The sequence below is a fragment of the Helianthus annuus genome, chromosome 15 (genome assembly GCF_002127325.2).
Source record: "Helianthus annuus cultivar XRQ/B chromosome 15, HanXRQr2.0-SUNRISE, whole genome shotgun sequence".
NCBI classification, from domain to species: Eukaryota; Viridiplantae; Streptophyta; class Magnoliopsida; order Asterales; family Asteraceae; genus Helianthus; species Helianthus annuus.
Genome location: NC_035447.2, coordinates 58,695,461 through 58,765,492, shown reverse-complemented (window position 1 = coordinate 58,765,492; position 70,032 = coordinate 58,695,461). Strand labels below are relative to the sequence as shown.

At 36.0% G+C, this 70,032-nt stretch overlaps 4 protein-coding genes, 1 long non-coding RNA gene and 1 other non-coding gene across 6 annotated transcripts in view; 3 read left to right on the top strand and 3 right to left on the bottom strand.

Annotated features, from left to right (window-relative positions):
* Nucleotides 1–23,849: 23,849 nt before the first annotated feature.
* On the top strand, nt 23,850–32,999 carry LOC110911825 (cell division cycle protein 27 homolog B). Its single transcript, XM_022156475.2, has 17 exons — nt 23,850–24,108; nt 25,078–25,231; nt 25,535–25,607; nt 26,168–26,277; nt 26,467–26,513; nt 27,346–27,443; nt 28,015–28,319; nt 29,411–29,575; nt 29,666–29,894; nt 29,978–30,192; nt 30,273–30,338; nt 30,428–30,547; nt 31,111–31,187; nt 31,297–31,416; nt 31,942–32,161; nt 32,246–32,527; nt 32,622–32,999. Exons 2-17 carry the CDS (start codon nt 25,127–25,129, stop codon nt 32,670–32,672), a joined length of 2,283 nt encoding a protein of 760 aa, XP_022012167.1. The 5' UTR covers nt 23,850–24,108; nt 25,078–25,126; the 3' UTR covers nt 32,673–32,999.
* Nucleotides 33,000–39,197: 6,198 nt separating this feature from the next.
* LOC110911824 (cell division cycle protein 27 homolog B) lies at nt 39,198–41,044 on the bottom strand. The gene is made up of 5 exons (XM_022156474.1): nt 41,031–41,044; nt 40,796–40,915; nt 40,051–40,270; nt 39,685–39,966; nt 39,198–39,590 (listed from the first exon to the last, which is right to left on the bottom strand). Exons 2-5 carry the CDS (start codon nt 40,888–40,890, stop codon nt 39,540–39,542), a joined length of 648 nt encoding a protein of 215 aa, XP_022012166.1. The 5' UTR covers nt 40,891–40,915; nt 41,031–41,044; the 3' UTR covers nt 39,198–39,539.
* A 3,356-nt stretch (nt 41,045–44,400) lies between these two features.
* On the top strand, nt 44,401–45,758 carry LOC118487619. Its single transcript, XR_004882148.1, has 3 exons — nt 44,401–45,167; nt 45,245–45,391; nt 45,705–45,758. It is a non-coding gene; the product is annotated as an uncharacterized LOC118487619 (long non-coding RNA).
* An 11,519-nt stretch (nt 45,759–57,277) lies between these two features.
* LOC118487811 lies at nt 57,278–57,384 on the bottom strand. The gene has a single exon (XR_004882754.1). It is a non-coding gene; the product is annotated as a small nucleolar RNA R71 (small nucleolar RNA).
* Nucleotides 57,385–64,101: 6,717 nt separating this feature from the next.
* LOC110913838 (obg-like ATPase 1) lies at nt 64,102–64,957 on the top strand. The gene is made up of 4 exons (XM_022158656.2): nt 64,102–64,155; nt 64,352–64,450; nt 64,676–64,789; nt 64,892–64,957. The coding sequence occupies exons 1-4, from the start codon at nt 64,102–64,104 to the stop codon at nt 64,955–64,957; spliced, it is 333 nt and encodes a 110-aa protein (XP_022014348.2).
* A 4,712-nt stretch (nt 64,958–69,669) lies between these two features.
* LOC110909754 (protein TIFY 5A) overlaps nt 69,670–70,032 on the bottom strand; it is a 4,647-nt gene continuing 4,284 nt past the window's right edge. Inside the window, exon 3 of the mRNA XM_022154532.2 lies at nt 69,670–70,032. This exon is cut by the window's right edge and continues 8 nt beyond it. Within this exon, the coding sequence (XP_022010224.1) occupies nt 69,843–70,032 (190 nt within the window). The 3' untranslated portion in view covers nt 69,670–69,842.

Sequence of the window (70,032 nt, the reverse complement as noted above, 5' to 3'; positions counted from 1 at the left end):
ATTGGTCATGCTTTAAGGAAATTAGTTCACGCCCGACCTCCCTGAGACGGTGTGAGGGTGCCAAACCTAATAGCGCTATCAACTAAATACCTCGTTGCTTCTTCAGCAACACGGTAGATGTATGGGGTCTTACATGATTTATACTGTGTTCAATAACCAACATCCCAAATAAACAGTTTACCCAGTTTTCCCTTCAGAAACGTTTACCAGATGTCCCAAACCACCGGGACGCATGCTTAGAAAAGTGCAGTGAACTCACCTTTGGTTTGCTCGGTAAGACTAGTTACTTGATCACACTTAGTCAATCAAAGCCTATGATGTTCATATATACCATAATCAGTTTGCATCCAAGTTGATCATGTTGTCACACAAGAACACTATCATAAAACATAACTGATACACCCTTGGTTCACCTACTACTTATTAGTTAGACATTCCACGCAATTATACACACAATCAATACACGTATCCATAATGTGCTCAGCCCCGCATCACGGCCCAAAACCTAATACCCAAGGGGTGCGGCCCAAAGAAGTAACCGGCCCGAGCCCGAGTGTGCAGTCCAAAACGACATGTTATCTAATAATTACATGTGTGTGCGTGGCCCATCGAAGCCCATATTTAATTTAATAACATGACCCAGTTCTAACACTAGTTTGGTTGTTTAAATTGTAACAACTCATTGAGCTTAAGCCCAACCCGATTACCCCCAAGTGCATATACGAAGTAAGCCCACATAGAAAAACATTTGGATCATTAACATACTAGTGTTGCAAACACACAAGACAACTCAATTATCATAACAATTTATGTTGGATTATCATATAAAAGTTGCCGCCAACCCACATGTAGGCCAAATCCCTTGATCATCATCTGACAATATTATTATTATTATGTCCACTTTATTTGATTTAATCAAGACTCACACATGGGCCGTCATTTACCAAGCCTTATCCACACATGTAGGTACAATTCCATTGGGCCGTTAAACTAACTATCACAATTGCCTTCAATTCATAATTACATACAAGCTGTTTAGTGGACTCCTAGTATAATTTTGTATTTATAACCCTACCTTTACCTTAGCCCATAACCTAACTTTACCCCTATTTTCTTGACCACCGATTATGAATTAATAAAAGAAGTAGGTTCTGACAAGCACCATGTGCAAGCCCATGTGATAATGTATGACATATTCAACCTACTGCTTAGTAATCATGTGCATGATCCTCATAAATCAATTTCCCATATTTGGTGTAGCCATGAAGATATAATATAATTATTATCCTTAGTTCATGTGTAATAAAAAAAATCATAAAACACTGATTTGGTAAATCCGTAATATATTCGCATCGAGTAAAGTGTCACCATGCTACATCCCCTAACCTATACATATTAACTATCGTGCATGCTTGACAAGTATGTCTCAAAAACTGTTTTCATGTTGTTCATATAATCAGGCAACACATTTAATCAATCAATCACACCTAACTAATCTACAAACATCACTTCAGACGTACCCGAATACAAGAGATGAGAAGAAGGGATCGATGATGAAGACCTAGAGGCAGACGCAGATCGCTTAAGAGAGGGGTTTCCTTTGCTTGTGCGTGATCTTGAGAGAGAGAGATAGGGTTTGTTTTAACTTATAACTTATAATTGGGATCATCCTAATACAATACGTATACTAACAATTTATGGGGCGGTTACCATATAACTGAAGTGGGCTTGAGCCCATAACATAAGATCAAGATTTATGTTATTTAAAAGTGGCTACATGTAACAGTAGGCTACAAGTAAATACCCGCCCTCATTTAGCATATAACGTTCGGGCCTGATATTCTATGTGGGCCAAACGAGAGAGGCCCAAATGGCCATGAATGTGCTAAGACCAACGATACCCCTAAAGGGTTCAAGTATGAATGATTTCACGCACAAGAACATTTAACGAATCAAACGTAAAGTTACACGTTGAAGGGTTGTGAAATTTATGCAATACTAACCTGAATATTCGGGTTGTCACATTTGTCTCCCAAAATGATATTCTTATTACCAAGAATAACGTGTGTTGTAAAACTATATGGCGCCATGCTTCTCTTGTTCATTGCTAATACAAAGGGCGTGTAGCCAAATGATACCACGATGTTGAAATAGTGCCCCTTTTTAAAGTGGTGAGGGTCCAAGTCTCAGTATATATAAATGGTGTTATTTAGGAGTAGTTGTATGGGGTTTGAGTTTGTTTTTCAAAGGAAAAAAAAAGAACAAATGTCTTTAAAAATGAACATCTCCATGGGATAGTTATTTCTAGGAAAAAAAAAGAACAAATGTCTTTAAAAATGAACACTTGTCTTCACCAAGTGATGTAAGAGACTTAGGCAAACATGGCCTTTGATTGTCAAGAACTCTTACGATCAATCTTGGATCTCGAGACGACTCACACACTTTATGATGGATAATGGATGATGGTGGTGGATGATGGTGTTGTGATGGTGGTGGGTGGTGGGTGAAGTGTGAGAGAGGTAGTGTGCCAATGGATGAGTTTCAAGAGCTCCAAGCACTCCTATTTATAGGCTGAACAGAAGCTCGGGCACAGCCCCGTGTCCATCCTCCTCTCTTTCTTCATTAAATGCAGTTTGTCTGCATTAGTTGACCACGCCCCCGTGTCCGCTGAGCACGACCTCGTGTGCAGAAGCATATCTGTACTATCAAGATTTGCCTGGATTCCGCGAATCTTATAGTTGACCACGGCCCCGTGTCCGCTGAGCACGGCCCCGTGGTGGGCGATGGAAGCTTCTACAACTTTGTCTTTTCTACTGACACTTGGGCACGCCCCCGTGCTCACTGAGCACGGGGCGTGTTCAGTCTTCTGTCTTCTTGTTTTGCTTGGGAAGATGCTGTCGGGAGGTCGGGCATGCCACGTTTGCTCCTTTTCTTGTATTTATGTTAGATTTAGCTGCCTTTTTGCTTCTTTTGTTTATTTGAGCTCATTTAATCCTGAAAATACAAAAGGAAGACAAAAGCACACTTTTTTCAACATTAGTACTAAAAAAGGGTTAGTTTTATGCCATAATTGATGTAATTTATATGTTGCATTTTGTGCACATCAAATACCCCCACACTTGAATCTTTGCTTGTCCTCAAGCAAGACTCTTTATAATGTGGCTTTTTCACTCCCAAATGGAATGGGTAGAAGAGAAGGTTTTTGGGCTTGTCATAGAGTGTCGGGATTTCCAAGATTCTTTATTAAGTTTTTTTTTTATTTATTTACAATCCTATTCATCATGATTTATTAAAAACGTTTCATAAGATAAATTACTTATTAGGGCATAACATGCCTTTTTAAAATTCCATTTATATACAAGTTCACATACCTCATGGGGGATCACTCAACACTCGGCCGAAAGTGTAAATTTTTTTAGTGGATCACTCGAGAGCGGCATGGAACTTATTCCTACCATAAGCTTGCCAAGCAATCAATCCTCCTCCTTTTTAACTATATACCTTTGTAAATATCAAGAGGACTTTTTGGGTGAAGGGTTAGGCTTGGCTAAAGGTGTGTGGTTGGGTTAGTAAAAGGGCAAAAAGCATAAAAAGCATCGGTTTTTTGAAAGACTTTTTATTTTTAACAACTTATTTTATTTTGATGAACCATTTCTTTCAAACAAAGTTATTTTTGATGAACTTGTTTGTTTATTTGGTTTCATCATTTTTTTAAAGTCATTAGAAAAACCAAGCTTTGTTACTAAAAGAAAGGGTTAAAATGAAAAAGGGTTTTGGTGGGTAAAAAGGGTGTTTGTTTTTGGGTTAAGAAATGAAAAGGTTTAGGCTCAAAGGGGTTAACTAGGGGGATTTTGGGTAGGTGGTAAAAAAATATGAAAAATAATGGTGTAGAAAGAAAAAAAAAGGGTTAGTCCTAATGCCTCCATCATTTACTTACTCGGGTTTAAGTTGGTAAGGACCAGGAATGCATTGTTGTGGCAAGTTCTAGAGTCGTAAGAACCAAGCGGCTATTCACACAAGAAACGAAAAACGAGCATTTAGTGTAAAGATATGTATTTGTATGCTCAATAAAGGCTCAAAACTCACTTTTGTGGGAATGGGTTTTTTTATGTGATCAAGTATATATAATCAAATTTTAACTAAGCTTATCATGCCGTTTCATATTTTTCTTATGTTGGTTCTTTTTATCACGACGTTGTCGGTTGTAAATTTGTAAAAAATATAACCTTGTTAGAACTTGAAATTCCCAAATTAAACCTAGACAAGTGAAAAGAAATTGAAAATTTTTGAAAAAAAATTGGGGTGATTAGCGGTTTCCAATAGAGTTTTGTGTAAGGCTTGTTAAATAGGACTTGTAAGATTCAAGGTTTTAGCATCCCCCCACACTTAAATTACACATTGTCCTCAATGTGTCCTAAAAATAAGTTTTTAGGTTGATTGAATGTGTAAAAGGGTGTTAAAAGCAAAATTTTGTGTTACTGGGCGTCTGGACACGACCCCGTGTCGGATAGACACGACCCCGTGTTCAGGTGCTAGTAATGAAAACTTACAGAAGGTGGACACAGGGGCGTGTTGGCTAGACACGACCCCGTGTCTGGCAAAAATCTGCAGAAATTAAACAAACAGCAGGTCTGGGCGGTGGGCACGGGGGCGTGTCGGCCGGACACGACCCCGTGTAGACAGTCTGCAAGGTTGAAAAACAGGTTTCTAGCTCCGGTTTTCCTGTCCCGGCTTTAGTAGTACTAATGTTTAGTACTCTAAGCCTCGTATGTACATGTTTTATCAATTAAACACCACACCAAACATCCTAGATTACCAAGTTCAACATCCAAACCACCAAGTTAAAAATAAAAACAAAAGCAGAAAATAAAAAGAAGTTAGGGAAAGTAAATTGTTTAACACTCGGCACGCAGGCCATAAATTGTTCGATAGAAAAGGGGTTTAACCTGTGGGATCACCAACTAGCCGCTCCTACTCCTACTCCACCTGCCTAGTCCATGTCTTCATCATCGTCATCACCTCCTCCTCCATGCCCCGCCATGTACTCCCGGATGTTCCCGATGTCATCTTGGATATCGAAGATGTTTCTTTCAATGGCACCGACCTGGTTGTATGTGTTGTTGGCGAGGTTGTAGGTGTTCCTGGTGCACATAAGGTTTTCCTGCAAAAGATCATGTAAACTTTGAAAATTAGGAAAACCACCTCCTTGTGAGGAGGATTGGCCGGATCACCGTGAGGGTGGTACTGGTAGTGGGGAGGTTGTTGAAACTGTGGAGCGTGAAGGACTAGCGTCTCTTACGGGTTCCATGCATGCCCTTGCATCATCTTAAAGCTAACCGACCCGTCTTCCGCCTCATAGATTAGGTTCATGGAGCGGCAGATGTGTACATCGACTCTTCCCGACCATGGGCTCCTTTCAAAAGACCTAGGTATGTTCACGAAGTGCTTGAAGAGACGATATACCCACCCCCCGAAGAAGATAGGGGTTGGTGCATGAGCTAGCCGGTTCAGATGCATGTTTCAGAGCAGGAGAAACGGAACATCGAGGTGTCTTCGGGTATGAATGCAGTGAAGGACTATCAAATCTCTCAACCCAACAACGCCACCACTTTCATGCCTTTGGCTTAGAGAGTAACCGAGGACCCTATGGATGTATCGCTAGAGTGGGTCCCTCAACTTGGTACTCTTTGTGCTGCTTGGGTTGTAGTGCCCTTCACCAATCTGAGCCCACGCGGCTTGGCGCTCGTTCTCATCCAAATCTCGCACCCCTCCGGTGTTCTCTTCACTCCCCGAATCTTCCTCCGTATACAGCCCAACTATTGCCCCGAATCGTGCCATTAAGATCGAGTACTTCGTTCCACCACATCGGAATGCCACCCCATCATTCGAAAGGGTCGCACCTTGAATTGAAAGTGAAGGTGCTATAGAACTCCATAGTGCACTCATGGACGGAGCGAAGTCTAGTGGTTAGGGCAATCCTTAGTGGGCCGGTAACGAGATTGTTAAACCGGTCAAGTTGGTTCACCATTGCTAAGAGATCCGTGCACACTTGTCTTGGGTATTCTTCTGGTCTTTTTTGAAGTATGTCATATCTGGCCCTAGCATCAAGCTCATTTGCATTGAATCTTGTGAACTTCTTCGACGTCTAAAAGAATACACCAAAAGTTAGCACGGAATAATGAAATTTTTCGGAGAAAAATGAAAACAGTGGGCTGGACACGGCCCCGTGCTCAGCGGGCACGACCCCGTGTCCAGGCGTCTGTTACTCAAAATTTCCATTTTTCGACCCGGTCCCGAAAACCTGAAAAATTTTGGTCAAGTAGGTGCGGTTTTCCCCGAAAATGAAACCCCAAGTGTCGTTTTTCCCAAAACAAACCGTTTACCCCTTCAATTTTATCTTTTTCGGTTAAAAAACAAGGGTTTGGGGTTTTTGTGAGAAATCGGGCAAATCTATGAACAATACAAGTGGATTTACTTCCCATAACACTAATCTAAACTAATGCTAACAGATTTATGCAAAAATTTGAGGTTCGATCCGGATGAACTTCAAGAACCCCAGATTTTTCCTCAAATTTTTGATGTTTTCACTACATGCAAGTAACTAATCTAACTACTAATGGGGATAGAATCATACCTTGATGTTGTTAGAACGAGAGGGAACGTCGGAATTCTGCGGAAAATCGCCCGGACCAGAGCGTTTTGCAGGGAAACGGGGCATGTGGAAATGAAGAAACTGTTTTGAAAAGGGTTTTATCCCGACAGTTGCGCCGACACGGCCCCGTGTCCAGCGGACACGGTCCCGTGCCGAGCAAAGTTTTTTTTAGTGCTCGTGTGAGTGCCCTGTTTTCTAAAACTCGATTAGAAGACTTACCAGTTCCGATGTTCATCCGCTTGTTCATAACTTACCAGGTATGATGTTGATGCCTTTATTCGTCGACCGTTTGAAGCGAGATTTCTTCCTCCTCATCCTCAATGAATCCTTGATAGATTTTCAGCCTTTGGCCATTGACTTTGAATGGAATTCCATTCCGAGATTTAATTTCTACTGCACCGTGAGGAAAAATATGGGTGATGGAAAAAGGTCCTGACCAAAGCTGTTGTATCAACACACACCACATCACCACACACCACCACAACCACTGCTCCACCATCATCTGTGATCACATCACCAACAACAAATTCACCATCAAAAACAGCCACCCCATCATCACCTCCTGCCAAAAAGCAGAAGACAGCAGATGTTACAACATCTGCTGTAATGACAACAGTGGTTGAAACACCAGTTGTTCCAACTACTGTCAGTCAGTCACTCATCACCACTCAAACCCCTGCCATCACAACCCCTGCTCTAAAGCAGAAGACATCTGCTGACATATCAGTAGTTGTAGTGACAACAGCGGTTGAAACACCAGTTGTTTCAACCACTGTTAGTCAACCATCCACCACTGCTCTCACCATTCTCACATCACAACCAGCAAAGCTCTACACTAGAAAAAGAAAACTTACTCAGGCAAATGAGGACAAATATGATCCCATTGCTGCAAAATATCCGTTGGAACTAGAAGCTATAAAAAATGAGATGAGGCAATTCTACACTGATGATGATCCTTCAAACAGAAGATTTCCTTCACTCGTTGGCTTCATAGTCCCAGAAGACATGGATGAATACCTTGAGCTCAAAGCAAGATAGGCTAAGATAAGAGCCAAGGTTGAACGTGAAGGTCAAAGTGATGAAGCCATTGCTGAAAGATTGGAATTTTTGCTCACAAAAGTCAAATAGGTAAAAGATTTTGCACAAGAGCTGAGCAAAGAAAAGGCAGGTCACCAAAAAGAGATGAGAAGAAAACTTCTTGCATACATCATGCAAGAAAAAAAATTTATACTGCTGAAGAAAACCAATTTGAAGAATGGCCAATAGTGGCTTTAAAGCATGAGGCTGATAGGATTGATAGAATCAAGAACGATCCTAGAAAGAAGAAGAATGCTCCAAATTGGAGCAAATACAAAAAGCTCATCGCTGACCTAACAGCTGAGTACAAAAGAAAGAAACAGGAGCTGGTGGATGCAAAAGTGGACACTGCTAATGCCATATCAAAATGGTCAAAGCAGCATACTGATGAAGCCTATGAAAGGCTGAAGAAAAGAAAGATAACTGTTTCAGGCACTTCAAAGAAGCGTGAACAAATGATGAAGCTTGAACAACAGATTGAAAACCTCCAAACACTATTCAAATCAGCAGATAATCCTATTCTTGTGTCAAACCAAGAAGAAGGAAAACAGTTGTCTAGTGAAGAGGTAAAGGAAAAGGAAGCTGAGTACTTCAAGGATACCATCATGAAAATGGGTCTAAAAGAAGAGACCTCAGCAAAACTTCAAAACCTCTTTAAGGAGGTATTAACCAAACTTGCATCACCAAACACTCCAACAGGCATGACAGACATTGAGAGGCAAGAGCTAATTGAAAGAGAGACTGCAGAAGATGTAGATGCAGCAAATGATGTCATTGAGAAGGCCCTCAAACAAATGTCTGACAGCTTACAACTTTTCACAAGGCCAACATCTCCAAACTCATCAAGAAATAACTCTCTCCCAAGAAACCTGTCTGGATTAAAAGTACTAAAGTGGATGTCTGATCAAAAGACCCACGTACTGACCTTGTTCAGATCCAACGGCGAAGTGAGGTACATATCAAGGAAAGAAGCACTAGGCCTTAGTGTTGAAGATTTGCAGGATCTCCTTGAACTTACACTGTGTAGGAATGAAGATGACACAAGTTCCAAGGATTTTGAAGAAGAATTTAAAAGGCAAGCTAAGGAACTACTGATGAGAAATAAAGGTCCAGAATAATGAAGGGTTTTGGCATTATCTGTTCCAGGGGGGAGATTGTTGGGATTGAACCCTACCAGAGGAACAAATAATGAAAGCCAAAACCGGATCACAATAGTGGATTCAAAATAAGCAGCTGTTTACACTTGGCTTTCCCCTTGAAAGTGGTAATCTAACAGCTGATAGATCTAAAGTACTGCTCACTATAACAACTGATGAACCAAACACTGATGAAACTCTAAAGACTGCTGAAGACAAACACTGTCGCTCTATCTACTGTCGTTTCCTAAGTAATGCTGAAGACACAAGCACTGCCCATTCAAGGACTGATCACCTTTGAAGAAAGCACTGATGCTCAACATCAGTGCTCAGGCTACAACAGCGGAACATGAAGCAGTAGTTTTCTCTTGTTTTGTATTACACTTATAATCAGTTGTTAAACATCAGTAGTTTGTATAGAACAGTGTTTATAGGTTGTTAGGTTGTTAGATGTCACTATCATGGTGACGTCAGCTGAGATGCCTCAGTGGTTTGGTTTGCCTATAAATGGAGCAGTACCCTGTACTGTTACATTTGATTGACGGAGTGGATTCTTCTTCTCCAGTCCAATCCTTTCATCTTGTGCAACCAACCTTGGAGTATCAGGCTGAGGGGGAGCTTAGTTCTGTAAGCATGCTTGTAATCATTTGCTTTGTAATTGAATCATTCAACTTAATGAGAAGCATCTGTTTATCAACTATTTTCCACTTAGATTGTGCTTAATCTTATTTTATATTCATTGATCTGTCAAATTTATACAAACAAGCACAATCATGACATCCTCCGATCCTAACATGTTGGAAATTTTTCGTTGATTTGCTCGTCCCTAGTTGCCTCTAAAGCTGGGTCTTCTAAGCGCGAAAGATGATCTGCTGCTGTGTTTTTTGCTCCTCTTTTGTCTTTGATTTCAATATTAAATTCTTGGAGGAGTAGAATCCATCTGATCAAACGGGGTTTTGCGTCTTGTTTCTTGAAAAGGTATCGAATGGCTGCATGATCTGTATAGACTATTATTTTAGAAAGAACAAGACAAGAACGAAATTTATCAAAAGCAAATACCACAGCTAGTAATTCTTTTTCAGTTGTTGTGTAATTCTCTTGTACATCATTAAGTGTTTTACTAGCATAATAAATTGGGTGTTTTCTTTTCTTTGTCCCAAGACTGCTCCAACTGCAAAGTCACTTGCATCACACATGATTTCGAAAGGTAATTTCCAATCAGACGCTATCATGATAGGTGCATTGACTATCATTTCCTTGAGTGCAAGAAATGCTTGATTGCAATCCTTGTCAAAGATGAAAGGGGCATCTTTTTCAAGTAATTTCGTTAGAGGTCTTGAAATTTTAGAAAAGTCTTTGATAAATCGTCTATAAAATCTGGCATGCCCTAAGAACTTCTGATTGCTCTAACGCAGGATGGTGGAGGTAATCGAGAAATAGCGTCTATTTTTGCTCGATCAACTTCCATCCCTTCGCTTGAGATCTTGTGACCGAGTACTATTCCCTCTGTTACCATGAAATGGCATTTTTCCCAATTAAGGGCGAGGTTAGTTTCCTCATATCGGGATAGCATTCGTTCAAGGTTATCGAGGCATTGGTCGTATGAATCTCCAAAGATAGAAAAGTCGTCCATGAAGACTTCCATCGTCTTTTCTATCATGTCATGGAAGATGGCCACCATGCAACGTTGGGATGTTGCGGGGGCATTACATAGACCAAATGGCATGCGTCGATAAGCAAAAGTTCCATAGGGACATGTGAAAGTTGTCTTTTCTTGGTCCTCGAGTGCTATCGGGATTTGAAAGTAACCTGAAAAACCATCCAAGAAACAATAAAATTTCTGACCGGATAATCTTTCTAACATTTGATCAATGAAGGGTAAAGGAAAGTGATCTTTCCTTGTTGCTTCATTTAATCGTCTATAGTCTATACATACTCTCCATCCTGTGACGGTTCTCGTTGGTATTAATTCATTCCGTTCATTAGTTATTACCGTCATACCTCCTTTCTTTGGAACTACTTGGACGGGACTTACCCAGGGACTATCTGAGATAGGGTAGATAAGTCCAGTGTCAACTAATTTGATGACTTCGTTTTTAACCACTTCTTGCACATTTAGATTTACTCTACGTTGTGGTTGTATTACCTATTTGTAGTCATCATTCATTAAAATTTTGTGCGTGCACATGGAAGGACTTATTCCTTTAATATCTACAAGCTTCCAGGCGATCGCATTTTTGTGTTTTTTCAAAAGTTTAATTAATTTTTCTTTTTCTAAACTACTTAATTTAGACGAAATAATTACAGGTGATTTACCATCTTTGTCTAGAAAAGCATATTCCAAACCTTTCGGAAGTTCTTTGAGCTCAAGAGGGTCTTTAGGAGACTCCTTATTAGGTTGCTCATTTTGATCAAGAACCTTAAAAGTTTGTTCTATGGCGACCTCTTCTTCAACAAAGTGGTCAATCTCTTTACTTGTATCGGGTGGCTCATCTTCATCTTCAATTAGGGGGTCCTTGTTGCCAAAAGGATATTTCATTGAGCGCTCAAGATCTATGCTCCTTTTGAATGCCCCTAATTGAAGAGGTAGATGGTTGAACTTCCGGTTTTTCAAAGCTTCGTGAGTTTTTACAAAAGGTCGTCCCAACACTAGAGGAGCGTCATTGAGGATGACAAAGTCGGTTGGGATTACCATTTGATTTGTTTGAACCAAGACATCTTCAACTATACCGATTGACTTTATTACTTTCAGGTCGGATAGAAAAATGGGTATTTGAAGTGGAGAAAAATCACTAATACTTAGTTTTTCGAAAATGTAGTTAGGCATTATGTTAACACAAAGATCTTTATCGATCGTGATATTACTAATAAAGGAATTTTGAAAGAAACATAGAACCGGTGTAATGTTAATTTCAAAAGGGGTCTTCTTTTATTAGCGACGTTTGATCATTTATTAACTTAACACTTACCGTTTCGTCAATTTTAGTGTTAGTGTTTAACTCTTTTAAAAACTTAGCATAAGTGGGTACTAAACAATGATTTTCAAAAGAAGGCGTCAAGAGATTAATTTCTTTAAAATTAGACTATTCTTGGATGTTAGCATTGACGGACTCACTTCTTTCGTTGTTTAACTCATGTGTCGGTTTTTCACTTACTTGTTCTTCCATTTTTACACTTTCAACTATCTCTTCTCCATTTAATTCTTCTCTTGCGCGGGACTCCTCTTCCCTTGCGCGAGATTCTTTTATGTAACGTTCGATAGTTTTAAGGTGTTCTAATATCTTATTGGTCACTTCGGTCATAGAATTTGGATCGGGATTTTCAAAGCTTGAATCCGGTTGTTCGATCCTTGGTTCCTCATAGTACTCATATGAAGTAGATGATTCACACCATTGTTCCTCATTGTAAGTATATGATGGATAAGGGTCGTAACTTTGTTCTTCATAATACTCATATGAGGTGGGTTGTTCACGCCATGGTTCCTCATAATAAGCGTATGAAGGTGGTGGCTCATATCTTGGTTCCTCAAACCGTTCCCTTAACCATCGACCAGGTAGCCAACATACCTCCATATAGACCGTGGAGATATGAATGGTGAAAATCTTTTATTTTATATAGACAGTAAAATAATTCCAAGACACCACAAACAAACGATAAGGAAGAATCACCTTCAACATAAGAAACTAGTAATTAAAGTCATTAGTACATAACCAATTAAAAAGTGCAAAAGATTAAAATTAAAAAGTACTACACTAAACACTTGTCTTCACCAAGTGATGTAAGAGACTTAGGCAAACATGGCCTTTGATTGTCAAGAACTCTTACGATCAATCTTGGATCCCGAGACGACTCACACACTCTATGATAGACAATGGATGATGGTGGTGGATGATGGTGTTGTGATGGTGGTGGGTGGTGGGTGAAGTGTGAGAGAGGTGGTGTGCCAAGGGATGAGTTTCAAGAGCTCCAAACACTCCTATTTATAGGCTGAACAAAAGCTCGGGCACGGCCCCGTGTCCATTGGGCATGGCCCCGTATCCATCCTCCTCTCTTTCTTCATTAAATGCAGTTTGTCTGCATTAGTTGACCATGCCCTCGTGTCCGCTGAGCACGACCCCGTGTGCAGAAGCATATATGTACTATCAAGATTTGCCTGGATTCCGCGAATCTTATAGTTGACCACGGCCTCGTGTCCGCTGAGCACGGCCCCGTGGTGGGCGATGGAAGCTTCTACAACTTTGTCTTTTCTGCTGACACTTGGGCACGCCCCCGTGCTCACGGGGCGTGTTCAGTCTTCTGTCTTCTTGTTTTGCTTGGGAAGATGCTGTCGGGAGGTCGGGCATTCCACGTTTGCTCCTTTTCTTGTATTTATGTTAGATTTAGCTGCCTTTTTGCTTCTTTTGTTTATTTGAGCTCATTTAATCCTGAAAATACAAAAGGAAGACAAAAGCACATTTTTTCCAACATTAGTACTAAAAAGGGTTAGTTTTATGCCATAATTGATGTAATTTATATGTTGCATTTTGTGCACATCAAATTTGTATAAATACGTGAGCCGTTTGCACATATCAATTCTTGTTTGATTTCGAGCTTTAAATCGCTTTCTGGAAGGCTATACGCGAACTGATGCGTAAATATAACCAGTTTAATGCAACAAAAACTCTGGAATAGTGACATAGGCTTAACATACCTTAAATAACCTTTACATAACTTAGAAATAAGTTTTGTATGGTTTGGTGTGTTGAAATCAAGTTTATTCGATCGCAGGGACTATTTGTGTCAAACTGCGAAAGTATGCCGATTCGTGTGGTAACGAACATTCTGGAACTTGATCATAAGTTAAAAAATACCCTAAATATCCTTTACATAGCTTAGAAATAGGCTTTGAGGGGTTCGGTGTGCTAAAATAAACTTTATTGATCAATAGGGACTAAAGGCGTCAAAAAGTGCATAAGTTTGCATTTTCGCGCATATCTTACGTTCTGAATATATATCCAGACATCAAAAAATTTATGTAATCATTAAAATATTTTATTTTAGTGATTGGCATGATAAAATTCCATTCGTTGCGTAATTTGGATCGTTTTTGCGTTTGTTACGATTTCCGTCGTAATTAACCGAACAACGCAACCGTATGACCAAACGAACCGACATCTGAGATATTTTTGAGCATATTTCAAGTTCTCAATACTTTAACTTCATTTTAGGGCCTTAAAATGGGGTTAACGGGGCTTAAAAGTGCCAAAAACATCAAATTTTACAAGTGCCGGGACCATTTTTGAAATTTCTGGCAGATACATTGAACTTGGTCCATCTTTGAGGTTTTGATGGTTTTAACCCATGGTTTTGCACCACATGGCTGGTATTTGATGGTTTTACATGTTCCCATGGTATTCTAAAACCTTGGGCCCAAGTGTAAGGTCATGATTCAAGCACGTTACGCGAGGAACGATCCTAATGGTTTACCGAAATCTATATATACCCACCTCATTTTCATTCTTTCCTCACACATGATCTGATTTTCTCTAATTTGAAGCTCTAATGCTTCATACCTGAGAATTTATAGATCATATCTTCCTAGCTTGGAACCTTTGTAAGCTTCTTTCAGTCTTTTATGCGTTTTTAAGCTTAAAAGTCAAACAGTGTTTGACTTTCTGCTTTGACCAGTCAATGGTCAACACGAAGTTCGTTTGGACTTCATAACGTGAGCATAATCACGATGGTTATAGTCTATTGTGACTATACCTACTGATTACCACGTTATTTAGGTGTAGTGACGAGTCATAGTTTCTGCCAAAATGCGTATTTATGCGTATTTTGTAACCAAACTATTTTTGGGTATCAAGACCCTTTGTCTTGATATCAAACATGTTTTTAAACTTCGTTAAACATGTCTTAACATGTTTAACTCGTCACTTTTTGATATAAAACTTTTTACCCACTGATGTTATATAATATTTTGGGATTTTTGAAGATTTTTATTTAATTTTTGGCTGATCGTATCATAGATCGCTAAGTCGATTCGGTTAATGCCGGTTTTGACCTTTTAAGCCATAAAATGAGTTTTATACATCCTTTTGACCCCAAACCTTTTCCTACTGATTTTATTTGTTAAATAAATTATTTTGAGCATTCTGGAAATATAAAAATCTCAGCTTTCTTTTAAAAACTCGGAAACGACTCTAAATCGCATTTTTAAGCGTCTTAACGCATAGTATGCGTTATACACATATTAAACATATAAGGATTATACCTACTGATGTATTTAGCATATTTTTATAAAATAACAGTAAGTATAAATTTTTGAACTCAGATTTCCAGTTTTGACAGTTTTAGCCCTTGTGAAATTACTAAAATACCCCTACGGTGCATAGTTTGATTTTAAATGATAAGTTTTGTATATGGGTCATACCCTACTGTTATAATATGTTAAATGAAGTATATCTACTGTATAAATCAGACCCGTAACTCAGATTTCCAATTTAACTCTTTTATAATCTTTTAAATGACCAAAATGCCCTTCTAAGGCATAAATTGAGTTTAAAATAATTCGGGGCATAATAGAACGTAACTTGCTGATATTATATCATACTTAAAGCATATTATCTCAGGGAACTTGCATATGACTCTTTTGACTACCCGTAACGCCCTTTTAGCGTTCGGTTCGGTTTATGTAACTAGTTTGCATAAATTGACCGAAACGGGTCAAACGTTATCATTTTTGTCTCAAAATCCAGAGTGTATTTAGTATACCCATATTATACAAGTATTCAAACTTGTCGGGTCTAAATCACATTCTATCCGGTCTCCGCTTAATCGTGCGCGTGTACCGTATCGTCATTAAAACTAACCGGTCAAGCTTAGGCTTAAATAAAAGACCCGTTAGGAATCTAATAGGTTATTATAAACCTTTGTTCCAGAATAGGAGGCCCAGTAAAAGCTATCTACACTTACCAATTGTGATTCATACTTACTCAGGTAAATACATTTTGACTTATTTTCCCTATACGGGCTTGGGGTACGGTATATAGAATACCGCTTGATCGAGCGTACAAATCCTGCACCCTTGGGTGTTCAGTTGGAATAATTTGATCGGCTCGTTTAAACAGTCTTGTTTTACTTTAAGCATTTGGGGGGTTATTGACCGTGTCCCGGATATCCTTGGCATTATCTTACGAGATGGCCACGACCAGAGCACGGGGTGTAGGCGTACACCCGTCGTGTATAACTCTTTAATGTGGTGTGTCAATTAATCTTTAACCCGGACAAGATCCGGGCTACCGAACGTACGAGTAGCATGTAATTCGTTCACAAGTTTATATTGCATAATTATCCCAAGTTAATAAAAATATTTATGCCATGTGCATTTAAATCAATTTTCAATCATTTTTAAAATGAGTCAGTTAATTTGTATTTACCAGTGTAAACTGACATATTTTTCCCAAAAGGTTAAGTGCAGGTACTATACGAACTAGGCTGGCTGTCTCCTAGAGCGTCCACAATAGTCTCGCAAGCTCGGACGACAAATAAACTGTTGAACAATTATCTTATTTTATTTGATCCGCCTGTGGATCCGTTTCAACTACTTGTGATATTTATTATTGCATTTTAATTAAAGTTGAAATGAATCTATTTCTGCTTCCGCTGTGCATTATTATGTTGTGTTGTTTGTCTATGACGATGCCAACTACGTCACCATACCCCACACCGGGCCCACCGGTGACACGTGGAGATCGGGGTGTGACATATTACTTGTCATAGGACTAGTTAGGCGGTCCGAACGCGTTTTACGCGAACGACGCGTTAAAGTAGCGTAAGCTACCTAAACGGGTCGTAATGGGTCGTAAGCACATAGGTTAGATTTCGATTTAGGATGTAGGCTTTGTTAAACCATATTACATGAGTTCCTATACTCATTTGGTTTACGAAACCTCGTTCTATCCGATCTTCCGATTTAGGTCCGGTTTATTTACTTAGTTACATATATTAGGTGTCGTTTGATTCCGTGATCCCTCTAGCTTTGCTTGGTTGTTATTCAAGACTTCTAAGCATCCTCAAGTGAGTACATAGTCCCCTCTTTTACTGTTTTCAATGTTTTGGGGTGAAGCATGTGTACCTATTTGTTATGTTCATGATTTCAAAAGTATAATTAATTATACATACTAGTACTTATCTTTTGATAAACTGAATGATTATTTATGGTTTAAACTCTAATTTTTCAAAGATTATAAAATTAATTGTTGGACATTACTTATTTTATGTTCACCAGACCGGTTGGTAGTATGATATAGCGCTATAGGATTTGACACCCCATTCCTGTTGTCATGGAATGTCAGAAACCGATATTTTATCCAAATAGGGATTGCCTTTGTGGTATTTCTATAGTCTCAAAGGTGTATTTTGATGCACTCAGGTCTGAATGAATTCTTAAATCACATTTTTATTGTATATTTTGTTATACTCTCAAAAGTATAGTTTGATATGCTCTCACGTGTGATAATGTACAAAACCAACATATATTGTCACACCCCGATTTCCACGTGTCTCACCGGTGGGCCCGGTGGGGGATTACCGTGACGATGTTGGCAACAATATAGTCAAACCACACAATTATATAATGCACAGCGGAAGCATAAGATAAATATATAAATTTCAACCTCTGATGATAATATCAATGTATTACAGAAGTTGAATATCCACAGTGGATCGTAAATAAAGATAAAGTATTGTTCCATTAGATACTGCAATCAAGCTTGCGAGGCTTATCCCGACGCTAGGGAGCTAATACCAGCCAATTACGTTTAGGTACCTGCACTTAATCTTTTTGGGGAAAATACGTCAGTTTACACTGGTAAATACATTCAACTGACACATTTGAAAATGTTTATTAAAATTGATTTGAATGCACAAGGCACAAACTCTTTTATAACTTGGGAAAATTCATAATGATCTTGTGAACGTTTTACATGTTCTTTTATGCGTTCAGTAGCCCGGGTCGTGCCGGGTTAAAGATTTATAGACACACCACGTTTGCGTAAAACCGTAGTACAGAAACCAACGGCTACGTCTTTTAGTTTTAATGTCGACACTTTATACCGGGTGTACGCCTACACCGGGATGTCGATGGTCGTGGCCATTTCGTAAAATGATGCCGAGGATATCCGGGACAACGGTCATTAAACCCCCCAAAGGCTTATAAGCAACAAAACTGTTTAAATGAGCCAATCATATTATTTAGTTATCCACCTAAGCGGTGGACGAATATAGTGCTCAATCAAGCGGTATTAATATACCGTAACCCAAGCCCATATAGGGGAAATAAGTCAAAAGTATTTACCTTTGCAAGTATAAATCCTTATTTTAGATCAAGTCACCGATAGCTTTTTCTGGGGCTCCTAATCTGGAACGAAGGTTTTAATTAACCTCTTAGAATCCTAACGGTCCTTGTATTAGCCGTAGCTTAAACCGGTTGATTTCGATATATAGATATGGTTAATTCGCACGAAAATGCGAAAACCGAGAATGGAGTATGATTTGGACCCAACAAGTTCAGAGACTTGTTTTATAGGGGTTTATAGTTCATACTCTGGATTTTGGGGTTCAAGTAGTATACTTTGACCCATATCGGCTATTGCACGAAAACTAGTTCCGTGGGTCGTACCGTGTGCGCAAATAGGCGAAACGGTTAACCATAAGAGTCGTACGCTTATTTCCTAAGTCAATATGCCTTAAAAGTATTTTGGTATCAGTAGGATACCTTCCGTAATGCCCGTAACGAGTTTAAGTTTATATTATGCCCCGTAGGGGCTTTTCGGTCATTTTAAAGACTTTAAAATGGGTTTTCGAGTTCTACAGGAAATCTGAGTTTCCCGAACAGCTTATAAAGCTTAAAATACTTTATTTATTATTTAAAACCAGTAGCAACTGGAATCGGGTCAAAAGACCTTGTAGAACTCCCGTTTTGGCCAAAAAGGGCATATTCGGTATTTACCGAACCGTAGCCATAACCGCAGGTTATGAGCAAGGTAAAAATTATTAAAAATCTTTAAAATTCCCAAAATATTATTTTACCACAGTGGGTAAAAGTTTTGGTGACGAAAACTTGGGTTAGATGGGCGTTATGCTAATTGCGCCGTTAAATACAAAACTTTCTTAAAAGTGCGCCTTTTAGCATAACTCTCATTCTAGACCTCGGATTGACGTGAAACTTTAGGGACATGCTTATAATTTAACAAGCAAGGCTTTGGTCCGTTCACGTGTCCGAAATACTCGTTTTAATTTTTTAAAAGGCCGTTACGGTCAACTTTTAGGCGAATGACGGAAATGCGCTAAAGACTCGGATAACTCATGAACCGACCACAGAGGCTTATACCAACATGTGACCTGGTCCTAAGAGAGTCCTAAGGTATATTTATACCTCACTAAAACGGGTCAGAACTGAAGTCAAAGCAAAAGTCAAACTTTTGCGATGTTCGGCTCCGAACCGGTTCTATATGGTAAATGATCGATTCAAACGAGCGCAAACAGGTTTATATACTTATTATCATGTTTTATGATTGTCAAAACAGGTTCCATAACATATACATTACAGATTATGCTTAAATCGCTAAAATAGCTTTCTGTTGACTTTTTAACCGCACGTTTGACTCGATAATTGACATAGTTAGAGTGGTGATCAGGGGGAACCATTTTAGAGGTTTAATACCCACATAAATACCAACTCAAAACTACTTTTGGTTCGTCATAAGACTGAATCATTTGCAAGATATTGCAATGACAACCGTTAGTTACGACGGTTGCGTTTATAGGCTATAACTATGGAAATGTGAAACCAAAATGGTTATGAACGACTTACAGAAGTTAACTCTTGATGAGAGAACAGAAGGGAAAGCTAGAGAGCTCTTGAATGATCAGATATAAGTGTTTTTGAGTTGTGTGAATTGTTATGCTTAAGGCATGCTATTTATAGCCAATGCCAAGCTTTGTTGATCATTGCAAGCACTACCATCTGACCAGAGGTAATGGTAGGTGTCCCCTAAGTGATATGGGTCATTTGTAGGGTGCCCATGCTCCATAATTAATCAAATGATCGTTCAAAGGTGCCAAAAGCCAAGTAGTTACAAGGTTTCTGCATCTGGGCACTTTACGCGGCCCGCATGGGAGTTCCATGCCATTTTAACGCGGGTCGCCTAAAGTTCAAAAATCAGACGCGAAATAGAGGAGGCTCGCGGCCCGCCTCAACTTATGTTGAAACCTTACGCGGGTCGCCTAAGGTTATATTTTCTGAATTTTTAAATCTTTTTGTAATTATTACAGAATCTGGCCATTAATAACGAAATCTTTCGTAATGATTCGCCTGACCTTTCGGTTTTGAAGGGGTAACTTTGCGGTTTGGCCCTCGGTTATTTACCGATAGGGGCCTCGTGTTAATTACCCGCATTATTAAGTCCCCGGTTTATTTATTAATTATATTGGAAAGCCTTAACTTTCGCTGTTGACGCTTTTAACCCTTCTTCTACGAATTCGATCGTAACTTTCTCGTTTCATATCGAAACTTCGCGAAATTAATATATATTATTTTAGTGAGGGTATAATACCGTTACAAAGTCTTGGGAACGTTAAAGGGTCACTCAGAGGTATTATTAAACATGTTGACACAGTTAACCCCTGTAGTTTGTAATCTCTCACTTTCTTCCGCGTTCTATATTTGTACGATCTATAATTTATTCGTTTGAAGGTTTAAGCATTAATTAGGGATACTATACAGTATATTTACCCTTGTTGACATTTATAACCCTCGAATTTATATACTTTCAAGGTTTGTCAAATTTAGTCCTTTATTTATTATAGACGCCACGTGTAAACAGATGACACGTGTTGACACATCATTGGACACAAAAATTCGAGGTGTTACATATATTTTGTTAATTATTAAAAACATAGTTTGATATGTTATTTATAAAACCAAAACATAGTTTAATATGTTATTTATAAAACCAAAACATAGTTTAATATGTTATTTATAAAACCAAAGCATAGTTTAATATGTTATTAATAAAACCAAAGTATACTTTTGATACTACTGAAAATTATTATTTTGACGACTATAGTATATTTAATATACTATTTTAACGATTTTGGAACTGAAATATATTTTAATATATTACTTATTCGACTTTCTTAAAACCAAAGTATATTTTTATATGTATACTACAAACCTTTTTCTCAAAACATATTTTTATACAAACTCATTTTATTTAGTTATTTATTTACCTATGCATTATTCTGTTATATCATCTGATTTCTTATAAATTTTAGTATGATTTAAAAAAGAAAATATTTTAACGTTCATGCTATTTTTGGTTAAATATTTTTCTTTAAACTTATAAGTCATGAATCCTATTATAATAAAACTTATGTATCTCACGGGCATTTTTATGCTGACGTACCTATTTTTACACATGTTTCAGGTGCTGTTATGTGATGATTGTTGATGCATGCTATACATAGGATGGACTCCTGCCTTAGCGACTTTAAAACTTGAAAGATAATATTTGTATTTATCTGATTTGTAATAAAACAATGAGTTCAATAATTCAATAAAACGAAATTAGTTAATCCATGGTTGTGATACAATGATTCTGTTACGACACTCCCCGACGTTTCCGCCACGATTTGTTGTTTTACGTGGTCAAGGTGTTGCATTTATTTTCATCATTTTATTATATCTATGAATTAACATAAAATGTATTTATTTTTTTTATTTTTTTATTTTCATATTTTTATTAAAGTTCTTATTTAACATAAAATCTACTTGTTACACCAGTATTTTTTTAAATAGATTTTTAAATAAAATCTACAAGCTTTATATTTTTATGTAAATTAAATTTCTTACTCGTTTTAAATAATGTAAACCTTACCTGTTTTCAATTTTGGATAGATATGATTGATAATAATAAATATCTTTCATATAAAAAAAATTTAAGCCATTTAACTCGTTTTTTTGTTCATTTACATTTGACTATTTTAGAAAACATTAAATTTACATAAAACTATATATCTTAGATAAAACTATATAGCTAGGTATTTTAGATAAAACTAAAAAAATTTAAGCATTTTTTTAACTCATTTTTTTTTATAAAAAAAGATACTTAATTTACATAAAACTATATAGCTGGTAGATTTTACTGGTGCAACTAGTAGATTTTATGTAAATTAAATATTTTCTAAAATAGTAAAATGTAAATGAACAAAAAAACGAGGTAAAAAATGGCTTAATTTTTTTACATGAAAGATATTTATTATTATCAATTATATCTATCCAAAATTGAAAACGAGTAAGGTTTACATTATTTAAAACGAGTAAGAAATTTAATTTACATAAAACTATATAGCTAGTAGATTTTATTTAAAAAAATACTGGTGTAACAAGTAGATTTTATGTTAAATAAGATATTTAATAAAGATATAAAAATAAAAAAATAAATACATTTTATGTTAATTAAGAGATATAATAAAAAGTTGAAAATAAAAAAATAAATAGATTTTGTAAAATTGATTTAAACTTAAATAAAACTAGGAATAAGCCCCGCGCGCGTTGCGGCGCGGGTACATCGTAAACATCGAATGGATTAGTTCAAATATCATGTGATGCGTAAATCATATGAAAACGTGCATTTTGACGTATCATAGAAAACGTAAAGGATATAACGGAAAAGTTGACACGTATAATCAAAAGTGATTAATTAGAACTTTTAAAAAAAGGAAACAAAACCACAATTTAACTCCACTCGATTCGAAACAAAATTAACGAAACATTTATAAAATAAACACGGAAACATATTATATTTGACCTCATTCATTTCCCAAAAAAGTTTACGTTGAAATATACACCAACTCGAATTATACCGAAACGTGCATAGAAGTAAGCACGTAAAAAATGTTTTTTTAAACAAAAAAAATATTATATTTGATCTGACTCGTTTCCAGAAAAATTTTACATCAAATAGAGCAAATCGAATTTATACCGATACGTAAATAAAAATATGCACGTACAAAAATAGTTTATTTTAAGTAAAGATGGAATAGGGGTAAAATCGAAACAAATAATTTTTAGTAAAAAATTTAATAGGTGAAAAACGTTTATAAAATCGTGCCAAGTAGCCCCAATGCCACACCACCAACAACAGAAGAGCTCGTAAAACAAAACAAATAAAAAAGAAAAAATAACACTGACCGAAAAACAGACTTAAAATCGTTGAATCACGCACCCGTTGCGACGTGTTAATACGAAGAAATTAGACAGAAACGTAAAACGTAGAAATAAGAAACCAAGTCGATTTAGGACCCGCGCATTAGAACGAACTTGTAAAAAGGTGACGAGCATGTCAAACGGGAAAACAGAAAAAAAAACGTTGAACCACATACACACGTTGCGGTGTGTTAACTCATAAAATTTTGAACGAAACGTAAAACTTACGAAAGATGAAAATTATAGGGGACCAAAGTTGAAAATAAAAAAAAAAGTTTTCGGGTTAAATTGTAAAACATGAAAAATTTTAGATTAAAAGTAAAAAAGTTAATAAGGATAAAATGAAAAGATTAAACTTATATGAAAAATGAAAAACCAATTTTTTTTTGAAAAGCACCCTATGCACATTGTACAACAAATAAAGCAACAAAATGTTGCTTATTTATAACATGGAATAATTAGGTGTTAGTACCGAATTGTGTTACATTGATAAACTTAAAACAAATGCAAGAGTATTTTAGTCACTAATTAACTAATTTTGATGTTAGTACCCAAAGGTGTTATAAAATTGAAACCATAAAATCTAAACCTCTTAAAAAAAGTTAATACTCAAAAGTAAAATTAGGTATAAATCACATGACCATTTATGTAATTAACTCTAAAACATATATACCACTAGGTTAACTAACATCAACCATATACCGTCAGGTTAAATAATCACTCAAAATTCAAAATTCCCCAAAAAAACCCTCGCCCGACTCAATTCTATACATTCACAAATTTGAATCTCTCTCTCTCTCTCTCACACACACACACACACACTCCAGTTCTCGCATCTCACAACAATTTCATCAATCAATCTCAACTACTGCATACTTCGAATGTTCTGTGTTTCCGGTGAAATATACTAACCTGTTCGATCTGAAACAGGTTGTGAAATCGGAGTTTTAGAGGTCGTTACCTCCATTGTCAATTTCTTATCACACATACAGGTATTAAGCTATGCTTTTTTCTGTTTAATTGCTTATACACATGTTCTTGATTGATAATGTGAGTTTAGTGTGTCTGATGTCGGTGAGTTAGGTGTTTGTTTAGATGCAGAAGATGAATTAACGGTTTGTTGGTATAGCATTCTTTTATGTTCGTTAAAGATGTGAGGTTTTAGTTAGGGTTTGTTGCTGGTGTTGTTTTGATGTAGAGCGGAAGCACAAAAGATGAATAGAGAAGTAATGTGAAGAAGTTTGATATAAAACTGAATGAATAAAGCGTTACGGTTTTATAGGGAGTTTGGAATTACAAATTGCCTAGGAGTTTTTTGAAATTAAAACGGTAAATAGACGTGTAAATTACGCTAATAAATGATATACATGTTATAAGTTAAGAAAGGAAAGTATTGAAGATTGACGAAATTGGGGAAAAATCATGAGTGATGTTGTCGGACTGGACTTAAATGAAGGAAATCGGGTTTGACAGCTGGGTCACACCATCTGTGGCTATTTACCAGATGATACGGCTCATTGAGACCTTTTCCGTCTGCTGGTAATGGGCCGTGTAACTCCGCTCTTAGCTCAAGTTATGCCTGTTCAACGTTTGGGCCCTTTCTGCCATGTTTCCCTTTGTTGAACTGATCCAAATTAAAGTCTGCCAACTCTTGGATCAACTCCTCATCAGTTTTGGCTTTGTAACATATTCTAATTGATTGGTTCTTTTGGTGAATTTAGTAGCTGGTTCAAGGAATGCTTTCTAGGGTTTTGATAGGTTGATCATAATCTCATATAGAATATTATTTCCTATAAGGAGAGTTGTATGATATCTTTGACAGATTCATTGCCGTGTATTTAAGTGCTAAACTGCTAATTTATCTGATATATGTTGAGATTATGTTTGTTTCTTACATTTGAACAGTTTGTATCTTGTAATACTAAATGTATTTGTGACAAACACATATATGGTTCTTCCAGAAATTGAAATCCAGTCTGCAAGTTTTGCATCTATCTTTGTAAGTTCGCTATGGAGGATGTGTTAATTGACTGTGTACAGAACAGTCTGCGGCATCTATTATGCCACAATGCTATTTTCATGTGTGAACGACTCTGCTCTGAGTTTCCCTCTGAGGTATGTTTTCCCCAAACCCATCATGTTGGGTATTTCCTTGCGTTCTAACGTTATTATAATGTCTTTATAACTTATACTGTCTTAAAATAATTGTTTTGTGTAAGTAGGCAATATTATTAGCTGGTCTACTTATTACTTCACTCGAAGAACATAATGGAGAATAATTGCCTTTAATTACTATGAAAGTTTGATTGCCCTTTTTGGTTTTTTCATAGCTTCATTTACACAATGCACCAATCATAGCACATCTCATTTTACCTCTGGTTAATGGTTATTATTTTCTTGCTAATTTGTCAAATGCAGACAAACTTGCAATTGTTGGCCGCATGTTACCTACAAAGCAATCAAGCTTACTCGGCTTACCATATTTTGAAAGGTATGTTCAACCTGGTTTCATTTTCATGTTTATAGTAGTTTCATGTCGTTGCAATATCATCTAAATCAGACTCAAGTACCTTCTCCCCCTTTCTCGTAATTTGTGCTCTATAACATATATTGGATAAATGGAAGCTTATTATTCTTCCTTTTATACGATTATTTATTCTAGATGACCACAAATGCCTCAATCCAGATTCTTGTAGACGACTCTTTGAGGGCTTTCATAATATGTTAACTAGAGCTTATGAAATCTAAAACACTTTACTATGGGCCTGTATCAATATGATTTAGACCCTTTGGAGTGTTGACCTTTGATATTTTAATACCCAATAACTGTTTACTGAATACCATGAAAAAGAACTATACCAGTAAAGCAGCCCGAATAATAAAATTCATTTTGGTGGTACTTGAAGCTTCAAACACAATTTAACATGCCATGACCCAATAATCCAATATATATTTTCTTCCTAAATGTACTTCATTTAAGTTATTAACAAGTATTTAATGAAGGGGAGCTTATTGTGTTTAACTTGTTTTTCGCAATCACTTAATCTGAAGGTACACAAATGCCTCAGTCCAGATACTTGTTTGCAATATCATGCTTTCAGATGGATCTCCTCAATGAAGCCGAAATAGCATTATGCCCTTCTAATGAACCCAGTGCAGAGGTAATCTGGTGAATTTTTGTATTGCCAGAATGCATGATAATAGAACGTATACATGTCTACATGTATATGTTTTCTTTTGTAGTTTTCCAGAATAACTTATATAAAACGGTGTTAGATGATTGACTGGTGGCACTAGTAGTCGCAGATTAAAAGAGCACTTGCTCATTGCATTTCCTTTCCACTTTACAGGTCCCAAATGGCGCAGCTGGTCATTATCTTCTTGGGCTCATATACAGGTATATAACTAATTAACCATAAATTTATTTTAAGTTTTTAACTGTACGTTTATTTTCCCCTTGAGAAGCATAGAGATTTAAGGATATCAAGAACCCTTAGAAGGTTGTCTATTGTAGTTGTTATATAAATTAGTAGATTGCTGCGCTTAAATGCAGTCCACCTATTAAGGAAGTGGTACATAAAGGTTGCAAGTTGCAGCTTTAATCCATTTATTGCGTTCATTTCAGATTGTTTGTTGTTTGTAACGGGTCAAATGGTTAATATGGACAAACTTAGCTATAAATGAAACAGGTCCAGCAGTTCAAACGTGTTGGCATTCACCTAAAGTGTATGTGCTATGTGTTTTGCATTTGTTGTCACTAGTTAATAGAGTAAAATGCGATTTTCGTCCCTGAGGTTTGGTCAAATTTGCGATTTTCGTCCAAAGGTTTGTTTTTCCGCATCTGGATCCAAAAGGTTTGAAATCTGCCATTTTCATCCGGCTCGTTAACTCCATCCATTGTTCTCCGCTTAGTCAGGGGTATTTCCGTCTTTTTTATTAACTTAAAGGGCAATTCGGTCTTTTTCAGGGTATTCGGTCTTTTTACATAAACTGAGAAAGACCGGATTGCCCTTTAATTTAACAAAAAAGACGGAAAACTCCTGACTTAACGGAGAACAATGGATGGAGTTAACGAGCCGGATGAAAATGGCAAGATTTCAAACCTTTTGGATCCAGATGTGAAAAAACAAACCTTTGGATTAAAGTCGCAAAACTGGCCAAAGCTCAGGGACGAAATTGGTATTTCCTAGTTAATAATTCTGAAGAAATGGGCTCATGATGTCTTTCAGATACACAGATCGATTGAAAAAGGCTGCTCATCAATTTAACCAGGCTTTATCAATAGATCCTTTGTTGTGGTCTGCATATGAGGAGTTGTGTAAATTAGGTAAGTCAAATTTTCTATACCCACAAACCGTATGCCTTCAAAGCTTTAGTTACTCACTTAACATAATTCCTTATTTTGTTGTGCAGTAATCATTTTATTTTGAGTTAAATGCCATTTTCGTCCTTGAGGTTTGGCCAGTTTTGTGACTTTAGTTCAAAGGTTTGTTTTTCCACATCTGGATCCAAAAGGTTTGAAATCTTACCATTTTCATCAGGCTCGTTAACTCCATTAGTTTTTCTCCATTGATTCAGAGGTATTTTCGTCCTTTTTCTCCAATAAGGTTATTTTGAAAACTTGTACATTATGCTAAATGCTTGTACGTAAGGTGAAAAGACCGAATTGCCCTTTAAGTTAACAAAAAAAGGAAATACCCCTGACTTAATGGAGAAAAATGGATGGAGTTAACGAGCTGGATGAAAATGGCAAGATTTCAAACCTTTTGGATCCAGATGCGCAAAAACAAACCTTTGGACGAAAGTCGTAAAACTGGCCAAAGCTCAGGGACGAAAATGGTATTTTACTCTTGATCATTTTTATAATCACATTGTACATCTTTTTTTTTTGTTTTCAGGAGCTGCTGGAGAAGCAACATCAGTGTTTGGGGACGCTGCTGCTGAATGCATACAAAAACAGTACCTAAGTCATGAAGTGGGTCCCCAATTGCAGGCATCCGGTGATGATCATAGTGTAGCTTCTGGTAGACAAGTGGCTGAACATGTTAGCCCAAGACAATTGAGACATCTGCATAGCAATAACATTAAGGATAATTCCTTAAATCATAATGGTGCTGTTTGCCGTCCTGTTGCTAGCCAACCCAATAACGGTGTCCATGCTAACACTCCGTTTTATACCACTCCTTCCCCAATGGCTACTCAGGTATAGCTACTGAACATGTCTTCATTTTACTAGGTTAATTTATGTACTATTTTTTTTTTTATATTTCCATCATAATCATTTACTTTTGGATAAAATCATACAATAGTAACCAAGTTTTAATATGGTTTTAGTACAAACACTCATACCTTTTTGGGTAAATTGCATTTTACGTCCTTTAAGTTTCAACAAAATTTCAGGCGATGTTCTTTAACTTAAGAAATTACAACGGATGTCCTTTATGTTCTAATTTTTTTTACAGGCGGTGTCCTTTCTCCCTAAAAAGATTACAAAAATAAAGGACATCTGCTGTAAAGAAATTAAACCATAAAGAAAACTGTCTGTAAAGAAATTAGAACATAAAGGACATCCACGTATTTTCGTTAGTTAAAGGACAGCGCCTGAAATTTTGCTGAAATTTAAAGGATGTAAAATGCAATTTACCCCTACCTTTTTCTTAATATAAAAACCATTCAAGTTTTGATATTATTCTATTGCTGTGATTTTAGTTACTATTTACTAAATAGTAACCAAGCTTCATATTTGTTCCATTTAGGTCACTTAGTTTTAACATTTATGTGAACATTCACAGCAATGGAACCCTGTTAAAACTCAAGTGTTTTTTGTAGTTAGAAAAAAGCTGGAGTGACTTTAGTGAAACAATAAAGAAACTTGGTTACTATTCTGTCAGTGTTGTAAGAATCGGTAGGCGCTAGTCGGTAATCGGGATTAATTGGATTGGGATTTTTATATGTAATTTTTAGTTATATATATATGCACACATTTTTATATGTAATTTTTTAAAGTAGACATGTTTTAACCCCTCATTGACCCATTTTTCAAGTAATTGGAGGTAATTTAGAAGGTTTACTCGGTGAACCTTCAATTAGTGATTAATCGGAGCCTAGGCGGGATTTTTACAACCATGTATTCTGTGAAATTTTCCCTTCACTTTGTTATTGTCAATTATTTCACGACTTCCCTTTAACAGGCACAATATAGTTTCTTTTTCGTTTTTTTTTTTTTAATATTCTTGGATCACAAATCTGATGAAATTTACACATCATTATTCAATGTTGTGTGCTGTATTTTAGCTGTCAAGTGTGTCCCACTCCCCACCACCAATAGGTAGAAACATGCTCCCAAACGGTCCGACCTCAAGTTCTGTTTATGCTGACACGTCACCAAAGTCAACCGTTAAATCTACCATTCAAGCTCCTCCTAGAAGAAAATTTGTGGATGAGGGGAAGCTAAAAAAGGTTTTTAATTCGTCACATATTTATTTTTAACTCTAATCATGTTATATTGTTATATGCTACCCCTTTAACACGTTTCGTGTTCTCTCCCAGATATCAGGAAGGTTGTTCTCCGATTCCGGTCCTAGAAGAAGCACACGACTCGCTGGAGAAGGTGGACCAACTGCAAATATAAGCGGGATCACTGTAGCTGGAAACGGAAACGGAACTAATCATTTGTCTAAATATCCGACGGCTATTTCTAAGTTAGGCTCTGCAGCATTTCGTTCTGTTACTGTTAGAAAAGTGTCACAGTCTTGGTCTACTGAATCTTTTAATGAAGGTCAAGATCTTTTGTAAATAAATATAATATTAATTCCTTTCTTTACTTATCTAAAGTTCTAAACCACAATCTTGCTCTTTTAGGGGTTCGGTCTGAGCTTGATGACACTCGTTCAAATACTACTACAACCACTTCTGGTTCATCCTCGCCACCTGGCACCAGGTCTTGTGAACATGATGGTTCAATGGGCCAGGCTTCCATGAGTGTATCGAAAGTTGCTAGTGGTGCTTTTGATGTATTGTCGCTTTTGAAAATCATCGGTGAAGGTTACAGACTTTCTTGTCTGTACAGGTGTCAGGTAAAATATTATTACAGTGATGTATGCTTTGCTGATTTCTAATTTTATTTAATTTTTTAATGTTAGATTTTTTAAAACAGGATGCACTTGATGTATTTCTACAACTTCCTCCTAAGCATTATAACACTGGCTGGGTGCTCTCTCAGGTACGTTAATGTTTATATCGTATTTTCAACTTATTGATTCGTGAAGACGTGAAGGATGTCTGATGTGGCACCGGTAATTTTGCGTGCAGGTTGGAAAAGCGCGTTTCGAACTGGTTGATTATCTAGAAGCTGAGCGTGCCTTTAGCAGTGCTCGTTTGGCTTCTCCTTATAGCTTAGAAGGAATGGATATATATTCTACTGTTCTATATGTAAGCTTTTTTGTACTTGACTAATCAGGGGTGATAAATGGGCCGTGTTCGTGGTTTGGCGGGTCGAACCCGAACATGGCATGAACCGAGAAATCGTGTCAGACACATGAACCCACACACGATACTAGTTTTCGCGGGTTGACACAAACATGACTTGTTTTAACCTAATTTTGTATTTTAGCATATTAATACTCCACAATTAAAAGTTTGGGTAAAGTACACGGATGGTCCTTGTGGTTAACCAAAATTTTGGATTTAGTCCCTAGTTTTTCGAAAGTACACGGAATGGTCCCTATGGTTTGCACTTTGTAACGTATTTGGTCCCCAACTTTTGCCAAAAGTACACGGATGGTTCCTGTGGTTTGTATTTTGTAACGCATTTAGTCCCCAACGTTTAGTGACAAGACTTTAAAAAAGCCAAGGACTAAATCGAAAATTTTGGTTAACCACAGGGACCATCCGTGTACTTTACTCAAAAAGTTTACCACCAACATAACAAACGTATATAAAATAATTGTGTTTAAACAGTAAATTTTGATCGTATATGGTTCTATTTATTGTAGCACCTGAAGGAGGATATGAGGTTGAGTTATTTAGCACAGGAGCTAATATCAACCGATCGCTTAGCCCCTCAGTCATGGTAAGTTCTTTTAACTTTTTTATAACCTCTAAAAGTATGAATAATTCTCTCCAAGTATTTGTTTCTTTTTTAGTGTCTACAATTTACTTTTTTAATACAAACATGTCAGGTGTGCAATGGGAAATTGTTATAGCATGCAGAAAGACCATGAAACCGCTCTAAAAAACTTTCAACGAGCAGTGCATCTAAATTCTAGATTCGTCTATGCTCACACCCTATGTGGTCACGAGTATGATTTCCTTATAATATATCATACTCTAATTTAGGATCATAAATTCATAACAGAGTAAAATGCCATTTTCGTCACTGAGGTTTGGCCAGTTTTACAACTTTCGTCCAAAGGTTTGTTTTTCGCATCTGGATCCAAAAGGTTTGAAATCCTGCCATTTTCATCCGGCTCGTTATCCATATTTATGCGTTAAGTCAGGGATATTTCCGTCTTTTTTGTTAACTTAAAGGGCAATTCGGTCTTTTTCAGGGGTATTTGGTCATTTTACATAGAGTGAAAAATAATATATTGCCCTTTAAGTTAGAAAAAAGACACAAATACCCTTGACTTAACGGAGAAAAATGGATGGAGTTAACGAGCCAGATAAAAATAGCAATATTTCAAACCTTTTGAATCCAAATGGGAAAAAACAAACCTTTGGATGAAAGTCGCAAAACTGGCCAAACCTCAGGGACGAAAATGGCATTTTACCCTTCATAATATATCCTTTGATGTTCTGCATATGGTTTTTATCTTTATTTACAGATATGTGGCTTTGGAGGATTTTGAGAATGGAATTGGAAGTTACCAAAATGCCCTTCAAATAGATCCCAGACATTATAACGCATGGCATGGTCTTGCAATGATATATCTTCGCCAGGAGAAATACGAATTCTCAAAGCATCATTTTCATAGGGCTTTGAATATAAACCCTCGTTCTTCTGTTATAATGACTTATCTCGGGACTTCTTTACATGCGTTAAAGGTTTGATTCTATGTACATTCACATGGAAATTGATAAAAATAAAAACTAAAATCTTTGTGGGTTTTTTCTTATAAACATTGTCAGAGAAATGACGAAGCTTTATCGATGATGGAAAAGGCTATAATAGCAGATACGAAGAACCCTCTACCCATGTATCAAAAAGCAACTATTCTTGTAATGATGGAGGAGTTTGACGATGCTTTAACTGTTTTAGAAGAACTTAAAGAGTACGCGCCTCATGAAAGCAGTGTATATGCGTTAATGGGAAAGATATATAAATATCGCTCTATGTATGACATGGCCATGCTTCATTTTGGTCTAGCTTTGGATTTGAAGCCTTCTGCAACTGATGTGGCTACTATCAAGGTTATATTCTCTTTTCTTTGATCATTGTTTATTATTATTTTTTTTTTATAAATAATTAGTGAGTTGAACGTTATTGTTTCTTTATTTCCCACAGGCTGCCATTGAGAAGTTACATATACCTGATGAATTAGATGACAACTTATAGAGCTCGTATGCAACTCGACTCAAGACCCGTCTGTATAATACTTTCCATCAATGGTATTGATACAACGTATCTCAATTCCGTTATGGACCGAAGCTCATTAGATTGAGGTACATGCAGTGTTGAAGATTGATGATACCGTCTAGGTGAACATTAGTTATCCCCTTTACATTGTATTCTTTCCTAGGATCGACTTTTTCATCATTTTTACTTCATCTTGTTGTTGAGATGTGTTGAATTCATCGGGTAGTGTATTTTTTTGTCGCCTTAATAAGAGTTGATTGTTGACAACTCTTTTGTACGAGATAAATATAATATGTGATTAAAGGAGAGGTTTCAACCTAAGCAGTTAATGCGGAAAAATATCGGTTATCGGTCAAGGACCGATATTTGAGATATCGTTTATCGCGGTGATATATCGGTGAGATATCGGTAACTTCTAATATAGTGCATAAATATATATATACACACATAGAACCTATATAAATTTATATATATAATGTTAAGTTTATATTTTTTATGCATAGATTTGTAAGTTTAAGGATTAAATGTAAACTAGTGAAGATAGAGGGGTTAAATATTTATATAAACAAACTAACAATATGCTTTTATGTAAAAAAAATACAAGTTTAAAGGACTAATTATAAACTATAGAAAGATAGAGGGGTTAAATATTGAAATACTTAAAACTTATTAACCCTAAAATAACACACGCATCATCAGCAGCAGCAGCCGCTACTTCTCCTTTTCTCAGCCGCCACCGGTTTCCAGCAGAAATTCCGGCAGAGGCGTCGGAATTGGCCGCCGGAGGTCGCTATACGGTCGATATGTGGTCGATAAGTGCCAACAGGTATGTTTCTTCTTCTGTTTTCAGCCGCCGGAGGTCGCTATACGGTCGGAATTGGGCCCAGACGAGATATCGGCGAGACAACCGATATGGTTTTCACAAAATATCAGCGATATATCGGTGTTGACCGCCGATATTATCGTTGACCGATATTTGACCGAGATACGAAACCGATATTCTGGGCTAGGTCCGATAACCGATATACCGGTGATATAGCACCGATATATCGGCCGAGTTAACTGCATAAACAATACACATGATTCACCTAGTAACATCTTAGATTCATTCATCACTCATCTTTGAGAGTATCATCAAGTCTTGACTTTGTCACACAATTCATAAATAGTCCACAACTACTTGGCCGGTGATATGTACCAATTGGATATTGATAACCCGTTGAGTGGGTCAAGCTCAAAAGAAATTAGTAGGGAGAACAAGACTTTGAGATAACTCTCTATTTTTTCATTCATAACTTGACTCAAAAAAGCAGTGTCATTTTATAGGCTTACAAGATGAAATAAAAAAGAGATGCCACAAACACACTAATCCATTACTAATAATACGGAATCAGAAAACATGTAACTAAGACTATTCGGTCTGGAGGGGCTTGAAAATGGGGCGTGATCTGAGATGTGGCAGCCATGTCAGCGCGCGTTACAAAAGTGGCGTGGTACAAAAAAGGGAGGGGATGGGAAGTGGCGTGATAGAGTGGCTAGGCATGCAAACGAACCAAACGTTCGGCCAACAGTTCGTGAACCGTTCGGCGGGAAGTTCGTTTGTGTTCGTTCGTTTATTAAACAAACGAACATGAACAAGAAATTTCGTTCGTTTAGTTAAATGAACAAAGGTCGTGTTCGTTCGTTTATGTTCGTGAACGTTCAGTAACATGTCAGTTTGTGTTCGATAGTTCATTAGTGTTTTTAGTTTTTATATTTATTTAAATACTTCAAAATTCTGACAAATTAAATATCTAGTAAGTGTCAGTTTATTATATATTCTGTTCATCAATGATTTTTTTGTGCTCGTTCATTTCCTTTTGTGTTCATGAACATTAGTTTGTGTTCGTCAACGTTCGTTTTTGTTCGTTACCTAAAATTAACAAACACAAACGAACACGAACAAGTTCATTTCCTTAACAAACGAGAACACGAACATAAAATCTTGTTCGATAACTGTTCGTGAACGGTTCGCGAACACATATATTTCTTAACAAATGAACACGAACAAGGTCTTGTTTGTGTTCGTTCGGTTCCTTTGCGGCCCTAAGAGTGGCGTTATTCGACATGTGTCACACATTTTATATTATTATTATTTTTTATTTAATAATTAAATAAAATCTATTAACTTTAAATAAAAACATTAATATTAATTGCATAAACAACATAAATTTAAAAATTTACATAAAATTAAAAAATAAAAAATTAAATAAACTTAAAATTCAATTACATAAACTTTAATCACCGTGTTCGTCAAGGTTGTTTCGCGGAACCCTCCAAATGTGTTCAACCAAATCGCTTGAATGCGTTGCGTCTCTCATTCTCCGAAATCATGTTATTATGTAAAATAACGCACGTGTACATCACAATTCGAATTCTAGGTTTTCCATAAGAAGTATTGCTAGACCTCTTAGTGATTTGTTGAAGAAATATGCTTTTTAAATGGAATGATGAAGCTCAACTGGCCTTTGACCAATGTAAAATAGCTCTCTTTTTTTTTTTTTTTTTGGTAAAGGGGATACCCCGGTGATTCTATATATTCACAACCAAAACAAAACAAGTAGTGTAGAGAATCTACACTAGTTCAAACATGGGACATGCCCCATGAAAGTAACTAAAGCCAACCAACAAAAGTAAAAGACAATAGAAAAACACAACTAGACTACAATCTAGAAACTGAAAATCGAACCAATCGCCTACTCAATCGCCAACACCATTAGTATCCGCATCAGGTATCCCCCATTCTCCTAAGAGTCTTCGAAATCTTTCATTCCGCTTCAACTTGACTTCCATAAGCTTATACCGAACAGTCTCGATTATCAAATCATAGAGTTTCTCCGGAGGTCGCAGTTGGTTCTTGAAAATCCTGTTCTAGCTTTACCTGATTTTTCTAAGGGTTTTTTTTTTGGTAGAAACTGATGCATCTTCTAAAGGTTTGGGTGTTGTTTTGATGTAAGATGGTCATTGATGCGTGTCGAGTGTAATATATTTTTATTAATATTTTAAGCCCATTTTACACATTAGTCTAAGTTTTAAATTTATAAAACACGATATTTTACTAACACTAAACACACATATGGGCAAGTGCACCCATCGTGAGCGTAGTATAGCGTTGGTAAGATACCGAAGTCGTCCAAGGACACAAGAGCTTTTAGTACTGGTTTATCCTCAACGTCTAATTAAATCAAAATTTTTAGAAAAGGTTTTAAACATGAAAAATGAAAACTAAAATGCTGAAAATAAAAATAAAATAAAAACAGATAGACAAGATGAATCACTTGGATCCGACTCGCCTTTAATGTAACCTTTGATGATTTCCGCACTTTTACACTTTTTAAGAGATTATCTTAGTTATAGTAGTAGGCCCCTCTTTTGAAGTTGACGTTACCCTCAACCCGGTGGTTTGAGTCAGCAAGGATACAATCCCAAAGGGTTGGAATATTGGGAGATAATTAATTAAGTTATTAATGCGTAAAGTGGTAGGCCCCTCTTTTGAAAGCGACGTTACCCTCGGCTAAGCGGTTTGAGTCAGCATGGATACAATCCCAAGTAGCCGGGTTAATGTATTAATAGTAGTTTACATATGAGGGGATCAAGCCATTCGCACCCCCGCCATCCAATACCAGTGGGTATTGAAGGAGGTCCTAGTAAGCTTGACCCAGGTCCTTGCAGGATCTATACACTGAACAAGACAAGAATCTTACTAAACCATTCCCTTAACCCCCGACCAGGTAGCCAACATATCTCTATATAGACCGTAGAGATATGAATGGTGAAAATCTTTTACTTTATATAGACAATAAAGTAATGCCAAGACACCACAGACAAATGATAAAGAAGTTTCACCTTCAACATAAGAAACTAGTTATTAAAGTCACTAATACAAAACCAAATAAAAATTGCGAAAAGATTAAAAATCAAAAGTATTACATTAAATGCTTATCTTCACCAAGTGATGTAAGAGACTTAGCCAAACATGGCCCTTGATTGACAAGAACTCTTACTATCAATCTTGGATCCCGAGACTACTACACACACTCTGAGGTGGATGATGGTGGTGGATGTGGGTGTTGTAGTGGTGGCAAAGTGGGAGAGATGTGGTTTGCCAAGGGATGCCTTTAAAGTGAACCAAGCACCCATATTTATAGCCTGAACAGAAGCCCGGCCACGGCCCCGTGTCCGCTGGGCACAGCCCCGTGGCCATCATCTTTCTCTTTCATCATTAATTGCGATTGTCTGCATTAGGCTCCACACGCCCCCGTGTTAGCTGGGCACGACCCCGTATGCAGAAGCGTATCTGTACTATCAAGATTTGCAAGATTCTGCGAATCTTAGCGTTGAGCACGCCCCGTGCTGAGCTGGGCACGCCCCTGTGCTGGGAATAGAAGCTTCTACAACTTTGTCATTTTCTGCAGACACCTGACTACGCCCCTGTGTCCGCTGGGCATGGGCCGTGGTCTGCCCTCTGTTTCTTGTTTTTGCTTGGGAAGATGTTATCGAGTGGTCGGACATGCCACGTTTATTCCTTTTCTTTGTATTTATGTTAGTTTTTGCTGCATATTTGTTCCTTTTCTTCATTTAAGCTCATTTGGTCCTGAAAATACAAAAGGAAGACAAAAGCACACTTTTTCCAACATTAGTACTAAAAAAAGGTTAGTTTTATGTCTCATTTGATATAATTTATATGTTGCATTTTACACACATCAGTCATCCACTGGCATTCATCAGCAAAGGTATATCTACTATACATCATGAAATGTCTGTGTATGAAAGCAAAGGTATATCTACTATACATCATGAAATGTCTGTGTATGAAAAGCAGTTATTGCTTATTTTGATGGAATACCACCACCTTTGCATGATACTAAGATTGAATTTGTGGAAGAATGGTTTAAGATAAGAGAAGAAAAGATAGTGGCTTTAATAAAAATAGAATGAAACAGTTGGTTGATAAAAAGAGATCTGAAAGACAATTTAATGTAGGGGATTGGGTATGTGTCACGTTGCAGCCTTATGTGCAAACTTCCTCGAAGAAGCATTCTAATAAAAGTTGGGACCTAAATACTATGGACCATATTTGATTGTGGAAAAAGTGGGAATGGTGGCTTATAGACTTGATTAAATCCATCCAACCTTTCACGTGTCTTTACTTAAAGCTGCACCTGGTGGCTGGTGCAGCTGCTGCTATAACTCCTTTGCCACAGGATGCACGTGTGGTTGTTCAACCTCGTACAATATTGGATAAGAAATGGGTCAAAAAGAATAATCGGGTAGGACTTCAAGTTACAGAGGCTACATGGGAAGATTTAGAGCATTTGCAAATGAGATTTCCTCATATTAAATCTTGAAGACAAAATCTTTTTTTAAACAGGGTAGTATTGTTACAGTAAAAATAGTATAAGGACCTCTTTTGTAATAAATAGAACTAAAATAATGTTTTGGGGGTTAATTGTAATTGTAGTTTAGTTAAGCGCTTAATGTATACGAGTTGGTTGTTATGATAGTTGTACTTAACTGATTGTAAGGGTTGTTATGATAGTTGTACTTAATGGTTGTTATGATAGTTGTACGAGTTGGTTGTTATGATAGTTGTATTTAACTGATTGTAAGGGTTGTTATGATAGTTGTACTTAATGGTTGTTATGATAGTTGTAGGAGTTGGTTGTTATGATAGTTGTACTTAACTGATTGTAAGGGTTGTTATGATAGTTGTACATAATGGTTGTTATCATAGTTGTACTTAACTGATTGTAAGGGTAATAACAAGCGGATTTGGTTGAACACATTTGGAGCGTTCCGCTAAACAACCTTGACGAACACGGTGATTAAAGTTTATGTAATTGAATTTTAAGTTTATTTAATTTTTTATTTTTTAATTTAATGTAAATTTTTAAATTTATGTTGTTTATGCAATTAATATTAATGTTTTTATTTAAAGTTAATAGATTTTATATAATTATTAAATAATAATAATAATATAAAATGTGTGACACGTGTCGAATAACGCCACTCTATCACGCCACTTCCCACCCCCTCCCTTTTTTGCACTACACCACTTTTGTAACGTGCGCTGACATGGCTACCACATGTCGGATCACGCCCCATTTTCAAGCCCCTCCACACCGAATAGTCTTAGTTACATGTTTTCTGATTCCGTATTATTAGTAATGGGTTAGTGTGTTTGTGGCATCTCTTTTTTTATTTCATCTTGTAAGCCTATAAAATGGCACTGCTTTTTTGAGTCAAGTTATGAATGAAAAATTAGAGAGTTATCTCAAAGTCTTGTTTTCCCTACTAATTTCTTTTGAGCTTGACCCACTCAACGAGTTATCTATATCCGATTGGTACATATCACCGGCCAAGTAGTTGTGGACTATTTATGAATTGTGTGACAAAGTCAAGACTTGATGATGACTCAAAGATGACTGATGAATGAATCTAAGATGTTACCAGGTGTACCATGTGTAATGTTGAAAACTCTCCTTTAATCACATATTATATTTATCTCGTACAAAAGAGTTGTCAACAATCAACTCTTATTAAGGCGACAAAAAAATACACTACCCGATGAATTCAACACATCTCAACAACAAGATGAAGTAAAAATGATGAAAAAGTCGATCCTAGGAAAGAATACAATGTAAAGGGGATAACTAATGTTCACCTAGACGGTATCATCAATCTTCAACACTGCATGTACCTCAATCTAATGAGCTTCGGTCCATAACGGAATTGAGATACGTTGTATCAATACCATTGATGGAAAGTATTATACAGACGGGTCTTGAGTCGAGTTGCATACGAGCTCTATAAGTTGTCATCTAATTCATCAGGTATATGTAACTTCTCAATGGCAGCCTGTGGGAAATAAAGAAACAATAACGTTCAACTCACTAATTATTTATAAAAAAAAAATAATAATAAACAATGATCAAAGAAAAGAGAATATAACCTTGATAGTAGCCACATCAGTTGCAGAAGGCTTCAAATCCAAAGCTAGACCAAAATGAAGCATGGCCATGTCATACATAGAGCGATATTTATATATCTTTCCCATTAACGCATATACACTGCTTTCATGAGGCGCGTACTCTTTAAGTTCTTCTAAAACAGTTAAAGCATCGTCAAACTCCTCCATCATTACAAGAATAGTTGCTTTTTGATACATGGGTAGAGGGTTCTTCGTATCTGCTATTATAGCCTTTTCCATCATCGATAAAGCTTCGTCATTTCTCTGACAATGTTTATAAGAAAAAACCCACAAAGATTTTAGTTTTTATTTTTATCAATTTCCATGTGAATGTACATAGAATCAAACCTTTAACGCATGTAAAGAAGTCCCGAGATAAGTCATTATAACAGAAGAACGAGGGTTTATATTCAAAGCCCTATGAAAATGATGCTTTGAGAATTCGTATTTCTCCTGGCGAAGATATATCATTGCAAGACCATGCCATGCGTTATAATGTCTGGGATCTATTTGAAGGGCATTTTGGTAACTTCCAATTCCATTCTCAAAATCCTCCAAAGCCACATATCTGTAAATAAAGATAAAAACCATATGCAGAACATCAAAGGATATATTATGAAGGGTAAAATGCCATTTTCGTCCCTGAGGTTTGGCCAGTTTTGCGACTTTCATCCAAAGGTTTGTTTTTTCCCATTTGGATTCAAAAGGTTTGAAATATTGCTATTTTTATCTGGCTCGTTAACTCCATCCATTTTTCTCCGTTAAGTCAAGGGTATTTGTGTCTTTTTTCTAACTTAAAGGGCAATATATTATTTTTCACTCTATGTAAAATGACCAAATACCCCTGAAAAAGACCGAATTGCCCTTTAAGTTAACAAAAAAGACGGAAATATCCCTGACTTAACGCATAAATATGGATAACGAGCCGGATGAAAATGGCAGGATTTCAAACCTTTTGGATCCTGATGCGAAAAGCAAACCTTTGAACGAAAGCTGCAAAATTGGCCAAACCTCAGTGACGAAAATGGCATTTTACTCTATTATGAATTTATGATACTAAATTAGAGTATAATATATTATAATGAAATTGTACTCGTGACCACATAGGGTGTGAGCATAGACGAATCTAGAATTTAGATGCACTGCTCGTTGAAAGTTTTTTAAAGCGGTTTCATGGTCTTTCTGCATGCTATAACAATTTCCTATTGCACACCTGACATGTTTGTATTAAAAAAATAAATTGTAGACACTAAAAAAGAATCAAATACTTAGTGAGCATTATTCATACTTTTAGTTTTAGAGGTTATAAAAAAGTTAAAAAAACTTACCATGACTGAGGGGCTAAGCCAGGGCCGGTTTTGGGCCTGTGCAGGTCGGGCCACTGCACAAGGCCCAAATCAGAAAGGGGCCCAAAGTTTTTATATATTATATTACCTTATAATCAGATTTAATGAAAGTCCCCGTACTGCACTTACGTTTAACTTGTTAACTGGACATCTGGGCTAGAAAATCTTATAAATCATAATCAGCTTTGAATTTGTGATTCGGGCCCAATTAAACAATAATTTATCGAACATCCATTATTATTCCATTTAGTTACCCAAATCAGATTTGGGCCCATCCCTGATTCACTTACCTGTTGGCTGGGGGGGGGGGGGGGAGGGCGAACTAAAAGACGAACAACATTCAACAACATCACCGAACTACATTATGTGTGAATTTTGAAACTTTGAAGTTCAATTAATGATGTTTAAACTTTTGCAAGATGAAACTTAACGTTTGAACTTTAATGTTTTATTGTGCGTTTGTTTAATTGTTTGATTACTTTACGTTTGAATTTTAATGTTTTATTATGCGTTTGTTTAATTGTTTGATTTTTTAGGAGAGCTTTGCTTCCAAAAACGTTAGGATAGCTCACGATTTGCTAAAGTAAGTTAGTTCGATCATTTTGCTACATTACTATTGTTTTGTTTATTTTATAACGATTAATCAATTATCGTTGTATTGTGGTTTTTGTATATATAAGTGATAAATTTATATTATAGAGATGGACCCAATTTTTTTGTCTCTCACGAGGCCCAAAATTTTTTTTATCATTCTCGGGGACGACCCTGGGCTAAGCGATCGGTTGATATTAGCTCCTGTGCTAAATAACTCAACCTCATATCCTCCTTCAGGTACGATCAAAATTTACTGTTTAAACCCAATTATTTTATATACGTTTGTTATGTTGGTAGTAATAAAATTTTCGATTTAGTCCTTGGCTTTTTTAAGTCTTGTCACTAAACATTGGGGAGTAAATGCGTTACAAAATACAAACCACAGGAACCATCTGTGTACTTTGTTATGATAGTTGTACTTAATGGTTGTTATGATAGTTGTACAAGTTGGTTGTTATGATAGTTGTACTTAACTGATTGTAAGGGTTGTTATGATAGTTGTACGAGTTGGTTGTTATGATAGTTGTACTTAACTGATTGTAAGGGTTGTTATGATAGTTGTCCTTAATGGTTGTTATGATAGTTGTACGCTTGGTTTGATCGAATTTTTCTTCTCTGTTTCTTGTTCAATCGTATCAAAATAGTTATCATCTGAATTAAGTCGTTAACCAACCTCTTGATTCTTGATGCTGGCCCCGAACAGTTGACACTATACTTTATATATATATATAGATAGAGAGAGAGAGTGCTCATGTGAGAACTCCTCCGAGTTGTGAGAACTCCTCCGAGTTGTGAGAACTCTACTTTCCATATGAGTTTTTCAACCAAATTTTGCACAAAGGTAGATTGACATCTAACTAAGACATCTTAAGATATATGTGAAAAGAAGCGAAAAAAATTGACGAGCCGACGTTTTTTTCGACATGTAAATTTCATTTATGGTGGTGTAAATGGTTGCTGATGTCAGCAGCTAGAACATTAAGTCAATTTTACACCACCTGTAAAAAGTGGTATACGTTTTTTAAAATAAGTTTCACTAAAAAAGTTGTCAAATATTTTTTTGAATCAAAGAGTTTTCCAAATTTTTACAACTCATGCTAGTCCTCATTTTAACAATTCCATATATATATAGGGTGGGAGTTGGCTACAAAGTCCATTTTTCCTACAAAGTGTAGGAAGTGTTCTAAGGGGGACATGTGGCATTTAGAGATTTTATATTAAAGGGCATAAAGGTAATTGAATAATTAACTTATTTATGGAAGATTTATTTTTTAAACAAAATAAGGAGATTTTTTTAAGGAAACAACATATCTTTTAAGAATTCAAAATTGTCAGTTACTTATAATAAAAAGAACGTATATAAAACAAATTAACATGACATGCGATCACTCATAAACAAATTCTTAACGTTGTGTTTTAGCAGTTATTGGTTTATTCACGTTGTGTTTTATCAGTTACAAGTGTAAACAACTTACATTTCCGTATAAGACACTTGTATAAATAGTCTAGATTCTGTATAACACACCAATATAAATAACTTACATTCCGTATAACACACCAGTATAAGTATAAACAGCTTACATTCCATATAATACACCAGTATAAACAACTTAGATTTCGTATAACACACCAGTATAAACAACTTCGATCGCCAGTATAAACAACTTAGATTCCGTATAACACACCAGTATAAACAACTTTGATCGCTAGTATAACATACTAGTATAAATAACGTAGATTCCGTATAACACACCAGTATAAACAACTTAGATTATGTAGAACACACCATTATAAAATCTTGCATTCCGTATAACACACTAGTATAAACATATTAGATCACAAAAAAAAAGTCTGAACATTTCTTTGGAATAGATTATAGTGTTATTGTTCTCCATTGTTTGAATGTTCTTGAATCATGTTGATGTATAGATCCATGATTTTAGAGATTGGTGGTTAATTAATGAAGAAATTGCTAGAATAAAGGAAGTGATGGTAGTTTCTTTATTTAAAAAACGATTAATGACTACAATGCCCTCGCTTATTAAATGAATCAATAAATAAAACACAAATATTACAAAAATGCCACCCAACTAATCTCAATCATTGATCAAACACATCCAATGGCACAAAATACTTCCTATACTTTGTAGAGAAAACACACTTTGTAGAGGAACCTCACCCTATATATATATATATATATATATATATATATATATAGGGTTAGGATCGTGTGAGAAGCATTAGGTTAATTGAGAAATTTGAGAAGAATTCTGGACGACACATTTTCCTTAAGCTTTTCGTAATGTACACATATGTATAGTTTAAAATTGACTATATACACATGTGTATAATTCATGATTTTACAATATACATATATGTATATAGTTGATTTTAAACTATACATATGTGTATATTACGAAAAGCTTAGGGAAATGTGTGGTCCAGAATTCTTCTCAAGTTTCTTAAATAGGGTGGACTTCTCTTAGGATCCTTACCCCCCCCTCTCTCTCTCTCTATATATATATATATATATATAGGATTAGGTTCAAACGTGAACAAAATCCCATGCGTGAACTGCGTGAACTAATTTGGGCCCTTGATTTTTATGATCTTGAGATCAAAGTGAGTGGCATGATAGTAAATATGTGGTTAATTTTTTTCATTTAATTAAATGAAAAAGGGTATATCTGTAATTTGCATTTTAAATTGATTGCATAATTCTCGTTCTCTCTCACAAATCAATATTCAATTTCTTCAAGATCCAATTTTCTCTCTAACCTTCACCAGAATCGAAGAAAAAATTGTTCGCCGGATCCTTTTATCACCGGAAAACTCTGTTCCTCGTCTCCTAGTTTTTCTGATCAACAGGTGAAGTTCGCTGGATCGATTCTCAGATCCGAATCGAACAAACAGAGAGAGAGAGGAAGAGTCTATAGAGAGAGAATCAGAGAGTGAGAGGGAAGAAAACAGAGAAGGGGTAGCGATGTCGGCAGCGGCGGCGGGTCTCGACGGCGAACGGTAGGCGACGACAAGTGGTGAAAGTGGAAGTGGTTATGTTTGGTTGGTTCGTATACATATTCTGTTTTGGTTCGATTCGGGCAACCCCAATCATCTCAGATTTAGTTCGGGTGTGATTCGGGTCCGGCGTGATTTTCGGAGGCAACCTACACCCATTCACCTCATGAGTCCCCGGTTAGTATATGTCCATCGATTTGTCTTGCAATCTTGTAATTTTTGGTTAGTTGTTTTGTACACGGTGCGGATTGTATTATCTAGTCCTATGCTTTCATTTTGGCTGGTCTTGTTTTTAGTCTGATAGTTGTTGTTTGTTTTTAGAATACATTGGATTGACTCAGGTAGTTGTAAATGGTTTGGTGTATATGAGAATTGAAGGAATGTGCAGCTTCAAGGATTCGGGTTCGCGACAGGAGGATGGGTTTTAGTGGCACAGCTTCGATTCGGATTCCGATTTGTTTGGTTTGTTTCGGCTTGTGCGGTTCAGTCTCTGTTCAGTTCAGATCTAGGGTTTCATATCTCAAAACTATGTGTTTCGTTTACTCGATTTGAATTTCAGTATTTGAGATTGTGGTTTTTTTTTGTAGGGTTTGCGAGTGGAAATGGTGACGCCACTTGAGGGGTTTCTGACTGACGAACAGAGGGAGGTGTTGAAAACGGTAACTGGGAGCTGGTAGGTTTTGTCGTCGTCGCCCAAGTCACCGTTGTGGTTGATTTCTGAACATGAAATTCAGGTACTAGAAGCATGTTGGCTACACCATATTATGATTTTGCTCTGCTTCAAGGCGATGTACACATGTGTATTTCTGATTTTGCTTGTTTTTAAATCGCTGTACACATGTGTATTCTGATTTTGCTCTGTTTTTAAGGCGCTGTACACATGTGTATTTCTGGTTTTGCTATGTTTTTAATGTGATGTACACATGTGTATAGCGTCTGTTTTTGTGATATCTCATATTTGTTTTGTGTATTGAATGTGTGAAGTTGTTGATGTACACTTGTGACTTATGCAAAGTACGAATTGCTGAGTTTTTTGTGTTATTATAGGAGACGTCGTAAACGAGGAAAGTGGAGATGGAAGGTCGATAAGGATGATTCACGTATGAGGTCGATAAAGATGATTCACGTATGTTTATTTGCTTGGTCGATAAGGATAATTCAGCATACAACGCGGTGAATAGTTGTAAAAGACTATGTCTTTTTTATTTTTCCGATTATGTTGCGTTTATTGTTTTCACGAAAATGAAACTTGTAATTGTATGGTTTTTTTTTTGGTTTTGCAAACATTATGGAAATTGTTATTTGCTTAATAAAAAAGAGTTGTACAGGTTTTGTTTATATGTATGTATTATGTAGCTACTTACACATATGTACCATGCTGAGTACACATGTGTACTGTTCAATTCATATCCAGGTACACATGTGTATACTGTTGAAATATGAAGGTTACGCGGATCTTAAAAATCATAATCCGAATTCAGGTGGTAAAATCTGAAAATAAAATGAAATAAAAGATATTGTGGATAATGATTTTAAAATATGAAAGATGTAACTTAATTCAATTACTAAAATAATGATTTAAATCTAATTTTTATATAATTACAATCATACCCTTAACAACTAAAAAGGAAATCAATGGTTCAGATTAGTTCACGCAGTTCACGCATGGGATTAGGTTCACGCTGGAACCTATATATATATATATATATATATATATATATATATATATATAGTGTAAGTATCTATAGAAAACCCACTTTAATTTAGAAAACCTGGGAAACTCAAAGCTCCCGATGTTTTTTTATTTTGAAAAAGTTTACACATGTTATATACATGTTTTTAAGGGTTTTGGGCAAAAAAAATCAAAAAAGCGCCGAGTAGATATTTTTAAAAAAAATAAACAAGTTTTGGTGTAACACATGTTACAAATATGTCATATGAATGTAACATGTGTTACACCAAAACTTGTTTATTTTTTTTAAAATATCTACTCGGCGCTTTTTTGGTTTTTTTTGCCCAAAACCCTTAAAAACATGTATATAACATGTGTAAATTTTTTTCAAAAAAAAAAAAAAAAAACATCGGGAGCTTTGAGTTTCCCGGGTTTTCTAAATTAAAGTGGGTTTTCTATACATCCTTCCCCTATATATATATATATATATATATATATATATATATATATATATATATATATATATATATATATATATATATATATATATATATATATAGAGAAAGTATAATGTACATCAGGGCTTAACCTACATTAACATACATGACAAAAAATATAACGTGCGTTATTATCATAGAACGTGCGTGATTATAGTCCCATGCGTGATTATGTGGTCCCATGTGTGATTATGTGGTCCCATGCGTGATTATAACCCTGATCCAACGGTTACCATTGTCTCCTACGTGATGTATGATAAGGCTTTTTGTATGTTAACCTTACTCTATATATATATATATATATATATATATATATATAGGGTAGAGTTCCAGCGTGAACAACCTCCCAAGAGTGAACTGCGTGAACAGATATGGACCCTTGATTTCCTTTTTAGTTGTTAAGGGTAGGATTGTAATTATATAAAAGTTAGATTTAAATCATTATTTTAATAATTGAATTAAGTTACATCTTTCCTAATTTAAATTCATTATCCACATTATGTTTATTTATTAATAAGATAATTATCAAAACAAACAACAAATCACCAGATTTCAATCTTAATTTTTATTTCAGATTTCATCACCAGAATTCAAATTTTGATTTTTAAGATCCACGTAACCTTCATATTTCAACGGTATACACATGTGTACTTGGATATAAATAGAACAGTACACATGTGTACTCAGCATCATCGTACATATATGTACAATAATTCACAGGTGTACATCAACATTCAATACAAACAATTATGAGATATCACAAAAACAGACGATATACACATGTGTACATCGCATTAGAAAGAGGGCAAAATCAGAATACACATGTGTACATCGCATTTAAACAAATAACTATTTTAATAATTGAATTAAGTTACATCTTTCCTAATCCTTGATTTGATTTGTGAGAGATTTACGCAATCAATTTAAGAGGATAATTGATTACTTGATTTGTGAGAGATTTATGCAATCAATTTAAGATTGAAATTATACATATACCCTTTTTGTATTTAATTAAATGAAAAAAATTAACCAAATAATTACCATCATGCCACTCACTTTAATCTCAAGATCATAAAAATCAAGGGCCCAGATCCGTTCACGCAGTTCACTCTTGAGATTTTGTTCACGTTTGAACCTAATCCTATATATATATATATATATATATATATATATATATATATATATATACATACATATATATATAGTGGAAAGTTCGAATGAGAAGAATTTTTTTGTAAGAAGAAAAAAGAATAAGTTTTAACCAATAAGAATGTTTGATTTTTACTTCATTTAATATTTGCATTTAATTTTAATGTAAGAGTATATTTGTAAACTTACATAGATCATTAATATCTAGTCTTTCTTTTTAATAGCTAACTACATTAAATTTATAATTTATTTTCAAAAAATATATATTTTTTCAAAAATTAAAAAAAATTAATTTAGAGTGTAGGACAAATTACTAGGTGTGTAGGATAAATTACTAGTTGTGTAGGATAAATTTGAGTACCTGTAGGATAATTTTCGAAATGTGTAGGATAAATTTTTATGTGTGTAGGCAATGAAAATTAGTGTAGAGAATAATAGTATTTATGAGTAATTAATTATTTAAAGATTGTAATAAATGAGATGAAAGAATAATACTTAATATTTTACCATTGTGCCATTTGTTCTTTTTCTTCTCAATTAAATTTTCTTCTCAAATGAACATACCCCTATATATATATATATATATATATATATATATATATAGAGTTAATTACGTTTGTCGTCCCTGTGGTTTGTCAAAAGTCACTATTTCAGTCCATTAGTTTAAAAGTTGTCATTTGAGTCCCTGTGGTTTCACTTTCGTAACTATTTCAGTCCACTCACTTAACACCGTCTATTTATTCTGTTAAGTTTTGATTAAATGACTAAATTGCCCCTGGAAAAAACTAATATAGAAAATTATAAAAACTTTAAAACTATTAAAGGTGGGCCCCACTTCACAAAGTTGCAAAACTTCTTTCCCACACCCATTTTTTCGGTCATTTTCTCCGGCGACTCCATTTTTTCCGGCCATCTTATCCGGCGACCACTGCAACACCACTCGAACTACCAACTGAACCATCACCACCTCACACAACATCATTCTTTATTACCATTACATCACTCTTCTTAGTCATCATTTCCATCAACTGCAACCACCGTGCAAACCTCTACCTGATTTAAAGTACATACCATCAACCCAAACGCCAAAAATCATTCCGTCATTACCAATCCTTTTATCCAAACATCCCCATAAAGATTATATCCATTTTTGCAACAAATTAACGGCATCCATGCGTTTACCTGCTCGCGCACATCATCACTTGGAGAAGCTAGAAGTTTGACAAAAAATGGGACCACATCGTGATCGATTACAACTTTTGTATTATCGGAGTTTCCAGAGGCAATGTTTGTGAGTGCCCAAGCAACCTCAAACTATTGCAAAATTAAAATTAAATTTAATAGAAAACGTAAAAGAATTGAAGAAAGCAACAAGCGGCATTACCTGCTGTGGAAAATACTCGACAAAGTGGGGCACAACACCGGATTATATAACTTCTTCGATTGGTGGGATCGATTCTGTAAAATGAGGTTCAAGTAATTAGATCTAGAAAAAATGTATTTATTGTAGTTACTGAAGCAATTATGTGTACCTATCGAAGGCAATTTATGAAACTGAGTAGTTGCCTCTATGTGACACCTGTGTCTCTATGACCATCAAACAAATACAAAACCAATGAAATATTGTGTTTCATACTTGGGATTTGTATAAATATGTGTATCATTTGCACATACCAATTCTTGTTCGATTTTGAGATTTAAATCACTTTCTAGAAGGTTATACGCGAATTGATGCGTAAACGTAATCAGTTTAATGCAACAAACACTCCGGAATAGTGGCATAGGCTAAACATACCTTAAATAACCCTTACATAACTTAGAAATAAGTTTTGGATGGTTTGGTGTGTCGAAAACAAATTTATTCGATCGTAGGGACTATTTGCGTCAAATTGCGAAACTATGCCGATTTGTATAGTAACGAACATTCCGGAACTTGATCATAAGTTAAACATACCCTAAATATCCTATACATAGCTTAGAAATAGGCTTTGAGGGGTTCGGTATACGAAAATAAACTTATTTGATCAATAGGGACTAAAAGCGTCAAAAAGTGCATAAGTTTGCATTTTCGCGCTTAACTTACGTTCTGAACATATCCGGACATCCAAAAATTTTTGTAATCATTAAAATATTTTATTTTAGTGATTGGAATGCAAAAATACCATTCGTCGCGCAATTTGGGTCGTTTTTGCGTCCATTTGAGTTTTCGTCGTAATTAACTGAATAACGCAACCGTACGACCAAACGAACCGACATCCGGGATGTTTTCAAGCATATTTTAAGTTCCCTATACTTTAACTTCATTTTAGAGCCTTGAAATGAGGTTAACGGGGCTTAAACGTGCCGAAAATCAAGTTTTAAGCATGCAGGGACTATTTCTGCCAAAATGTGAAAGTTCTGCCTGACCTCCCTCGCGCCACGCGCCAGAACCAGGACACCCTGGCATGCCACGCTACAGAGGAACATTTTCAGCAGTTTAGTTTCAGCATCTGGCTTGATTTACAGGGTCTTTTGTGTAATTTTCTCAATACCTGGAGCTGGTTTTAGACTTCCATTGTATTCAATACCATGTTCCACAAGTGTAGGGTCAAGATTGATCCTTCTAAACACTTGGAATGATCTTGATGATCCAATATTCCTATAAATAGACATGGGTTCTTCATTCATTCCTCACACTTGATCTCATTTCTGCTCTAAGTTGAAGCTCTCCCTTATGAAGCTTCATACCTGAGTATTTTGAGATCAAACCTTCATTGCTTGGACCTTTTGTAAGCTTCTTTCATGCTTTTATGCTTTTCAAGCATGAAAGTCAAACAGTGTTTGACTTTCTGCTTTGACCATGATTTGGTCAACACAAAGTTCGTTTGAACTTTGCAACGTGAGCGTAATCACGATGGTTATAGTCCCATGTGACTATACCTACTGATTACCACGTCGATTAGTCGAAGTGACGAGTCAAAGTTTCGGTCAAAATACGTGTTTATGCGTATTTTGCATCGAAGCTATTTTCGGGTATCAAAACACTTTGTTTCGATATCAAACCTGTTTTCTAACTTAGTTAAACATGTTTTAACATGTTTAGCTCGTCACTTTTAGTCTAGTGCTTGTATAGAGTCGTAAGTCAAGCGGTCTAAACCACCAGTTAGACTTTCGAACTCGATCCGTTTGGTCGATCATTAGGATCTGACCAAGCATGTTTAGTGACCATAGTTGTATAGGGAATAACCTTCCGAGGTTATACCTTATGGTCACATAGTTTAATTAGTTGTATGATAGGTAGTTTATATGCCTTAGGAAAATGACCAAAATGCCCTTTTCATGCATAATTGGTATTTCAGCATATGTAACTTTACTTTTGTCACTTAAACTGATTATGCAACATATTTAAACATGTTAGGGCATATAATACTTGTCATAGGACTAGTTAGGCGTCTCAAACGCGCATTCGCGCGAACGACGCGTTAAAGTAGCGTAAGCTACCTTAATGGGTCGTAACGGGTCGTAAGCACTTAGGATAGGTTCCGATTTAGAATGTAGGCTTTGTTAAACCATATCACATGAGTTCCAATAGTCATTTGGTTTACGAGACCTCGTTCTACCCGATCTCCTGATTTAGGTACCGATTGTTTAACTAGCGATCCGATTACTAGGTACCACTTGATTCCTTGATTTCCGAGCTTTCTTAGGACACTTAATCGAGGATACTTACAATCTCAAGTGAGTACATAGTCCCCTCTTTTACGTTTTCAAATGTTTTGGGGTGATATATATGTGCCGATACGCTATTTTCATGATTTCGACTATATGATTGCACATGCATAGTACTATTTTTCGACGAATTGAACTATTATCCATGGCTTAAACAACTGATTTTCAAGTTTGTACGACTATTTGTCTGTTCATATGTTTACTTATACATTCATTAACAATGATCAAGCCGATTGGTAGTACGATATAGCGCTATAGGACTAGACACCCCATTCCTGTTGTATGGAATGTCAGAAACCAAATTTTAACCAAATAGAATTTGCCTTTGTGGTATTTCTATAGTCTCTAAAGTGTAGTTTGATGCACTAAGGTTTGAATGTATTACCAAATCGCGATATATGGTATATTTCGATATACTACCAACGTGATACTGTTTGCTAAAGCATAATTTGATATGCTATTGTTTACTAAAATATAGTTTGATATATTACCAAACCACGATTTAGGTATGTTCCGACATACTACCAACGTGATATTATTTACTAAAGTATAGTTGATATACTACCGACTTTGTTATTCCACAAACTAAAGTATATTCTAATATACTACCAAAGCATAGTTGATGTGCTATTTTCAAATCCAAAGCATAAGTTGATATGTTATTTACAAAACCAAAGTATAATGTATTATACTATCGATGTTTTTCATTCCTAAACCAAAGTATACTTGCGATATACTACTGAATCTATTATTTCCGAAACTAAAGTATATTCTAATATACTATCTATTTATCTATTTCAAACTAAAGTATATTTAGATATACTACTCATCCGCTTATCACAAAACTAAAGTATATTTTTGTATATACTATAAAAATTTTATCAAAACGACGCATTTTAGAAACAAAACTTTATACAAGGATTCATGGCTATTTTTGAAAACATAAAACCTTTCCTTGTGTTATCCAAAGCCATGAATCTAATTCACAAATTCTATGTTACTCACAGGCATTTTTATGCTCACGTACCTATTTTCACATATGTTTCAGGTGCTGCTATGTGATGATTGTTGATGCATGCTACACATAGGATGGACTTGTGCCTTAGCGACTTTAAAACTTGAGAGACAATTATTTGTATTTATCTGATTTGTAATAAAACAACAAGTTCAATAATTCAATAAAACGAAACTATTTAATCCATGGTTGTGAAAAAATGATTTTGTTACGACACTCCCCGACGTTTCCGCCACGATTTGTTGTTTTACGTGGTCGGGGTGTGACACTCTAGCTGTAAGTTATTATCATTGGAAGAGGTGGGTGGCGTGGTGGTGTTGTGTGGCAGAGGTGGGTGGCGTGCGACGGAGGTGGGTGGCGTGGTGGTGCTGTGTGGCAGAGGTGGGTAGTTGTGGTGGGTGGTAACGAGTCGAGGTAGGTGGTGGCAGTGGCTTGTTGTGTTGTTCTGCAGAGAAAGAAAATTGAAATATTGAAGTTCTAACAATTTAGCCCCTCACTTTCATTGTTTGATAATTTAGCCCTTTATTTATTTATGTTTTAACTTTAAGAACAGGGGCATTATAGTCATTTCATACAGAACTAATAGAATAACTAGACGGGGTTAACAAATGTGGATTGAAATAGTTACGAAAGTGAAGCCACAGAGACTGAAATGACAATTTTTAAACTAATGAACTGAAATAGTGATTTTTGACAAACCACAGTGATGAAAAACGTAATTAACTCATATATATATATATATATATATATATATATATATATATATATATATATATATATATATATATATATATATATATATATATATAGGAGAAAGATCCGTTAGGAACCACCCTTTATTGCGAGAACCAATGTGAACACAACCAAAAATACCTAAAAATAGCTAAAAAACACACATAAAGTTTTTTTTTTAAAAATCACTACTTTTAGTAGCAAAAAAAGAACCCTCGAGAACTTGGTCAAAAACAATTCAAATTCAAATTTTTTTTTCTACACTTATCATTATTATTCGAATACAATGTTAGAAATTTAATTTACACGTTTAAATTTATGGGAATTCGTAAATAAAGAAAATTTACACATGTGTAAGTTTGCCATTTACACATGTGTAAATATGTTATATTTACACATGTGTAAAAAATCTAAAAAGAGTGATTTTTAAAGGAGAAATGAATTATTTAATGTGTAAATTCTTTTTTTGATGTTCTATCTTAATTACAATGAGGTTTGTATTAAAAAATTGGTTTTGATTGGTTTTTTTTTTCATTCGTTCTCACGGTTCTCGCAATATTTAGCGTTCTCAAGATAACCCTCCCCTATCTATTATATATAATAAATGAAAGTAGATTTGGGCGACGTGTCATTAAATTAGGGCATCACTTTTTTCATTTTCCCACCCAACAGTACCTCCGTCCCCTTTTTTCCTTTATCATCTCTCTTCTCATCTATCTTTTCAAATGGCTAGGGTTCCTTCTCTCTCGATCTTCAGTGCGATTCAACAAAAACTCTGTGTTTTCTTCTTCACCACGATTCTCATCTAATCCAGGTATGATTAATCTTCCTTCTATTCCATTTAGGGTTTTATTGATATATCATCTTAATCAGTAATCTTCCTTCTTCACCACGATTCTCTTCACCTGCTTCTCGATTTCTCATCCAAAACATTTGATTCCTTTCAAAACGATGTCCGTTGCAAGCGATTTCCACAGGTATGTTTATCTACGCCTTTTGATTTTGTTTATTCGAGAGTTTTCGTTGAAGTCTCTTCGGATAGTTATATTCTTATATCTTCGTATGTGTCATGAATCACGATCAGTTTTGGTTCATCTTATACTGTTTTCTGATCTGATTAGCTTTTTATTTGTGAATTTGTTTGTTTGCTATTACTAGAAGGTGTTGATTTGAGTACTATATGAATTGATGAACTGGAAGTTTTTGCTAGGTTTTTATTAGTATGGTGAATAGTAAACCTATTTGAGAAACGAAGTGACTGATGTGTGTAAAATGCAACATATAAAACACATCAATTAAGGCATAAAACTAACCCTTTTTAAGTACTAATGTTGGAAAAAGAGTGTTTTTGTCTTCCTTTTGTATTTTCAGGATGAAATGAGCTCAAAATCACAAAAGAAGCAAAAAGACCACTAATTCTACCATAAATACAAGAAAAGGAACAAAAGTGGACTGCCCGGACCCTCAACGACACCTCCCAAGGCAAAAAGAAGGAAACAGAGTCTGAACACGCCCCGTGTCCAGCGAACACGGGGGCGTGCCCAGGAAGCAGCAGAAAAGACAAACCAGTAGAAGCTTCCATTGCCCACCACGGGGCCGTGTCCAGCGAGCACGGGGGCGTGGTGAAAGTACAGCAGGCGCATTAATTGTAATTCGCAATTACAATTAATGAGGAGAGAGAGTGTCAGGCGGGCACGGGGCCGTGTCCAGCGGACACGGGGCCGTGTCCAGCCTTCTGTTCAGCCTATAAATAGAGGAGCTTGGATTCATTCTCTCTCATCCCTTGGCACACCACCTCTCTCACACTTCATCCACCACCCACCACCACCATAACACCATCATCCACCACCATCATCCATTGTCCATCGTAGAGTGTGTGAGTCATCTCGGGATCCAAGATTGATCGTAAGAGTTCTTGACAATCAAGGCCATGTTTGCCTAAGTCTCTTACATCACTTGGTGAAGACAAGTGTTTAGTATAATACTTTTTATTTTTAATCTTTTGCACTTTTTATTTGGTTTTGTATTAATGACTTTAATAACTAGTTACTTATGTTGAAGGTGATCTTTCCTTATCGTTTGTCCGTGGTGTCTTGGCGTTATTTTACTGTCTATATAAAATAAAAGATTTTCACCATTCATATCTCCACGGTCTATATGGAGGTATGTTGGCTACCTGGTCGGGGGTTAAGGGAACGGTTTGGTAAGGGTCTTGCCCTTGTTCAGCGTTTAGAGGTCCTGCTTGGGACCTGGGTCAAATTTAGTAGGATCTCCTTCAATGCCCATAGGTATTGGATGGCGGGGATCCAAACTCTTTGACCCCCTCATAAGTTAACTACTATTAATACTATAACCCGGCTATTTAGGACTGTATCCCTGCTGACTCAGACTACTTAGCCGAGGGTAACGTCACCGCCAAAAGCGGGGCCTACCATAATTTGCATTAATAACTTAATTCATTATCTTTCAATAATCCGACCCTTTAGGATTGTATCCTTGCTGACTCAAACTACTGGGTTGAGGGTAACGTCGCCTTCAAAAGAGGGGCCTACTACAATAACTAAGATAATCTCTTAAACAAGTGCAAAAGTGCGAAAATAATCAAAGGTTATACTAATACACGTGTCGGAACCAAGTGATTCATCTTGTCTATCTGTTTTTATTTTTATTTTATTTTCAGCATTTTAGTTAGTTTTTATTTTTCTTAGTTTAAAACATTTTTCTAACCTTTTTGATTTGATTAGACGTTGAGGATAAACCGGTATTAAAAGCTCTTGTGTCCTTGGACGACCTCGGTATCTTACCAACACTATACTACGTCCACGATGGGTGCACTTGCCCATATGTGTGTTTAGTGTTAGTAAATATCGTGTTTTATAAATTTAAAACTTGGCTAAAAGTGTAAAAAGGGCTTAAATACTCATCAAAATAATATTACACTACACACGCATCAAGTTTTTGGCGCCGCTGCCGGGGACACAAGGATTTTAAGAAAGTTAGGAATCAACGGCCTAATCATATTTTTATTTTTCTTTAATTTTTTTTAGATTTTTTCTTAGATTTTTAGCTTCTGCAGAGCTCAGCACGGGGCCGTGCCTGGTCGGACACGGGCCGTGCTCAGCAAAGTTACTGGCAGTTTTTGTTTTTCAAGTTACAGAAGGCTGACCACGGGGCCGTGCCGGTGCAACACGGGGCCGTGTCCAACTTCCAGTAACTGGGATCTGGAAAACAATCACTGTATTTCCGACCACGGGCCCGTGTTCGCTCAACACGGGGCCGTGGTGAACCTTCTGACCGACATTCTTTTTTGTTTTTATTGCAGGACTTGGAACCCGACACCATCCTCACGTAGTGTATGAGCTCCAGTTCCAATAAAGACATAAAAGAACCGCTAGAAGAACCCGAACGCTTTCTCAGAAAAAGGTTAAAAGCCAAAAACCAAGAGAAGGTTTCGGGTGATCCACCCCCAATGGCGGACCAACGTACCCTCATGGATTATTTACGGCCCACCGTAGGTAATCTAGGCGCCGCTATCAATGCCCCGAATGTCGAAGCCAATAACTTCGAACTTCGACCGCACTTGATACAAATGCTCCAAAACTCCGCAACCTTTCACGGGCTTGCGGACGAGGATCCCCATCTACATATAACTAATTTCTTAGAAATATGTGATACCTTTCGGATCAATGGGGCATCAAACGACGCCATCCGCCTCCGTATGTTTCCATTCTCACTGAAAGACCGAGCGAAAGCTTGGCTCAACACCCTCCCAGCTGGATCGGTAAACACCTGGGATGAACTAGCCCAAAAATTTCTATATAAGTATTTCCCTCCTTCTAAAACTGCTAAATTAATGGCTGAAATTAATACATACTCACAAGAGGACGGGGAATCCTTATATGAAACTTGGGAAAGGTTCAAGGAGCTATTACGCAAGTGCCCCCATCACGGCCTCGCAATATGGCAACAAGTATCCACTTTCTACAATGGATTGTTGCCACATACTAGGCAGACACTTGATTCTAGCTCCGGGGGACTTTTAGGTAATCGACGCCCACACGAAATATATAATCAAATTGAGGAAATTGCTCAAACCAATTTTCAATGGCACACTCCCCGGGGAAATAAGTCTATCGCCCCGGGCGCCCATAAGGTCGACGAAAGCACCTCTTTACAAGCCCAAATCGAGGCCCTTTCTTCAAAAATAAAAAAATTAGAAATGACAAAAACAGTCTCGGTTATGGCTTGTGAGGGGTGTGGTGGGTCACATGAAAATTGGAGTTGCATGAAAGAAACGGACGATCAACAAGAAATGGTAAACTACATTGATAATAGACCTAGGCCGTCGGGTCCTCCAACGGGAACCTACAACCAAGGATGGCGAAACCACCCAAACCTTGGTTGGAGGGAAACCGGCAATAGTAGTAACCAACAAACCCAACGTACAAACTTTCAGCAATCAAGAAATGAGTCACAAAATTTCACTCAACAACAAGGTGGACGAGAAAGGCTCGAAGATACTATATCTCGCCTCGTCTCCGACACTGATAAGAAAACCTCGGAAAGATTTCTACAATTAGAATCTAATTTTAGGAATCAACAAGCTAGCATTCAAAACATAGAAAAACAAATAAATCAACTAGCACAAAATTTTTCCGAGAGACCGCAAGGCGCATTACCTAGCAATACCGAAACAAACCCAAAGGCGCAAGTTCACCTCATCACACTACGAAACCGCACCGTAGGGCCTGCAGAAGTACCTCCAGCGGCGGAAGAAACAACGCCAACACATCCGCAGGAAAAGAACTCTCCCCCATCACCAGAGCCTATCAAGGCTCCTCGAGTTCCGTACCCCGGTAGGTTAATTCGTCAAAAGACCAATGAGCAATTCGCAAAATTCGAAAGTTTGCTAAAACAATTGCATGTCAATATTCCTTTTATCGAAGTCCTAACCCAAATGCCCAAATACTCTAAATTTATGAGGGACTTCCTTACACATAAAAAGAAAATTGAAAATTTGCAATTAGTTAATTTAGGCGAAGAATGCTCTGCCCTCGTACTCAATAAACTACCCCAAAAGAAGATCGATCCCGGAAGTTTCACGATTCCATGCTCAATAGGGGAATCACCCGTTCGCAATGCCTTGGCCGACTTAGGGGCTAGCATTAACCTCATGCCCTCATCAATGTTCAAAAGGCTTGGCTTGGGAACCACGAGCCCTACAAAAATAAGCATACAACTCGCTGATCGATCAGTCAAATTCCCACAAGGTGTCATCGAAAATGTCTTGGTAAGGGTAAGCAAATTCGTTTATCCCGTTGACTTTGTCATACTCGACATGGAGGAAGACACCGAGGTCCCCCTTATCCTAGGGAGACCCTTCCTTGCCACAGCACAAGCAGTGGTAGACATGAATGAAGGGACACTGACTTTGAGGTATGGGGACGATGAGGTGAAGTTCGGAGTTGGGAAGAGAATAGAGGACGACGACCCGGTCAACTACATGAAGGTTATTGACTCGAGCTTGGATGCCGCTCTCCGACGGTGTAACTTGGGAAGCAAGGCACTCCACTCAGAAAAGATATAACCAGAAATCGGGTCTAGCCAAGGACCCTTATAAACATGGCGCACCACGGAGGCATTCCGCGGATCTATCCTTAGTTTAGTTTAGTTTAATCTTTTAATTTTTGCAGAATAAAACACACTCATGGTGGTAATGGATGAAAAAGGGAACGAGAAAAAATGGAACCATGCATGAAGAACAGAGCAACCCGACAAAAATCTCCATCACAGAAGGCTCAACACGGGCCGTGCCCAACCAACACGGCCCCGTGCTGAGCCCCTGCAGAAAAATCACCCAGTTCAGGTAACTGGACACGGGCCGTGTTCAGCGGACACGCCCCCGTGTCCAGGCTTCTGTTTCAATTCTAAAATTTTTGTTACTGGCACTTGACCACGGGGCCGTGCCCGGTGAACACGGGGCCGTGTCCAGAGTGCCAGTAACATAAATATTTGCTTTTTAACACACTTTTATACATTTTAATCAACCAAAAATATTGTTTTTGGACACATTGAGGACAATGTGTAATTTAAGTGTGGGGGGGATGCTAAAACCTTGAAATTTTGCAAAATCCTAAACACAAGCCTTACACAAAACTCTATTGGAACCGCTAAACACCCCAAATTTTTTCAAAAACCTTTTTCATTTTTTTTTATTTACTTGTCTTAGTTTAAGTTAGGAAGAACAAGTTCTAAAAAGGTTATATTTTTACAAGTTTACAACCGATAGCGTCGTGATAAAAAAGGAACCAACATAAGAAAATTATGAAACGGCATAACAAGTCTAGTTTAAAATTCGATTATATATGCTTGGTCACATTTAAAAACCCATTCCCACAAAAGTGAGTTTTGAGCCTTTATTGAGCATAAAAATACACATATTTAGATTAAATGCTCATTTTTCGTTTCTTGTGTGAATAGCCGCTCGGTCCTTACAGATCTAGAACTTGCCACGACGATACATTCCCGGTCCTTACCAACTTAAACCCAAGTAAGTAAATGATGGAGGCATTAGGACTAACTATTTTTCTTTCAAAACCATTATTTTTCATTTCTTTTACCTACCCAAAAAAAAAAAAAAATCCCCCTAGAAAACCCCTTTGAGCCTAAACCTTTCATTTCATTACCCCCAAAACAATTTTTTTTTATCCACCAAAAACCTTTTTCATTTTTTATTTTAGTAACAAGCTCGGTTTTTCATAAACGTACCCTTTTATGTGACGAAAAAAAAAATAATAAAAATTTTGAAATAATCAAGTCAAAAACAAACAAAAGCTACAAAAGCTTGTTTGGAGAAATACTTCAAAAATAATAAGTCACTAAAAACAAGGTGTTTTACGAAAACCGACACTTGTTACGATTTTCGCCCTTTTTACTAACCACTAACCAACCACCCACCTTTAAACCTAAGCCTTCACCCCAAAAGTCCTCTTGATATTTACAAAGGTAAAAAGTTAAAAAGGAGGAGGATTGATTGCTTGGCAAGCCTATGGAAGACGTAAGTTCCGTGCCGCTCTCGAGTGATTCACTTAAATATACACCTTCGGCCGAGTGTTGAGTGATCTCCCGTGAGGTATGTGAACTTGTATATAAATGGAATTTTAATAAGGCATGTTATGCCCAAATAAGTAGTTTATCTTGTGAAAAGTTCAAAATAAATCATAACGAATAGGATTGTAAATAACTAAAAATAAAACCTATAAAAACCTTGGATTCCCGACACTCTAGGACAAGCTAAAAAAACTTCTCTTCTACCTATTCCATTTGGGAGTGTAAGCCACATTTAAAGAGTTTTGCTTGAGGACAAGCAAAAGTTCAAGTGTGGGGGTATTTGATGTGTGTAAAATGCAACATATAAAACACATCAATTAAGGCATAAAACTAACCCTTTTTAAGTACTAATGTTGGAAAAAGAGTGTTTTTGTCTTCCTTTTGTATTTTCAGGATGAAATGAGCTCAAAATCACAAAAGAAGCAAAAAGACCACTAATTCTACCATAAATACAAGAAAAGGAACAAAAGTGGACTGCCCGGACCCTCAACGACACCTCCCAAGGCAAAAAGAAGGAAACAGAGTCTGAACACGCCCCGTGTCCAGCGAACACGGGGGCGTGCCCAGGAAGCAGCAGAAAAGACAAACCAGTAGAAGCTTCCATTGCCCACCACGGGGCCGTGTCCAGCGAGCACGGGGGCGTGGTGAAAGTACAGCAGGCGCATTAATTGTAATTCGCAATTACAATTAATGAGGAGAGAGAGTGTCAGGCGGGCACGGGGCCGTGTCCAGCGGACACGGGGCCGTGTCCAGCCTTCTGTTCAGCCTATAAATAGAGGAGCTTGGATTCATTCTCTCTCATCCCTTGGCACACCACCTCTCTCACACTTCATCCACCACCCACCACCACCATAACACCATCATCCACCACCATCATCCATTGTCCATCGTAGAGTGTGTGAGTCATCTCGGGATCCAAGATTGATCGTAAGAGTTCTTGACAATCAAGGCCATGTTTGCCTAAGTCTCTTACATCACTTGGTGAAGACAAGTGTTTAGTATAATACTTTTTATTTTTAATCTTTTGCACTTTTTATTTGGTTTTGTATTAATGACTTTAATAACTAGTTACTTATGTTGAAGGTGATCTTTCCTTATCGTTTGTCCGTGGTGTCTTGGCGTTATTTTACTGTCTATATAAAATAAAAGATTTTCACCATTCATATCTCCACGGTCTATATGGAGGTATGTTGGCTACCTGGTCGGGGGTTAAGGGAACGGTTTGGTAAGGGTCTTGCCCTTGTTCAGCGTTTAGAGGTCCTGCTTGGGACCTGGGTCAAATTTAGTAGGATCTCCTTCAATGCCCATAGGTATTGGATGGCGGGGATCCAAACTCTTTGACCCCCTCATAAGTTAACTACTATTAATACTATAACCCGGCTATTTAGGACTGTATCCCTGCTGACTCAGACTACTTAGCCGAGGGTAACGTCACCGCCAAAAGCGGGGCCTACCATAATTTGCATTAATAACTTAATTCATTATCTTTCAATAATCCGACCCTTTAGGATTGTATCCTTGCTGACTCAAACTACTGGGTTGAGGGTAACGTCGCCTTCAAAAGAGGGGCCTACTACAATAACTAAGATAATCTCTTAAACAAGTGCAAAAGTACGAAAATAATCAAAGGTTATACTAATACACGTGTCGGAACCAAGTGATTCATCTTGTCTATCTGTTTTTATTTTTATTTTATTTTCAGCATTTTAGTTAGTTTTTATTTTTCTTAGTTTAAAACATTTTTCTAACCTTTTTGATTTGATTAGACGTTGAGGATAAACCGGTATTAAAAGCTCTTGTGTCCTTGGACGACCTCGGTATCTTACCAACACTATACTACGTCCACGATGGGTGCACTTGCCCATATGTGTGTTTAGTGTTAGCAAATATCGTGTTTTATAAATTTAAAACTTGGCTAAAAGTGTAAAAAGGGCTTAAATACTCATCAAAATAATATTACACTACACACGCATCAGTGACGATCTGTGATTCTGTGTTAAGTATAGAACAAACTCCTCTTCAATTTTATGTGTGGCAAATTCTATTTGATTACTGTATTAGGGTTTGTATTTTTTTTTATTTAACAGTTTGTGATATTGAACCTGTAATGTATCTGGTAATTACACTGTTACAATTTATTGATGGAGATAGTGTTAAGTTTTTGTGTCTGATAGCTAAAAAAGAAAGTAGGCAGATGTATCTGTAGAATATGGACTTATCTATTTCTATACCGCTGCTGATTTCAGGTTGGATTGCTGAATGTAGGGAAGTCGACTCTCTTCAATACTCTGACCAAGTTATCGATACCTGCTGAGAACTTTCCATTTTGTACAGTTGAACCTAATGAAGCGCGTGTCAACATTCCTGATGAGCGGTTTGAATGGCTCTGTCAACTGTTCAAGCAAACGAGTTTGGTAATATATAAGCCCTGCTATAGACCGAAGGATACTGAATGGTCTATGAATGCAACAATAAATTAAGTGAGTTTTTGCTTGGTAGGTTTCTGCTAGGGATGAGATTTTTTACCGAAATACCGGTACCGTACCGGTACCATACCGGTACCGTACCGATACCGTACCGTACCGATCATAAACGGTACCAGTATCGGTAATAGATTTTTCGAAATTCGGTATCGGTAAAAAACGGTATCGGTACCGGTATTTTTCGGTAAATACCGGTATTAATACCGAATTTAATAATGACTTTATGTATTTTGCTATTATCTTAAATCCCACTATGAAGTTATATTTTTTTGAACATTGTTTTACAAAAACCAATATCAAATTTCTTTTGTTTGGTTATTTTGAATAAATTATGATGATTTTTTAGACATGTTGGAATTTGAATGTTAAAAGTCGAACCCATGGATGTTTACCTTTTGAATTTTTTGACTACTTAATATGTTTACCCTTTGTTTACAATTCTCTATATATTACTCTAGTTCAATTAATAATGGATGTATGAGTTGCACATGAAATTTTTTAGATAAAACAATGGATGACATCAAAGCGGTATCAATATGGTAAAATACCGAAACACCGGTACCGATACCGGTACCGTACCGGTACCGAATCTATAAATACGGTACGGTAATCGGTATCCACATTTCCTCAATTTCGGTAACGGTATTTACGGTATCGGTATCGGTACGGTACCGGTATCGTACCGATCTCATCCCTAGTTTCTGCATTTTTAGAGATACATGACATTGCTGGGTTGGTGAAAGGTGCTCATGAAGGACAAGGGCTTGGAAACAATTTCTTATCACACATTCGTGCAGTTGATGGCATATTCCATGTTCTACGTAAGATTGCATTTATATAATCTTTCTGAAATAGTTATGTTAGGTCATCTGAAAATTGTTTGTCATACATATAACGTATTGATAATCATACATCAAATCATGTCATTTGTGTTTAGATCTTAGTATCTTACTGTGAACGAACCAAGTTTGAAGGCATACGTTTTTCATCCTGCTGGTTACTTCTGTTTTTTGTTTTGAATTTTTTGCTTTGTTGTTATTAGAGTGCGAGCTAATTTGTTCTTGTATATGTTTATATAATGGGTGCATTTGAAGACCCCGATATTATACATGTTGATGACTCTGTGGATCCCGTAAGAGATTTAGAAGTTATAACTACCGAATTACGGTTGAAGCTATGTTCTAAAATCCTTTGAGCTCACATCTTTGTATTGTGTTATGTGATATCGAAAGAACCCAAGTGTGTTGCGCATTATGGAAATGTGTTTGGACACTTATTTATTATATTATTTACATGCTTTATGTTGGTTTTTTTCGTACATGATATAGGATATTGAGTTCATGGAAAGAAGGATTGAAGATCTTGAAAAGAGCATGAAGAGGAGAAATGACAAACAGTTAAAAATAGAGCTTAAAGTGTGTTTGAAGGTATGTTGTTGTGTATTCATTTAATGCTAAGTTGTATTAATACATATTGTTTCTAACCATGCTTATTTTCTTGTTACCCTCAAATCATCCATAAATCGTGACCTTGTTTTAAGATGTTATTTGCTGCAACAATTATTTTCATCCTCTAATCTATATTTACTTCATACGAAGTCAAGTATACAAGATATAATGAAACTACTTATGGATTTTGGTTTGTTTCTGTAGGTCAAAACCTGGCTTGAGAGTGAGAAAGATATCAGGTTAGGGGACTGGAAAGCCGCTGAAATTGAAATCTTGAATACTTTTCAATTGCTCACCGCAAAACCTGTTGTTTATTTGGTAAGACTATTATCTTATAAATTATAATACCATTCAATATTTCTTGAAACTTGGTAGGCTCTTTTTCTATTATGTTTAAACATTTGATATTTTCTTGTGCAGGTTAATATGAACGAGAAAGATTATCAGAGAAAAAAGAACAAGTTCCTTCCTAAAATCCATGCTTAGTATGCAAATTAGAATTTGGATATCACTGTTTTCTATTTTATAAAAAAATAGCTAAGTAGTTGAATTCATTGTAGGGTGCAAGAGCATGGGGGCGAGCCATTTATCCCTTTTAGCTGTGCTTTGGAGAGAGCTCTTGCTGATTTGTCGGCATGTGAAGCAGCTAAATACTGTGAGGAGAACAAGATACAAAGGTTGGTTCAGATATTATTTTCTTGAAATTAAAATCATGTATTTTAATATTGTGAGGGAATTTGTTGGTTGTGGGGGAAATTGTTGAGTGTTTGAAACCACTATTGGTTTAAAACAGTGTTTGAAACCACTGTTTTAACCCAAAAGTGGTTTCAAAACACTGTTTTAACCCAACAGTGGTTTCAAACACTGTTAACCAGAAAGTGGTTTCAAAACACTATTTTAACAACACTGTTTTACCCCAACAGTGGTTTCAAACACTGTTTTAACCCAAAAGTGTTTTAACAACAGTTGTTTGACTTTGGTCAAACAGTGGTTTGACTTTGGTCAAACAGTGGTCAAACCACTGTTGGTTTAAAAACAGTGTTTGAAACCACTGTTTTAACCCAAAAGTGGTTTCAAAACACTCTTTTAACAACATTGTTTTAACCCAACAGTAGTTTCAAACACTATTAACCCAAAAGTGGTTTCAAAACACTGTTTTAACAACACTGTTTTACCCCAGCAGTGGTTTCAAACACTGTTTTAACCCAAAAGTGTTTTAACAACAGTTGTTTGACTTTGGTCAAACAGTGGTTTGACTTTGGTTAAACAGACTTTTGAACCACTAAGAATCATATTTTTGTAGCAAACAGTTGTTTGACTTTAGTCAAACAGTGGTTTGACTTTGGTCAAATAGCCTTACAAGAGTCCAGCTAGGATGAAGTCGAGATTTGATATATAGTTTTGATTATCTGCTTTATAAGAAGAAAGAGAATGTTCAAAATTTCTACATTATCATGTTTCATATTCCGTGAATTAAATGCTTTGTTTGTCATAATCACTTAGGCTGTAACTAATGTTTTCTGATGTTGACACTTGCAGGTACATTTCTCATAATCAAGAACGGAATTGATCAGATTCGGGCATGGATCAACGTGGAGGCACGAGCAATCTTGACGTATTATAGAAGGGTTTTCCATTGGAACTAGAGACTCGACACCATGACAGGTAGTCGTGAAGTTTTATAAATTTAAAAGAAAGTTTTACATATAAACTTCTACATGTGAAATCGCAGATTGCACCACATATTAATAATAATATAAGTAACTTTCTTCAGCCTGGGAAGCAATCCTGGTTATTAACCTAGTATATATATATATATATATATATATATATATATATATATATATATATATATATATATATATAGCGAATGGTTAAAATGAAAACCACTTTTATTGCGAAAACTCGAAAACTAACTAAAAAAGCCTAAAAAACACACAAAAAAATATTTTTTTCAATTTTTTTTTATAAAAATCGCTAGTTTTTTTATATAAAAAAACTTTTTTTCAATTTTTTTTTTTGTAGTGCACATGTGTAATAATTCACATGTGTAATACAAATACACATGTGTAAGTGCACTACAATTTTTTTTTTGAATTTTTTTATATAATTTAAATAGCGAAAATTTGTATTCAGAAAAAAAAATTTTGGTATGTTTTTTAGGCTTTTTTAGTTAGTTTTCGAGTTTTCGCGATAACTAGTGGTTTTCATTTGAACCTTCCCCTATATATATATATATATATATATATATATATATATATAAAGTATATCGTACATTACGGCTTAACGTACTTCACGTACGACAATGTGCGTGATTTGTTCTATAACATGCGTGATTAATGTTTTCTATATGCGTGATTATTGTGTTTCAACATGCGTGATTTTGGATTTTTGAGTTATAACGTGCGTGATTTTAAAATGAACGTGCGTAATTACCTATCGTACGTGATGTACGTTAAGCCGTAATGTACGTTAACCTTCCTATATATATATATATATATATATATATATATATATATATAGGTAGAGGATCCTATACATTAATCCAAAAGTGTGAGAAGTGTGAGAAGGGTATTATAACACTATATATAACACTATATAACACCATATAACACTATGTAACACTATATAACAAATATAACACTATATTTTGTCTGATAGCATGTCTATGATAGATGTATAGTGTTATATATTGTTATATTGTGTTATATATTGTTACATAGTGTTATATGGTGTTATATGGTGTTACATAGTGTTATACGGTGTTTATATGGTGTTATCTAGTGTTATATATAGTGTTATAATACACTTCTCACACTTCTGGATTAATGTACACGATCCCTACCCTATATATATATAGGACAAAGATCCGTTAGGAACCACCCTTTATTGCGAGAACCGCGAGAACCAATGTGAACACAACAAAAATAGCTAAAAACACACATTTTTTTTTAATATTTTTTATAAAAAATCGCTACTTTTAGTAGCAAAAAAAAATTAAAAAAAAAACAATTTTTTTGGCTACTAAAAGTAGCGATTTTAACTTAAAAAATATTAAATTTTTTTGTGTGCTTTTTGATTTTTTTTTTTAGGTTTTTTGAGGGTTTAGTTTTTAGCATTTTAGCTTGTTGGGGGAGGGGGGGTGGGGGAAGGGGATTTAGGTTTTTTTGGGGGGTGGGGGTTAGGTTTTTTTTGGGGGTTTTAGTTTTTAGCATTTAGCTTGGGGGGGGGGGGGGTTAGGATTTTTTTTTTTTTGGGGAGGGGGAGGGGAGGTGAGGGTTAGGTTTTTTTAGCTATTTTAGATTGTGTTCACATTGGTTCTCACGGTTCTCGCAATAAAGGTGTTCTCACATGAACCCTTCCATATATATATATATATATATATATATAATGTAAGTATCTATAGAAAACCCACTTTAATTTAGAAAACCCGGGAAACTCAAAGCTCCCGATGTTTTTTTCTTTTGAAAAAATTTACACATGTTATATACATGTCTTTAAGGGTTTTGGGCAAAAAAAAATCAAAAAAGCGCCGAGTAGTTATTTTTTAAAAAAATAAACAAGTTTTGGTGTAACACATGTTACAAATATGTCAGATGAATGTAACATGTGTTACACCAAAATTTGTTTATTTTTTTAAAAAATATCTACTCGGCGCTTTTTTGATTTTTTTTGCCCAAAACCCTTAAAAACATGCATTTAACATGTGTAAATTTTTTCAAAACAAAAAAACATCGGGAGCTTTGAGTTTCCCGGGTTTTCTAAATTAAAGTGGGTTTTCTATACATCCTTCCCCTATATATATATATATATATATATAGAGGGTAGGGATATGGTAAAAAGTGTCTAAAATGTAAGAAGGGTAAGAAGTGTTTTAAACCATTGGATATTTGATCTAATGGTTGAGATCAATAGGGTATAAAAATGTAAATTGTGTTTTAATTAGAGGGACCTTATGTAAAATTGAAGGGCAATAGTGTCTTTTTCAATGTTTGAAATATGGTAACCATATCATACACGACCAAAAAACTCCTACATTTACTCCTTTTTCCTTAAATATTGGAATTAATGATTCACCTTAATTGTAGGAGGTCTTTGGTTGCATATTCGTCATACATTATCATAACGAGAATTGTAATCAGATTCATGGCATGGTGTTTTAAAACAACTGGATAAATTGACTATGATTCAAGTCATGGTGTTTTATCTAGAATCCAAAAAACATTGTATTGTGATTACATCCATGGTGTATTAACATCTGGAGAATCAATACAAAACATTCCCAGAATTTAAAACACCATGAGTATGATTCAAGTCATGGTGTTTTCTCTGTAGACATTGTTCATGGTGTGGTGTTTTAAAACATCTGGATACATTCTGGAGACATTGACTATGATTCAAGTCATGGTGTTTTATCTGGAATCCAAAAAACATTGTATTGCAATTTAAAGATGATGAAAAGAAGATATGAACAATATACGATTAAAAGATGTTGCGATTAAGATGATGAAGAAATGATACGTAGGTGAAAATGGAATTGGATCTTGCAAAAAAATAGGACGACAGTTTTTTTTCCAGTTATCTTGAAACTCAATTAATTGATAAGAAAGGTAAATTACTAATATACCCTTTTGAATTAATTAAGATAGAGGACACTTGTTATCACCAAATTATTTCTCACATTTCTTACAAAAGTATGACTTTGTACAGGATTCTTTACCTATATATATATATACATATAAAGAGAGAGAGAGCCATAATAGGAAAAGACCTCAATATACAGACTTCTTAATAAATGATAGAAAAACAAACAAACACACATATACATATATTAATTATCAAACATTTTTTCATGAGAAGTGATCCTAGTGTAATTGAACCGTTGATGATACTTTATAGAGGTTAAAATTGTGGTGGTTAGAAGATCACACCATGTTAATACAATGCGTCTAACCTACTAACAACATTGTGTTTAAGTTTTTTAATTGCAATGGTGTATTTAAACTAATTAAAACAACGTGTATAGCAATTATAACAATTTGTCTACTGTACAACGGTGACTTTAAGTTGGGGTGTGACACATGAATTAACGATGTGAGTATAATGGTGCAACCAATCATTATAATTGTGCGTCTAGAACTACCTTTAACTTCAACAAATACAATACCGCCGTCATAAAATACACATGATACTCCTTATGCTTTACAAATAAAAATCAATTTCCACGGAACCGACACATACACATAAAGATGTGCATATACTTATGTATAGCCAGCCACATATATGTCTTGAGTCCATAGAATAAGAAATGAAACAAACAAACAAACAAACAAAGAAATTTAATTCAGCATTACATGTTGGTTTGAACCAATTAAGGATGGTAGGGAGAAGTTGCTTGAATTCTATGCTTTCTCTTTTGAAGGAACCTTTGTAGAGATCTTTTCATGGAAAGCCCAGGAGAGGCTAATGGCGATGAAGATGCCGGTTCAGATGAAGTAGTTGAACCAGGTGTTCTTCTCCATTGATCATCCGTTTCTTCACTAGCAGCTAGCTTTATTATT

Excerpts from the sequence above, each read along its gene's own strand:
- LOC110913838 (XM_022158656.2), top strand. The coding sequence starts at position 64,102 with ATGGGTGCATTTGAAGACCCCGATATTATACATGTTGATGACTCTGTG. Across the intron at positions 64,451-64,675 it reads AGCTTAAAGTGTGTTTGAAG|GTCAAAACCTGGCTTGAGAG; the intron begins GTATGTTGTTGT and ends TTGTTTCTGTAG. Across the intron at positions 64,790-64,891 it reads CAAAACCTGTTGTTTATTTG|GTTAATATGAACGAGAAAGA; the intron begins GTAAGACTATTA and ends TTTCTTGTGCAG.
- LOC110911824 (XM_022156474.1), bottom strand. The coding sequence starts at position 40,890 with ATGCAGAAAGACCATGAAACCGCTTTAAAAAACTTTCAACGAGCAGTG. Across the intron at positions 39,967-40,050 it reads CTTCTTTACATGCGTTAAAG|AGAAATGACGAAGCTTTATC; the intron begins GTTTGATTCTAT and ends AAACATTGTCAG. Across the intron at positions 39,591-39,684 it reads CTGATGTGGCTACTATCAAG|GCTGCCATTGAGAAGTTACA; the intron begins GTTATATTCTCT and ends TATTTCCCACAG.
- LOC110911825 (XM_022156475.2), top strand. The coding sequence starts at position 25,127 with ATGGAGGATGTGTTAATTGACTGTGTACAGAACAGTCTGCGGCATCTA. Across the intron at positions 26,278-26,466 it reads CTAATGAACCCAGTGCAGAG|GTCCCAAATGGCGCAGCTGG; the intron begins GTAATCTGGTGA and ends TCCACTTTACAG. Across the intron at positions 30,193-30,272 it reads CTTGTCTGTACAGGTGTCAG|GATGCACTTGATGTATTTCT; the intron begins GTAAAATATTAT and ends TTTTTAAAACAG.